This window comes from Quercus suber, unplaced genomic scaffold (assembly GCF_002906115.3).
Source record: "Quercus suber isolate HL8 unplaced genomic scaffold, Cork oak 2.0 scaffold_264, whole genome shotgun sequence".
Taxonomy (NCBI): domain Eukaryota; kingdom Viridiplantae; phylum Streptophyta; class Magnoliopsida; order Fagales; family Fagaceae; genus Quercus; species Quercus suber.
Window position 1 is genome coordinate 341,963 of NW_027069720.1, and position 60,637 is coordinate 402,599.

Here is a 60,637-nt window from a genome sequence, read left to right on the forward strand (position 1 = left end):
GCTATCTAAGGTTTATTTATGGTTGAATTTTGGGGTTTTGAGTTATAACATGTAATACTTGGTAAATCTAATTTTTCTTTTTGCTATTGGGTTTTATTGGAGTTAGTTAAAGTTCTAAAATTGCTTATCTTGGAGGATATTGCGATTTTGGTGTCATAGGTCTTTTGATGATATTATATAAATATTGTGGAAAGTACTTATAAGGTGTTGAGGTTTGGATGTTAGAGATAATACCTTGAATGATTTATGAGTATAAATGAGAGTTTATGCCTTGTAATTAAATTGTTGAGAAACTTTGGAAGTGAAATATATTATTAGGAATTGCCAAATAAGCAATTAATTAGGCAAGCCTAGTATTTAACCTCACAAATAATATATTCCACTTCCAAAGTTTCTCAACAGTTTGATTACAAGGCATAAACTCCCATTTATACTCATAAATCATTCAAGGTATTATCTCTAACATCAAAACCTCAACATCTTATAAGTACTTCCCACAATATTTATATAATATCATCAAGAGACCCATGACACCAAATTGCAATATCCTCCGAGAAAAGCAATTTTAGAACTTCAACTAACTCCAAATAAATCCAGTAGCAAAAGGAAAAATTAGATTTACCAAATATCATATATTATAACTCAAAACCCCTATATTTCCACCATAAATAAACCTTAGATAGCCACATTAGTACAAACCATAAACCCACTCATCAAATAATTCCTTCAATACAAAACGCATACATATAAACACATGAATATCACTTTCAAAACTCATAAATCACATGAATATTATTATCAAAATTTAGATAAAAGAACCTCAAGCAAAAGTATAAAACCCATCAAATGATTAGATATATTTTCCTCAAATAAAAGGGAAGAAGATGTTAAGGTTCCTAAGAAGTTTTTTTGGTGATCTAGTCGGAACAATGATGGTGGAGATGGTGGTGTGGAGTGGTACCGGTGGGAGAGTGTGAGGGAGTGAGAGGAGTGTTTGAGAGAAAATGAAAAAAAAAAAAAAGAAAAAAAAAAGAAAAAAGAAAAGAGAGCAAATGAGTAAGCCAGCCAAGAGAGAAAAGAGATAGTGAGAATGTGTGGTGGGGAATGATGGGGGTCGGTGGGGCACAAGTGGGCCTAAAAAAAAAATCTAACTTTGTAATTTTTTTTTTTTTGTTTGACTTGGGGCGTTATATTATCGTCATGTTTTTCTTGGAACGTAGACCCAAAGGCTCTCTATATATATTTAAAAAAAAAAATCCCTAAGAAGATTGAGAGGGAGTTACCCAAAAAGAAAATGGAAAATGGAAAGAAAGAAAGGGAAAAGGCAATCTTTGGTTATCCCTGTTGGGTTCTCAAGCACTTCCTAGGTGTTAGAGATCAACTTTGACACTCAAAGCAAAAAAGAACCGTGAGTTAGTCTATTACTTTAAATGTTTACACATATATAGAGGGAGGAGAGACTTAAAGCCCAAGAGCAGCGAGAGGCAAAATCCCTTAGGTTGGCCACTTGGGCTTCTTGCCATCCCCTATATATATTTAGGTTGGGTGGCATGTCAACACTTTATTTCCTATTATAGGCATGAGTTTTTTTTTTTTTTTTAAGTAATATGATAACCTTGAGTTATATGGATGTGTATATAATCTATTGTATATATAATACCTAATATGAGTATTTTTATTAATTATACCTCTATCCAGGGATGGACCAAGGATTTCAAGCTAGAGGGGGCCGGAGTATAAGAAAAAAAATTCCAAATAGGCATCCATATAATATTAACAAATTATAAATACATAAAAATTGTTATTTCTTAATACATTAAAATGCAATCATCTACCAAAAAAGACAAAAATATTTTTTTTTTAAATACTAGGCTAGCTAGGATTTTTTTTTTTTTAAAAACTGAGAGCATTCACAGTAGTGGTGCTAAAAAATTTAGTTTTTAGCACCTCAAAATGCTAATTTATCTATTTTTCCACCTCACTTTACAATACACCCAACATCAAATGTTCTTATGTTCTATTTTTTTCCCCACTTCATTTAAAATATCATAAACAACTCATTATAATAATAAAGAAAGAGAGAGAATTTGAGTTTTTTAATTGAAGGTAGAGAGATAATCTTAATCAAATATTGTATTTTATTTTTAACAACTTTGTTGTGAAATTTTAAAGTACTCGCAAGTGTATGAACCGTACTGAAATATAGTTTGACAAAAATGAGGTCGAACCTACAGGAACTTGAATGAACATAGGAAAATTAATTAAACCTTAACCAAATTAATCCTAATCTAGTTTAATAAAAATTGGTTGTTTGCAATTAAATAAACTAAACAAATAATTAAACTAAGTAAAGATATAATATAAAGCAGTAAAGAGATGTAAACAATCTAAAGAAAGGAATTAAGGTTTTGGCATCCAGCTTGTTAATTCATATCAGCATATATTTATGATCATTAATTTTTCCCAACCACTGCATGATAATCTAGAAATCAATCTTGCTATCATGGAAATATATTATCGTTAAAACTTCTATTTAAATATCTCAAGCATGCTCTTCTTCGCTTCCTAGGTATAAAATCAAAACATCAATTGTATTCGTAGCCAAACAAATTACAAGATATATTCAATTTTAAAATAAAAATAATAATAAACCAAGCATTCAATTAATTAAGATAAATCCTAAATCATGAGAAAAACATGATTGAACTCATATCTAGAATCCCATCTTAGTCAATTGATATGAAGCGAAAACAATTTAAATCATTAAAAAACAACTATTGTGGGAAAAATCAAATCACATAAATATTACTAATAATTCTTAACAAAGTTTCATCCTCAATCTTAATTATAAATTTAGCTACTCATAGTAATTGAAGGAAAACACAAAAATAAAATACTAAACATTAAACTAGAAAAAATAATTAGAACTAACTGTTATGGAAGCAAACCAAAGAGGTAGCCACAGCCGCAGCTCTCTATACGTTCAGCCCTTAGCCCTCCCCTTAAACAAACTAACCTAAAGCATTATATAAGAGAGGTCACTCCTAATACAATTCGTACTAACCTTCCTTTCTATTGCTTTATTTTACTCATTTATAATCACATAAGAGCATTCACACCCCAAATACCAAATGCCAAATGTAACCATTTTTTAGCATTTAAGCCTAAAATCTCCACTCCATCAGAAATTGTAAAAGCCAAGTATTACAAAAAAAAATTGCAATATTGCTACAGTGCAATTCTACATGTAGAATTGCACTATAGCTGAATGGTAAACTCTTATATTATTATTTAATTCTCTCTCTCTCTCTCCTCCTTTTATTAAATATATTGTAGCTAATGTGTTGTGCTGTAGATGATAGTAATTTTAGGATATATTATTTTATTGTGTAGAAATATTATTTTAATGTGTTGTATTGTAAAATAAAAGTTGGGATGCTGGGATATTGTAAAATGATATTGTATAATTAATAAAGTAGTTTTTTAGAATGATAAAGTAAAATAAAATGGCATTTTAGGGTGTGAATGCCCTAACACATGCGGCTGACCTAAGGCTTTTCTTTACAAAGACCAAAACCAAAGTGGCCCAATAGAAATTCCTTGTTTAATTCTTGTATGTCGGTGGAGTTATTGGGAACTATTGGCCTGGAGAAAGCCCACAAACATGCATACTTCTCGTCTTTACTTTTCCTTATCTGACGCTTCACGCCTTCCAGCGTTGCAAATTACAATTCTCTATAAGTTGGATTCTTGAATCTTGGCCCCACCTTGTAGTTTCAGCATAGTCAATTACACTTCACTTGCTCTGCTTCTTCTTCATTTTTCTTTTCTTCCACTAATTCTTGTAAGCATGCAAAGCCTTTATAACCTATAAAACAAAGATAGATTATAATTAGTCACAAATCAATCATAAAAATGAGATAAAATATGCAAATATGAGGGTATTTTATTGTATATATTTCATATACATTAAACTTGTTACAGTCAAATGGTATTTATATCTATTTATTGAAGTAGCAAAAAATTTAACTTTAACTTTTCCAATAACACATAGTTTTTTGGTGATAAAATATTTTTTTGCTAAAATATAATCAACATTGTGAATGTTTTATTATTTTTGTTAAGTTTTTGGGTTGAATAATTTCTAGTTAAATGGGAGCCAAAGGTTTTAGAATAGAGGCAGCTACAAAAATAATGTATATAATCTGTAAAAAAAAATTAAAAATTTTGGATTTGGGGGCCCTGAGCCCCCTTGGGCCCCACTTGGGTCCATCCCTGCCTGTATCCAATATTTGATCATAAGTTAGAAAAATTCATTTTTTTTAAATGCTTTTTTTTCTAATTTAATTTTTTTTTAATTTATTTTACGTTAAAAGGGATTTTATTGCAAACTGAAAGTGCAGTACAAAGACTTCACAACACTTACATAACTATAGACACCATAACTTGACAACCACAGCCAGTGGCGAAGCCACACACAAGGGTGGGTGGGCCAAGGCCCCACCAAAATTTTAAAAAATTATTTTATAGTATTTATATTATTTACATTTAAAAAAATGTAGCATGTAAAAATTGAAGTTGGCCCCCTCAAATTTTGAGTCATTTCAATGGTGCTCTTAAAAGAAAGAAAAATTATTTTAAAATCATATAATTTAAGAGTTTTAACAAATTAAACCATGTAAAAAATGATAAATTTTTGTACATGATTAATAGAAGAAATACATGACTTTTGTATACTCATTAAAATTTAGAAGATGATAAATTCTCTTAGGAAATTAATTTATGTGTGTGTGTGTAGAGGTTTATCTTAACTAATATATTAACATCACAACGTGGCCCCCCCCCCCCCCCCCCCCCCCCCCCCAGGCCCCCCCCCCCCCCTCCCCCCAAACCAAAATTTCTGGTTCCGCCCCTGACCACAGCTACAGACATCAAACCATACAATAACAACCACGACCATGACACGACAACAAGACAAAACACAACAACAAGATAAGACATAACACACACAGACTTCCAATAGCCAGATTTTAGCTTCCTTGGTATATACAACCGAGGTGAATCCCAGTGAGTCCCAAAAATAGAATGAAAGAGATAACAAGAATGTGAGTATATAATCTATTGTATATACATACCTAATACATGTATTTTTATTAATTATACCTCTATCCTATATTTGATCACGAGTCACTAAAAATCCTTTTTTTTTTTTTTAAATGCATTTGTTTATTATAAATTGAAAGAAATAACAAGAAAATACAAAGAATATGAGAATAAGATTATATTTGAATTTATTATTCAATGATCATCTACTATGTCGAAGTTATATTAGTTCAAATTTCATCTATGCATACCCTTGTTTGTAACACACACACACATATATAGCGCTTATAAGTTAAACGAAATATTCAACTCTTTATTTCTTGGGGGTAGGTGTGAGTTTTTATTTTTCATTATTTTTTTGAAAGGTATGATAAACATAAGTATATAAGGATATAGTATACTACCGGATATAATTCGGGTATTTTTATTAATTATATCCCTATAGGCTATATACCTGTATTTTTTGTTAATTATACCCCTTTATAAGACAAAATTTGGTGTCTCCGAGGATATATCCACCCTCTTTAATACCTAGTTACCTACAACGTAGATTGTAGACTCATGACAACCCATTTTCTTGAATTTTTTTTCTAAATAACAATAAATATTAAAAAATTTAGTTAGTTGTCACGTTGCAAAAGAATTTTGAAAACTAGCATCTTGAGTGTCTAAAACTCGAGTTTCAAGATAAAAATCAAGTTTTTGAGGCCTGATTAGTAAAAGAATCTAAGTGAAAATCGAGCTTTAAAAACTCGAGTTCGGAAACGCCGCTATAGGGCTTAAAAACGTCACTATAGGGCTTAAAAACGGAGTTATAAAAAAATTTAGCAGAAAAACGCCACTATAGGGCTTTAAAACGTCAGTATAGGGCATAAAAACGCCACTATAGGGCTCCCTGAACTTAGTATTGAACACTTATAAAATTTTTTTGCAGGAAAACGCCGCTATAGGGTTTTAAAACGTCACTATAAGACTTAAAAACGCCACTATAGGGGCGATAAAACTAAAATTTTTTTTGCATGGAACTCGAGTTTTAAAAACTCGAAATTTATGTAAATGGATCTCGATTTTCTAAAACTCGAGATGTCTACTTTCCCTTATAGTTTCAAGCTATGCCTAACTAAATATATACAAATCATTTCTACCGTTATTCTGCACATTCCCCCATTTTCTTTTTCTTTTTCTTTATTTAATTTTAGTTTTTCAGGCATTGACATGACAGCTCAATTATCTTTAAAAAATTTTAAAAACATATATATATATATATATATATATATTTTCATAATAATATAAATGGTTAATTGCTACTAGTTTAAATTTGAACATACTACTGAAATTATTTTTTTACCCACTAATAACAACTTATAACAACCGACTACTTAAGATTTATTGTGAAAATATTATAAATATAACATTTTTCAAAAAAAAAAAGTTTTATGTTCACAATTTTTTATTTATAAAAAATCATAAATAGTAAGTTTTTACTGCTAAAATTATTTTTTTACCTATTAATATTAGTCAATAACATCCTACTATTTTAGTATTATTGCAAAAATGTTGTGGAAATATATTTCATATAGCATTTCTATTTTTTGGGAAAATTATTGATATAGCATTTCTCATCAAAAAAGTGCTCGCAACAATATTGAAATAATAACCTTATTTCACCACCAAACAAACACACCCTTAAAGGCCGAGAGGCAAAATCCCTTAGGTTGGGCACTTGGACTACTCCTTGCCATCCCCTGTACATATTTAAGTTGAGTGGCATGTCAACCGCCCATGAGTTAAATGGTATATCCAACATTTTATTTCCTATGATAGGCATGAGGTTTGTTTGTTTGTTTTTTCTTTTTAAGTAATATGATAACCTTGAGTTATATGTATGTGTATATAATCTATTGTATATATAATACCTAATACGAGTATTTTTATTAATTATATCTCTATCCAATATTTGATCAGCTCAAAAAATTATCTTCAAAAATTAAATTATTTTTATATATATATATATATAAAAAAGATTTTCACAATATATTTAAGTTGGGTAGCATGTCAACCACCCATGAGTTAAATGATATATCCCACATTTTATTTCCTATGATAGGCATGAAGTTTGTTTGTTTGTTTTTTTTTTTTTTTTGTTTTTTGTTTTTTTTTTGTTGTTGTTTTAAGTAATACAATAACCTTGAGTTATATGTATGTGTATATAATCTATTGTATATATAATACCTAATACAAGTATTTTTATTAATTATATCTCTATCCAATATTTGATTAGCTCAAAAAATTATCTTTAGGAAAAAAAAAAAAATATATATATATATATATATAAGATTTTTACAACAAATTATAGGTGGTTAATTGTTATTGGTTCAAATTTGAACCTACCGTTGAAATTATTTTTTTACATTACCAATAACAACTTATAGCAACTTACTTCTTAAAATTTATTGTGAAAATATTGTGAATATAATATTTTTCATAAAAAAATAGAAATTTTATGTTCACAATATTTTAATAAAAAATCATAAATGGTAAGTTTTTTACTACTAAAATTACTTTGTTACCTACTAATATTAGTCAATAACAACCTATTACTTCAACACCATTACGAAAATGCGGTGAAAATATATTCCATATAGCATTTCCATTTTTTGGGGTAAATTAGTGATATAGCATTTCTCATCACGGAAGTGCTCGACTTATTAGCCGCAACAATTTATGTGTTGCGTATCGGTTTTAATCCAACATTAGTTATTTGACTTATTTCTAAACTCTAGAGTGTTCGCTGTTCGCTTCACGCAAGGCAATTTTTTTCTTTTTTTATCTAAGCTGTCACGCGCTCGGCACGTGCTTTCTCCTACGCCATGTGCTTTATTCTTTTATCTGCTGCGCGAATTTTTTTTCTAAATAACAATAAATATTAAAAAATTTAGTTAGTTGTGAAGTTGTAAAAGAATTTTGAAAACTAACATCTCGAGTGTTTAAAACTCGAGTTCTAAGATAAAAATCAAGTTTTTGAGGCCTGATTTGTAAAAAAAATCCAAGTGAAAATCGAGTTTTAAAAACTCGAGTTTCGAAAACGCCGCTATAGACCTCAAAAACGTCACTATAGGGCTTAAAAATGGAGTTATAAAAAAATTTAGCAGAAAAACGCTACTATAGGACTTTAAAACGTCAGTATAGGGCATAAAAACGCCACTATAGGGCTCCTTGAACCTGGTATTGAACACCTACGAAAAAATTTTGCAGGAAAACGCCGCTATAGGGTTTTAAAACGTCATTATAAGACTTAAAAACGCCACTATAGGGGCGATAAAACTAAATTTTTTTTTGCATGGAACTCGAGTTTTAGAAACTCGAGATTTATGTAAATAGATTTCGATTTTCTAAAACTCGAGATGTCTAGTTTCCCTTATAGTTTCAAGCTATGCCTAACTAACTATATACAAATCATTTCTAACGTTATTCTGCCCATTCCCCCAAAATTGCGCTGTATTTCCAAGACAGTCTGAGAGAGAGAGAGAGAGAGAGAGAGTGAGTGCATTTTTTTAATTTTTAGTTTTCACAACGCTCTCTCTGCTTCGTTTTTATTTTCTCGCAGATTCTCTTTCTCCTCTCGCAGATTCAATCTAAGCAATAATGGCCGAAGATCCTTCACAAACTCGCTGGTCCTTTCTGGTACCAATTTCTCTCTTTCTCTCTCTCTCTCTCTCTCTGTTTGTGTGTTTGTTTTGTTGAGAAAATTTGTGAGGAAAACGAAAGAAAATTTTGGAGATATATTGAGTCTTAGATTTGACATTGTTTTGGAACTAGGAGCTTCACTTAACTGAGCTTACTACAATTATTGGCCATTTCGACTTAGACTCTTTTTTTTTTTTTTTTTTTTGAAGATATTAAAATAATCGAATTGAGCTGGTTTTTAAGTTTGTTTAAATTTTCTTTCTGTCATTTCTCAGCATCCAAACAGAAAAATTAATCTCTTTTGTTTGTCTTAGAATAGATTTCATATTTGTTTTGTTAACAAATGTTGGAGTAGATTTTGATTAATCATGCTCATCAAAAATTGTAAATCTTGATACAGCAGATTCAGAAATAATAAAAAATCTAGTGAATAGAAATTTACTGAGACATGTGCATTTATATGAACTATTATGTGTATTTAATAATAATAATAATAATAATAATAATAATAATAATAAATCTAGTGAATAGAAATTTACTGAGACATGTGCATTTATAAGAACTATTATGTGTATTTATAGGATTTTAAAATGTTTTATGATGCCAAGTTTGGTAGAAAGAGGCTGCCGGAGTCGCAAGATGGCGAAATGGATAAACCTGCAAGTAATGGGGCTGAGACGTCGGATGGGATCACACATGTGAAGAAAACTGCTGACTTGGCCATCTATGAACAGTTCCAGAACCAGGTAGCTGCTTGCATTTGGTGTTATCCAATTGTGAATTTGTGATGGTATAGTTTAGTATAGTTTATTCAGGAACTTGATTGGCTTAATTTTGTTTGTTTTCAGAATCGGAGCTCGGTGCACACAAATGGAGTTTTGTCTAATGGAACCGAGTGGAGACCGTAAGATTCCTTGATTAATTACATTTTGTTGGCTGAATTTTGTTTTTATGTTTCTACTAGGGTATAATGCTATTGGTATAAGTTAGTAAAGAGTGAAAATTTTATCACTGTTAGTTGCTAAACTCTAAAGAAAGTTTGAAATGACCTAGTAATCAGAGTTTACTCTATCTGGGTTTGAATCTTGGTGCTGATGTATTCCATATGACAGCGTAATTCTTGACGCTAATCATGTTTTATTGATAGTTGGACTCAAGTAGCTGGCTTTAACGAAAGGCTATAAATGTTGTGGAATGATCTATTTATTTTATCCTAAAAAGATCGTTGATGTGTGTTTTTGAGAATGAAAGAAGGAACTATGTTGTGCTTGAGTGTGTGCCTCATGTTTTTGAGTTATGCTAGAGACATTTATAGGCATTGTGGAGTAACCCTTACCTAGCTGAGGTGAATTTGTAATCTACATACATGAGTAGGAGTTTAAGTTAAATTAGATTTCTTCCCAACTAACTATGGCTATGCAAATCCTCTTCCCAACTGACTATGGCTATGCAAATCCTTTCATACTATGGATATTTTATCTTGTTCTTTTGTCTGGGTTTGGATTATTGTCGAGATCTCATTTCGTAAGAATTTGACTAAGATTTTTTGTGTCACCTATCAACCTAGCAGATGTTTCCTCCTTTCTCAGGGCTAGCTCGCAATGTTTAGCTTCATGAATATGTGTGTGTTATAATTTATTGGTTAAAATTGTCTGTCTGAAATGGATAAGTACTCTTTGTTATTAAAAGGGGAAGCAGTTTTGGCCCTTCAAACCAACTACTTCTTGATCTCAACCTCCCCCAACTCTTGTGCCACTGTGCCAGACTGCCAGAGCTCTGCCCTCCTTACTGTGATGGTGCTAAAATAATTCATTGTGCCCTTTCATTGTTAATTTTCCTTAGTGATATTTATTACCTTGAAGATACTAACCAAGGGAAAGAAACACACAGTAAATTGCATATGGATAGTCTACTAAGACTACAACATAGGGTACTGATAAAAAAGAGAAAAAAGAAGAGGAGACTGCAACATAGGGTGATTGTCACATTACTCCAAAAAAATAATAATAATACACTAAAAATTCATTTTATATTTTTAGTTACATCAACTGGAGTTTCTGTTTCTGACCATTTAATAACATGGAATTATGAATTCTTGGAGAACCTGCTGACTTTTTTATGTTCACCTTTTCAGCCAGAAGTCTCTGCTTCCTGCTTTTGAATCTACAGAAATGCGTAATTTGGCTGAAAGTTTAAGTAGGTAATTGCTAATATGAAAGTCTCTAAGGGGATAACTGTTACTATTATTGCATTTGTACCATCTAGGTGGCCAAGGATTTTGCAGTTTAAGTTAAGAAATGTTATTTATATTAACTTGTTTTGTTGCTTTACATCTGTGCAGAGATATAATCCGTGGGAATCCAGATGTTAAGTGGGAGAGCATAAAGGGGTTAGAGAATGCCAAACGTTTACTTAAGGAGGCAGTTGTCATGCCAATAAAATATCCCAAGTAGGTCTTGTTCATGAGCACATTGTGGACCATAATATCTCAACAAGTTAATTACATTGCTGAAGTTCTGCTGATCTCTCCCAATTTTTCTAGGTACTTTACTGGTCTTCTAACACCATGGAAAGGCATTCTTCTTTTTGGCCCTCCAGGGACAGGAAAGGTTTGTAAATTTTGTATTCCATTTATTTTATTTTAATTTTTGTGTTTTTCTCTACTTTATGTGCTTTCATGATATTCCTATTAATTCCCCTACCCTATAAAGCACTGTTACTCAGAGTTCTTTGCCATTATAATGTTTCAGTGAATTAATAGTTTTCTTTGTACTTCAATAATTGATTTTCCAACTTTCCATTGCAATGTGGGAGATGGGGATAAAAAAATTATTTTATGTATATATAATTAGCAATTTCAAAGAAATAGCTGGGTAGAGTGCTATTCGGGACCAATGGACCATCATATGGGAAACTTTAAAGGTCATATGTCAGACGAGCAGTCTGGACTTTTCATTGCAGTCCTCCATGCAACAGAAGACCCTGTCAGAAAGCTGAATCAAATATTTTTATATTCTTCTTGTGATCTTGTCCTGTGAGATACTAAGTAAACTATGTGTGAGGAAATGGTTTGAATCTCTGATGTTGTTTGATCTTGCTATCTTAATGATTGATATTTTAGAAGTTAAATAAATTATCATATCTTGTTTGCAGACAATGCTTGCGAAGGCTGTTGCAACAGAGTGCAAGACCACATTTTTCAATATTTCAGCATCTTCTGTTGTCAGCAAATGGCGTGGTATGTCAGTATCAAACATGTATTTGTTTTTTTTTTATTCTTTGCCAAAATTTTTTTAAACCTGACCAATCAAAAACATTTATTAATTCTGAATAATAATCTGATTACACCCTTAACCTCTCTTTTATATCATATAAGCCCTAATTAAAATTAAATACTAAACTTTAAGAATATAAGAGCCATCTAAGATAACCCAAATAAGAGGGCATGAAAACCCCTAAATGAAACTCTTCTACATTACCGCAGTACAGTAGCATGAGCAGTATTGCTACAGTGACATGAATGGTACTGGTATAGGTGCTGTGAGCAATACCCTATGAATTACTTTTTGCTATAAATTTTGCTGCTTCTGCATCAATTTTGTTTAGTTATGCTACTCTCAAACTGAATGAAGTACTGATGGTGAAAGCATGAATCAACACCGAGGCCTTTTGGATTCTAGATGTAAAGTGCAAGTGCACTCCTAATTGAAGTAAAGCACAATTTTAATGTAGTAAATTTGAAAACAATTATTAATTGACAATATGGCAATCAAGTGATCAATGAATGATATAGTGTTCAAATATAGCATTTTATATGGTTTTCAAATGTAGCATTTTGTTCAAAAGTCAGAATGTTATAGAGGAAGCTATTTGAGAGGATTAGGATAGAATAGCAGAAAAGAATACATGTGGCCGATTCTGATTATTCTGTTGATGATTTATAGCATATTCCAAAGTTTTGGGAATATGGCTTTGTTGTTGTTTCCTGGAGAAGGTAGCAATGTCACACATGCACTGAATAGGGTCCTGATCAATTGTCATGGTGGCATGTATAGTTGATGGATACTGATGTAGGGTAGGGAAGATGGCATATTAAGGCAGGATCAGTTGTCAAGGTGGAGTGGGGGGCAGTGCAAGGTCATACATGAACTGAATAGGGTCCTGATCCAACTGAGAATTAAAAATATATTTCTCTAGAGGGCTGGAGAACTGCTACTATGGTGCATTTGCACTAGTAAAATATTATTTATAATTGTATATATTACTTGCACTGGTAAAATCCAAATAAAATTATTAAGCTTATTAATTCATACTAATCATGTTATGTTGCAAAAATTCTCTCTTTTTTCTCTCTTTATATCAACTTTCAAGTAAGGTGTCCTCAATTAAAAAATGCTTGTAGTCTAAAATTGCCCCACTTATTGTGTATTAAAGTGGTGCAACCTCATCATAAAGATGTGGTGCCCTCCATTGTTGATTTCTCCCATTCTTAATTTTTTTTTTCTTACTCCTTTACTGATTTTAGGAGAAGGGAAAAAAAAGGCTTATAAAAAAAGGGGAAAAAAGGACAAACTTATAGTATTTGATGTGCACTTTTCCTTATAAAAACTTAATTCATGTAGCGGTTGAATGGAGATTTGCTTATATGACATTGCAGGTGACTCAGAGAAGTTAGTTAAGGTGTTATTTGAGCTTGCTAGGCACCATGCACCATCAACTATATTTCTTGATGAGATTGATGCTATCATTAGTCAGCGTGGTGGTGAAGGACGTAGTGAGCATGAAGCAAGTAGGCGTTTGAAAACTGAGCTACTCATACAGGTGATGTTTGTTTCTTAGAGGTACACAGCCTAATATGTAACTGTGGAGTGTAGACATGTACATTCATACATTTATTCATTCATACATATATTTTTGACTATTAAACATTAAAGAGTAAGACACTTTATACAACTTTCAGAAGGATGTTGGATGATTTATCTTCTCGTGGTGGCCAACAGCATCCTCTTCATTTGTTCATTGCATTTCTGTTAAAGAGCATTATTTTATGAAAAAATGATTTTCTTTTAGCCAACTTTATCCAAGTTACTCAATTATTACAATTGAATACTAGCATTATTGTAGTGTCAAAGTACTAGTATGCATGTCTGATACAAGCAGCAGCAGCCCCACTTTGGTCTTATTTGTTTGGAGGTAGTTCTGTCTTGTATCAACATCCATGTCACTGTGTTCATCTCTCTTCATGATTGGCATTGTCAGCTTCCATTTATGAAATTCCACGCATCAAATAAATCATATTGTTGACTCAGTTATAATCTACAATAGTACACTAGAGTACGGAGATGCAATCTTAAATGATTTTAGCTTTACTTTCTCAAAATTGATCATTTTGATTAGATTTCAGATGGATGGTTTAACACGGACAGATGAACTGGTTTTTGTTTTGGCGGCAACAAATCCCCTGGGAACTTGATGCAGCCATGCTCCGGCGTCTTGAGAAGCGAGTATCCTTTTGATAAGTCTGTCCAGTTTTATGCAATGATAAAAAGGATTAGGCTAAAAGGTTATGGTTTACTAATGGCTATCTAGGTAATTTTGGTTATTGCAGTGAGCTAATTTTATTATAGAAGAGCCTTGATTGGTGCATATTATCATAGGAATGGTGGTCACTCTAAATATATGTGGCAACTATTAGCAGAGAGTTGCATTACAAAATACTTAAGCTGTTTTCCAACTTAAAAACATTGGATTCTGGATCTAAGATGAAATGTGAATTAATTGACTGCTGATTAATATAATTTGAGATTTAGTGTTGCTATCAAGTTAAAAAAAAAAAAAAAAATCTATATGGTTTTACATCGCCACACCAAGTTATTTTAATCATTGGCTCCTACTTCCAGCGTTGATTATGATTATGCTTAACTCAATTATGGTATAAAGTGTGCTGCACTTGGTCTACAGTACCCATTTCTTCTTGACTCTTATTCTAATTCTTGTTTAGGCAATGGTGCTTGGACCAAATGACATCTCCAACCAAATATGGAGTGGAGATGGAGATCATCGTTGTAGTTTCCTATGAGAACAAACTATATATTTAATATTTCCAGTCTAATGGTTATATTATAGGTGATAAATGAACAGAGCTAGCAACTAAAGTCTAGGATATCTTTTATTAATCAAATGAGTCTCCTTTGACCATGATAAATAAGATACTAGTGCCTCTTCCAGAGCCAGAAGCAAGAAGATCCATGCTTGAGGAGCTCTGCCATCACAGCCTGATGAGGAGAAGCTTCCTTATGATCTCTTGGTTGAAAGGACAGAAGGTTTTTCAGGTTCAGATATTCGGTTACTGTGCAAAGAGGCTGCCATGCAACCTCTTAGACGTGTAATGGCGCTCCTTGAAGAGAGACAGGAAGTGGTGCCTGAGGATGGTATATGCCTCCAATACTTTATGCAGTTTATAAATTTACAAAAATGCCTGATATAAGGAGTTGAGGATGAGTTGCATAAATTTCTTATGATATTGTTTTGTTAAACTTTCTTTTACATATTTACTTTTATTCCCTCCTATTTGTGCAGTAGTATTTTACCATCCCTCCTATTTGTGTATGATAACTGTTAATTCAACACCAAAAATTGTTCAACACTTTCTTGTCCATTTTGTCGTTATAATTGATTAAATCTATTATTTCTTTAAGTTATCAATTCCAAACGTGTAGAAGTTTCAAACCATTACTTCTGTGATTTTAAAACTCAAATTGCTAGTACCTGTCATTCCTTTTAAACCTATACTTTAGGAGGGTTTCAATTGAACCTGGATTGTTACAAAAATCCCCTTCCATCCATGTTCTAAATAGAAAAGAAAAAGGGAAATCCTCCCCATGTACACAAGAAGTGTACTTGGGAAACTACAAACATCGAGATCCATTAGAAAGAGCCACCCACCACCCTTTTTTTTTTTTTGGGGGGGGGGGGGGGGGGGTGTTGAGGGACTGGCTAGCCAGTGGTTCTAAAAACAGTTGTGTAACAAAACAAAATTTCCTTGTTTCTGACAAGGAGAAAAAAAGAAGTAATGCTATAATAGTGTTTTTATCTTTTCTTATCTTGTCTGGTGGCTTGGTGAGTTTTGCTTAGAAAAAGAGTTTTTAATATAAACAATTTCCTCTTTGCTCATTTTAACTTTAAATCATTCGTGGCTATAGGACTTTATTGGGGCCATTAGAATTTTCTTTGACTTATGAATATAAGTTGGACATATAGGTGTATAATATATAGAATAGTGTAAATATATATTTTTATTTTATTTTGGAACTAAGACTTTTGTTTTAAGTTGCCAGTTATTTTTAAATACTTGATTGGGGCTCAAAATGTTAAATTCATTAGGATTTCTTAAAGAAATAGCTAAACACGGGAGATTTAATGTTACAATATGTTTAGTGTGATTTTTTGTCACATATCTATAGCAAATGAGGAAACTTGTGTATACTCATTAAGGTTTATGAAGATGATAAATTATCTTACAAATTATTAGAGTAAGTTATGATTTGCTATAATATTAGAAAATTAAAATTTATATTCTTTATATACATGCATCAATTGTGTGCGTGTGTTTGTTTTGAATCTCTTGATTGTTGTAACAATATCATAAGTCAGCCCCCCTCAAATAAAGATTCCTAGCTCCACCCCTCCAACCTATGGCATGCCTCCTTCATGCCCATGGTTTGTGTGGCTGGCATGTATGCAAGGTGCTAGTGCAAGCAGCCAACTATTCCGAAGATCAAGGGTGTAACAAAAAGGGTGGGGTTGGGATTTGGGAAAGGTTTGCATTAAGGTGGGTGAGGTAGAAGGTGGGTCAAAGTAAAGAGTTTCTGTGGTTGTAGAGTGCACTGTGGTGGCTGCAGGTGGTGGTTAATCATAACATGGGGCATGGTGGGGCAGTCACTTGGCCTTCTGTTTTAATTTTCCACGGGCACCCAAGGCCTGCTAAGTTCTGGTGGCTGGAGCAGTTGGGTGGTGTGTATTTTTGCATCATTTAGTGTTAGGCTGTTATTGATGTTTAGTCCATTTATTTTTTGCTAAACAGTGGAGAGAAATTGAAATCTGGAGCATTATTAACATGAGTTCGAAGAAATTAGAAAAGTTGACGGGGTGTGAGTATGATCTTGTGGAATGGAAACTTAGTTGCTGAATTATAGTGTGTATTAATGGAGATTTTGGTCGAGAATGGGTCTGAATTGGATGCTTTCTATACTGATCGACACATTGAGTTATGTGTAGGTGCTAGGCTTATTTGTGCGATAGTGAGGAACGATGGTTGTTATGTGCTGTAACTGCTGTTTTTGTGGGCCATCTTCGTTAGCAGGCACTTCTGTTCCATGTAGATACCAGGTATTAACAGGTTGATTTGGTTGTTAACAAATATAATAATGATTTGAAGAATTGGCAATCATGTGTATGGCTATGACCATCTTGAGTTGGTGTTGCTTCTGGAGGTGGTGGTGTTTATGGTTGTGAGGTTGTGTGGTTGGAAGGCTTTAGGTCATGATTGGGACTAGGTTGGTGTCGTCTTGCTGGAGTTCATGATGGCGTGTGGCCGGTTTGGATGATTTTTGAAGATGGAGATGGCTTTTGGATGGAGGCAAAATGAGTTTTAGTCTTTCAGATATGGACCGACCAGTTGTGGTGGGTTGAAGGTCTTCCGGCTATTTTGGGATTTTGGGTGGCAGATGGTGAGAGTTTGGGAGTTGAGTTCGGTAGTTTGGCTATTTATTTATTTTTATCAGGCATCACAACTATGTTGTTTCAAGTTATGAGGGTCAAATTTTATTGTGTTATGAGGCTTTGTAAAACATGGTCACTTTAGGCACATGACATTAAGGAAAAAATAGATGGAAATGGAACTCTAAAATTGTAAATGGAACATTTCACGCTTTGAGATTCAATTTAAAACAAGTCTTTTATGTTTTGCAAGGGGAAAAATCTCACAATCTTTAGTAAAAGTACAAACTTTATCAGGAAATACATTCTTTAAAAAAGAAAGTTTAGCATCAAAGGGAAGACCTAGCCAAAGATGCCATATAGAAGAGGAGGATATAGTAGCATTATTGATTACATGAAATTAAGAATGATTGAAAATAGATTGGAAAATAGAATTGAAAATGGATTGAAAGGATGATTCGGAAACCTTGGAGTTGATTGGAAAGGTACAAGTATTTAAGGGGCTGTGTTGCAGCAAATACAACCCATCATGAACTCTACCCACACCAATCGTCCTCTAGCAAATGAGGTCATGTATAAATCAAAAATTGGACAAAAAAATGAGGCAACAAGAACAAGATTTTGCAAGCTGACTAACTAATAAAAGATTAAAAGAAAAAGAAGAAACACAAAGAACATTGAAAAGAGTTAAGATGGTTGAAAGAGAAATAGAACCTATGTGGCAGAAGTAGTTGATTAAAGATTTGAATGAGACTTGATCACATTGCTAGCCATATGAACTTCTTTATTTCCCATATTAAATTGAGTAACAACTAGCATTTGATTTCGTAGCATAGTCAAGAATTGCTGACATTGCTCTTGAGTAAAAGGAAAATGAAGCAGCAGTATTGGATCGATGATTGAACCTTCTTAGCAGAATCACCTTGAATGCCCACTTGATTCGCCATGGAAGTCTTGCCTTTAGGCTTGAACCCAAGTGGAAAACCATGCAACTTGAAACACTTATCCATGATATGACCAAGTACTTGACAATCAGTGCAAAAAGGCCCATTTTTGCCTCTTGAATTCTTTCCTCTAGAAAAATGAAAACTTCCAAAGTAATTGAAACCAGAAAAATTAGAATTGGGATTAGGACCAGTGGAATTGGAACCTTTCAAAACTAGAGCAGTAGACTCAATGAGAACATTAGTGTTATTTCCCACATTTCTCTGCCTTTCTTCTTGAATCAACAAGGAGTAGACTTTGTTAATGGATGGTAGTGGATCCATTAGCAAAATCTATCCTTTGATTTGAGAATACGAATCATTATGACCCATTAAGAATTGCATCATTGAATCTTGAAAATGAATATTTTCAATCTTTTGAGAAATATTGCAAGTACATTTTCCACAAGAACAAGTTGGAGTAGGCCTAAAATTCTAAAGTAGATCCCAATAGACTTTCAATTGAGTAAAATAGGTGGTAATCGAACCTTGATTGATTGATGCAATTTCCTTTTGTAGTTGAAAAAGGTCCATTGCCTTGAGAATGTGTATCTCTGAGATCATTTCCAATGTTGTGTCTCTATAAGCAATGCTGATTTTAATTTGAGGTGAAACTACCTTCATCAACCAAGAACCCACCATGTTGTCACAATGAATCCAAGCATCAATTGCTGCTAGAGTTTTCACCAATGGAGAAGAAAGAGTAATGGTGCCATTGACAAAACCAAACTTATTCTTGGCAATCAAAGTCTTCTTCATTGATCGAGCCTAAGCATGGTAATTCTTACTAATCAAGGCCTCAGATACAAGCATAGCTCCAAGACTTTTAGCGTGATGAAGAAACAGAGGATTTGAGATGTCCTCTATCAATGCTGGATCTTTCTCAAAGGAAGAAGAGGAAGAAGTAGGTGTCGAAGCCATTGAAGGAGCTTCAAAGCTTTCAAGAAAAACCTAGAAATTTGGGAGAAATTAGAGCAATTTAGGCTTTGATACCATATGAGATTTGTTAAGAGTAAATTCTCATTAACTTCAATAATGATACACTGATGCTGTAGTTTATATACAACAAAGAAGCTAACTAGCTAACTTAACAACTATAATAGATTTCTAACAAACAAGAAGATTACAACTAATCACACACGTGCACAGCACATGCCCATTTCTAGACTAGACTAAACTACATACAGTTTAACCAACACTAGTAATAGAAACAATACTACATGTTGTTTAGCCTGGTCTTTCTTCATTCTCTATATCTTTGCTCACTTCTGATTTTGATCTGGCTTCCTTATCCTTCAGCCTTGATCTGTGATACAATAGTTAGTTCATTTTGTTGTGTAACAACACCACCAATTAGCAGCGACTTCATATGCTCCTCTAAACTTGGAAGGCGATGATTGTCATCATAATTGTACATCAAAGGAACCATCCTTGCAGCATTGAGAGAAACATTCTTAAAAGATGCAGGGAATGGATATGAATAGAGGCATTCCTTGTTGAGGCACTTCCATTCGTCTAAAATCATAGATATTATATGTTCTCTTGTGTCTTTGATTGAAGAGCCACGATGTTCTTTCATGAAGCACTTTAAATAAGATCCATCACGCCCATCTTGATTCTCGTCCTGTAGTTAAAACCAGGTTTATTTCAGTGACTAGAAAGAGCAAGATTCAAACATTAATTAAAAGCCAATTTCTGGCCCCTTGGATTGACTAGTGTTGCACTAGTGACATTATTTGCTAACTTGTCGATGNTGCCCTTAAAACTATAAGATTTAAAATGTAGTTCGCCTTTTATAAAAATGGACATTTTTATAGTTGTTTTTGTTCTTCCTGCAACTTTGGTGCCTATAAATATTTTTTGAACATAATCTTGCGCTGAATGATCAATTTTTGAATTGCAGATTTACCAAAGGTCGGGCCAATCAGACATGAAGATGTAGAGATAGCTTTAAAGAACACTCGACCATCTGCTCATTTGCATGCTCACCGTTACGAAAAGTTCAATACCGATTATGGTAGTCAAATTCTCCAATGAAGGCACACAAATTGTGAAATGTACCTGTCCAAGTTTAATTAATTTATCAGGTTGTTATCATTTCTTTAACTGTCATGATTTTCAAGCAGCGTATTTGTAGAGAACAAAGTAGAATGCCTAATTATCAGCTATTTCAAGCGCTTCGACTTTGCAAATAGCTCAATTATTTGTCATCTCTTAAGCAGTATTTATATTTCATTGAGCTGGTTTGGCTGGATCTGAAAGAATAATTAATAATTTTCTGTTTGCACCCGTTGGCATGTTTTGTTTCAACTAGCTTGTTTCCTCATACTCTCTCACTTCAATACCCTTTCTAGCAGCAGTGTCAGTAAGCAGGTCTACGAAATCAAGTTATTTGAAAGTACTTTAAAGGGTACCTTTCAAATATCTCATGTTCTGTATCGAAGTAGTTGATTATCAATACGTAAATCTGGTCCTACTTTTTCACTCTCGCCCCTCTCTCTCTCTCTCTCTCTCTCTCTCTCTCTCACACATTTTATAATCAAATTGGATTGTCCAATTGGGTTTTGATTTGGAACCAAGTAGGATTAAGATTTGATTTTGGAATTGGGTCAGTTTGCTTCTTACTAGTATAATAATTTTCATAAAATTTAATTTATGTAAATTTATTTATTAAAAAATGCTACAACATAAAAAAAAAAATGTCTTGTCACTATTAAGTTATCCATGTAAGCAATACCATTAATATTATTTAACAGAATGGCTAATATTGCTCATCTTAAAAACTTGAGGGACTAATAGCGTATATTTGGACTTGAGAGAGTAATTGCGCTCATAAGATAAACTTAAAGGACTAATAGTGTAGTTTCACGAATAATAAAATGACATTTGACTAATACGAAAAATGACATGCATGTCAAAAAAAATAGAGAACATATAATCCAATCGTAGAATTATCAAAACATTTGTTTAATAAAAACTTATTAAGTATTATAGTATTACTTAAAATTACATGAGATTTAACTTACAACTTTGTTGGAGACCATTATGCAAGATTTAAAATACAAGTTGAGTTAAGTTAATTATAAAAATTAAAAAAAAAAAATTCAAGTTGAGTAATTGTGATAATGACATAGTTGATGACATGAACTCAAACATGTCACTGTGCTAGTAATTGGACTAAAGTCATTGTCAATACCCAGAGGTCCGGAACATGTTATTATGCAAGGCTTTTTATTTTTTATATTAAAAAAATAGTGCGTGCTCCGGCCTTTGACTAGATTATTTCACTTTATGCCTATAAGATATTTTGAAAATCTCATAAATCGATTATGTGGTTATTATGCAAGTTTGGACTATGGAGTGTGTCCTTTTGAACATTTACTAACAATCATAAATAGGTTTGGTTGATTGCAAGTCCTTCGCTGCTATACCAGCTTGTGTTTTTGGTAGCCTATACCAGCTGGTTGTACTTTGGACTGTCAATTGGGCTGAGATAACTGATATCGTTCATTGAGCCCAAAGTTTGCTAGGCTGAGTTTACTTTGGGTTCAGGCTGAGTTGAGTTCTATCAGAAATTAGAGCCCAAATTTGAGTCTGAGCTGAGCTCTTAGCTCAGCAAGAACTAACCCAGCACAAAGAATTTATTTATATGAACAAGCCAGACTAATAAAAAAAGGCCTTTAACTAATATATATATATATATATATATATACATATAACCATTTGACTATCAAAAATTGGCATTCTTGATGAAGGGAGCTGTATGTTGTCATTTTTGTATGTTTTCAGACCCCTTAAATATAAATATATTAATCTAGTTATTTTGCCAAGTGATTAACTTAAGTAAATTATTCAGATCTAGATTAACACAAATAAATTATATCATTGAAACAGTGCGGAAAATAAATTACACAACAATATGATAATACAGAAAAACCAAACCGGTAAAAAATTGGGGAGGATTTAACCTAGCTAATCATCAAGGTAAAACATATCCACTATGAAAGAATTAAAGTTTTACAATAGTAACTTAGACCATAACATTCTATTGTTACCTTGAGTAGAAAAGTTACTACCACAACCACGTGACAGTTTCGAGTCCACGGACTATTTCTTTCTTGGATTCACAGCAACCACAAGTACTCTCATTGTGTTTTTCTTTAAACTCTTTATGCAGCAACTGAAGCGATCATCAAGCTTTCAACATCAATCTTGATCTTGATAACCCTAAGTATGTATAAAGGCAAACACCTCTAGATCTCATAAGAGATTCATACACATAGCATAAACAACAATAATAAAACGTGGTTAGGATTTTTCCTTTTATACTTAAGGCAAAACATAAAACCCTACACGAGCTTTCGATCGATCGAATCTAATTTTCGATCGATTGAGCCTTGCAAAAGTGAATAGTAGTTTTTTGCAGTTACTCGATTCTAACTTTACAATAAACATACTTTGAGCAGCATAATTCTAGACTCTAAGTTTTGATCATGGTTTGCCAAATTACACATTGAAGTTCTAATACATTTAGATCCTAAATCCTTAGAACCTAACAAACTCCTCTTTTGGCAATCCGTGACAAAACACATAATAAAACAAAATGCTCAAAGTTACAAAAGCAGTCCATTACAATAAAATTACCCAACCAAAAACAATTCAACCTAACTACATCTATTAGTTAAAAGTGTAGACAGTGCACAACTGAATCAACTTGTATATTCCTAAAACACTCAACAAGCACATAAACGCATGTGTGGAAAATACAAGTAAAACAAAATAAATTCTTGATTTCACATAACATAAAATAAAAGACATATATCATGAATAACCTCATAAATATAAATCAATAGCCAATGTAGCACAATGTGAAACAAGAACAAAAATAAAAACATAATGTCTCCCCTTAACATATACAACTCATAAAAAATTAAGACATCAAAATAAATACATCATGAGTCAAAAAATAAGTACAAGATGAAGCACCTAGATACAGTCTAAAGCTCCAAAGCTCTAAAAAAAAAAAAAAAAAAAAAAACCTCCCCTTTCTCCATCCATATGAACACTTTTTGTGACGAATTGCCAAATGGCAATCAAGACTCATCATCAAAAGGAGGTGGCAGAGGTGACCGTCTAAAGTTCACCAAATCTACACGCAAAGCTTGAAGCCCTGTGAGCACGTCTACCAAAAACTGACCATGAGCTGCCTGAACGGTCATGACAGTATCTAACATACGACGAATGCTAGAATCATCCGAAGTAGAAGGTAGGAAGAGCAGCAGAAGCAGCAGTCAGATTAACATACTCCTCGGCAGTGGGATCACTTGAAGAAGGACGAAGAGGAGGTGCAACACCCGAAGAAGACTCAACTTTAAGGCGTTTAGAGCTAGCTCTCATCTGAGTAGCTCTCTGCCTAAGGATGACAGTGTCTAACATACGACGAATGCTAGAATCATTCGAAGTAAAAGGTGGAAGAGTAGCAGCAGCAGTCAGATCAACAAACTCCTCGGCAGTGGGATCACTTGAAGAAGGACGAGGAGGAGGTGCAACACCTGAAGAAGACTCAACTCTAGGGCGTTTAGAGCTAGCTCTCATTTGAGCAGCTCTCTACCTGAGGAAGGTGGCACCTGTGAGAGCTATAATGTGTACAAGCTAAGAAGTAGGAAACTTATTTACACCTAAATGTAAAAAATTCGATGAATAAAAACAAGGAAAAGCAACCATGTGTAGTAGAACTACTCCTATGAATCTCAACCAATGATCGAATGAAAAGATGAGAAAAACTCATAGGAGCATCTGTCAGAAGGGCATACAAAAATGTACATCTCTCAATAGGAATGGTGTGCAAATGAGAGATGGGCCAGATAGAATGGAAAGAAATCCAGAAAAACAGATAATGAATCTCGGTCAACTCATGAGAGGTAATCCGAGGATTAGTAACCTATTGAATGGAAGTACTAGTGAGATATGACATAATGTCATCAAGTGGAGGGCTCTCATCATAAGGATACACAGGATGTTGTACCTTAGGCACCCCAAGAGCAGAGGCCACTATCAAAGGAGTAATGACATACTCTTCACCACGTATCCAACTCTTCACAAACTGAGTATTGGAATCATTGGAGTGGACAGAGAGGTTCGAGTAGAACTCTTTAACCAAGGTAGACGAAGGAGGATGATCTATATCCATTAAAGGTAACCAACCCCTACGCTCAAAATTCCTCCTAATTTCCAAGTTAAGCTCATCTAAAACAACTTTTCTCTTAGCCCACACTAATCTAAGGATGTTTAGCTCCTCATAAGTCTCCTAGTTTTTCTCACTTCACAACCTTTACTATCAAAAGTTGGAGTAGAGGTGGAGGTGGATGTCCTATGGGCTCTAGTCTTCCTAACCATGATGCTAAGGGTTGGAAAGGTTAGACAAAAAAAAAAAAAAAAAAAAAAAGCCCAAGGACAGACCGAATCAGACATGGTTAGAGCACAAAATATAGAAAAAAACAATCTAAATGATGCATGAATAGTATGAACACATGATGCATGCTCTAATGCATTGAGAATAGTCCATTATACTTTAAAAACACAAAATTGGCTTGAACATAGAGTTTTAGAACAAAAACCCAAAAACTCTAGGATCAAATTTATGTTTATTATGAGTTGGAGTGGAGGCAAAACATAAGCAACCAAAACTCTAAGGGAAGAGTAATCAAGTGGTTTGTCATAAAGCAATTCAAAAGGTGTTTTGTTATGAAGAAGAGGGGACGAAAGTATATTGATGAGGTGGACTGCTGTGAGAATGTAGTCACCCCAATAAACAATTGGAACATTTTATTGAATTCTCAAGGCTCTTGCAACACACAAAATATGTTGATGTTTCCTCTCCATAACAGAATTTTGTTGTGGAGTGGCAACACAACTATGTTGGTGTATGATACAATGAGTCTTAAAGAAATCAGTAATTTGGAATTCAACACCATTGTCAGTCCTAAAGACTTTAATAGACTTGTTAAATTAAGTCTTGATCATGGTATAATATGACTGTAAAAGGATTTTAGTATCAGACTTGGATTTTATGAGGTAAACTCAAGTTGATCTAGTACAATCATCAACAAGTGTAAGAAAGTACTTATGACCATCAACAATGGGAACCATATAAGAACCCCAGATATCACAATGAACCATATCAAAAGAGGATTTAGAAATATGATTATAAAAAGAAAGGGAAGTCTTTTATGTTTTGCAAGGGGAAAAATCTCACAATCTTTAGTAAAAGTACAAACTTTATCAGGAAATACATTCTTTAAAAAAGAAAGTTTAGCATCAAAGGGAAGACCTAGCCAAAGATGCCATATAGAAGAGGAGGATATAGTAGCATTATTGATTACATGAAATTAAGAATGATTGAAAATAGATTGGAAAATAGAATTGAAAATGGATTGAAAGGATGATTCGGAAACCTTGGAGTTGATTGGAAAGGTACAAGTATTTAAGGGGCTGTGTTGCAGCAAATACAACCCATCATGAACTCTACCCACACCAATCGTCCTCTAGCAAATGAGGTCATGTATAAATCAAAAATTGGACAAAAAAATGAGGCAACAAGAACAAGATTTTGCAAGCTGACTAACTAATAAAAGATTAAAAGAAAAAGAAGAAACACAAAGAACATTGAAAAGAGTTAAGATGGTTGAAAGAGAAATAGAACCTATGTGGCAGAAGTAGTTGATTAAAGATTTGAATGAGACTTGATCACATTGCTAGCCATATGAACTTCTTTATTTCCCATATTAAATTGAGTAACAACTAGCATTTGATTTCGTAGCATAGTCAAGAATTGCTGACATTGCTCTTGAGTAAAAGGAAAATGAGCAGCAGTATTGGATCGATGATTGAACCTTCTTAGCAGAATCACCTTGAATGCCCACTTGATTCGCCATGGAAGTCTTGCCTTTAGGCTTGAACCCAAGTGGAAAACCATGCAACTTGAAACACTTATCCATGATATGACCAAGTACTTGACAATCAGTGCAAAAAGGCCCATTTTTGCCTCTTGAATTCTTTCCTCTAGAAAAATGAAAACTTCCAAAGTAATTGAAACCAGAAAAATTAGAATTGGGATTAGGACCAGTGGAATTGGAACCTTTCAAAACTAGAGCAGTAGACTCAATGAGAACATTAGTGTTATTTCCCACATTTCTCTGCCTTTCTTCTTGAATCAACAAGGAGTAGACTTTGTTAATGGATGGTAGTGGATCCATTAGCAAAATCTATCCTTTGATTTGAGAATACGAATCATTATGACCCATTAAGAATTGCATCATTGAATCTTGAAAATGAATATTTTCAATCTTTTGAGAAATATTGCAAGTACATTTTCCACAAGAACAAGTTGGAGTAGGCCTAAAATTCTAAAGTAGATCCCAATAGACTTTCAATTGAGTAAAATAGGTGGTAATCGAACCTTGATTGATTGATGCAATTTCCTTTTGTAGTTGAAAAAGGTCCATTGCCTTGAGAATGTGTATCTCTGAGATCATTTCCAATGTTGTGTCTCTATAAGCAATGCTGATTTTAATTTGAGGTGAAACTACCTTCATCAACCAAGAACCCACCATGTTGTCACAATGAATCCAAGCATCAATTGCTGCTAGAGTTTTCACCAATGGAGAAGAAAGAGTAATGGTGCCATTGACAAAACCAAACTTATTCTTGGCAATCAAAGTCTTCTTCATTGATCGAGCCTAAGCATGGTAATTCTTACTAATCAAGGCCTCAGATACAAGCATAGCTCCAAGACTTTTAGCGTGATGAAGAAACAGAGGATTTGAGATGTCCTCTATCAATGCTGGATCTTTCTCAAAGGAAGAAGAGGAAGAAGTAGGTGTCGAAGCCATTGAAGGAGCTTCAAAGCTTTCAAGAAAAACCTAGAAATTTGGGAGAAATTAGAGCAATTTAGGCTTTGATACCATATGAGATTTGTTAAGAGTAAATTCTCATTAACTTCAATAATGATACACTGATGCTGTAGTTTATATACAACAAAGAAGCTAACTAGCTAACTTAACAACTATAATAGATTCTAACAAACAAGAAGATTACAACTAATCACACACGTGCACAGCACATGCCCATTTCTAGACTAGACTAAACTACATACAGTTTAACCAACACTAGTAATAGAAACAATACTACATGTTGTTTAGCCTGGTCTTTCTTCATTCTCTATATCTTTGCTCACTTCTGATTTTGATCTGGCTTCCTTATCCTTCAGCCTTGATCTGTGATACAATAGTTAGTTCATTTTGTTGTGTAACAACACCACCAATTAGCAGCGACTTCATATGCTCCTCTAAACTTGGAAGGCGATGATTGTCATCATAATTGTACATCAAAGGAACCATCCTTGCAGCATTGAGAGAAACATTCTTAAAAGATGCAGGGAATGGATATGAATAGAGGCATTCCTTGTTGAGGCACTTCCATTCGTCTAAAATCATAGATATTATATGTTCTCTTGTGTCTTTGATTGAAGAGCCACGATGTTCTTTCATGAAGCACTTTAAATAAGATCCATCACGCCCATCTTGATTCTCGTCCTGTAGTTAAAACCAGGTTTATTTCAGTGACTAGAAAGAGCAAGATTCAAACATTGGATGTGACATTATTTGGTAACTTGTCGAGGTTTTTTTTTTTTTTTTTTTTTTTTTACAATAAGGGGATGAGGATTTGAATTCTATTTTTCCTTATAAAAATTTAGTCAATACCACTCAACTATAAAACTATGACAGTTGTTATTGATCTAACATCACTTTGTATAAGGTTCATTTCAGCTGAAACAATATTTAAAACTTTACTAATAATAAGTGTAACTAGGCCTAGGTTTATATGGATCCAGTGAGGATAAAATCAACAAATGGACTAAAATTGAAACCAAGTGTGACATTATTGACCAACTAAGTCCACCAAGACCAAAATAAATATAAATTTACCTTCAAACTGGTCTTAGGAAAAAATTTTCTAATTCTCTTCACTATGTGGTGATTGATTATATGACCTGTATAAAAAGTTACGTGATTTACTTAAATAATACATATGGTTGTTACAGATATTTCGGAGGAGGTTCACCCAAGGAGAAAAGTTTTGTGCTTTGTGTTTACATTCAAATTGGTTTGGAAGAAAATTTTCCCCCTTACTACGTGACTATTGATAAGATCACATTATTGCGCTAGCCAACAATATGTGGGTCTTCGCATTAATTGGTGTGCCATAGCACTACCTGGAAGCTTCAGGTAATGATTGGCAAACGTAGGTCCAAATGTCTAATACTCCTAGCCAGCCTAGAAAGCTAGAATGATACTAGCCACTCATACATACACTCACTATCCTGAAGCAACAGAACCTTGTTATTTCCTCTTCTATACCCCCAGATCCCAGAGAATTATTGCAAGAAGTAACCTGCCAGCCATGGAGTGGAGCGGCATGCCATAAACTTTAAGGGCATCAATGGAGTACTCTTTGGATCCGTTTGGATACAGCTGAAAATTAAAAACACTGTAATAAAATAATTTTTAAATGTATGAATAGTACCGTAGGACCCATTTTTAATAAAAGAAGTTGCTGAAAAGTGAAAATTGTGGGTCCGTAAACAGTAAAATTTGGGTTGAAAAGTCCATTATTGCGGCTACTGTTCATTAAACAGTAGCCGCTACAGTGCTGCACAGTAAAAAAGCCGTTGGGGAAAGCTTGAAACGCATGTGAAAAAAAAAAAAAAAAAAAGCTGAAAACGTAACGCCAGACGCAAACGCTAAGTTAGTAAAAGTATAATTATATATTAAAAAATTAAGGTTTCAAAACATTTTATATATGTGTGTGTGTGTGTGACTTTTTTGTATATGTAAATGAAATAACAATTATGAAAAAAACGAATAGTTGATAATAAAAAAAAATGGTAGATTGTTTTTTATCAAATAACTTTATTTGTTGAAGGGGCTAGCTAGCTAGGTAAGATGTGTTTTCAAGGGTCACAGGTTTAGCTAAAAAGAGTTTTTAGGGTCATCTAAAATTTTGGGGCACCCCTAAGCTACAAATTGGATCGATCTACCCCTGGATAAGGTAAGTCGTGTGCTATTCATAACATTTATCGTCTTAAGTGGTTTGTTGCCAATAAAAATGAGTGAGAAAATTATATGGGCAGAAAAATGAGAGAGAAAGCTATGGACAAGTTATTTTGTGAAACACAAAATTATAAGATTAGTTTGTTTTGCTGCTATTATCAAATTTTGCAGAGCAAAACTATAGCTTATTGTGAACGAAATGGAAAAGAAAACTATTCATTTGTTTTACTGGGGGCCCGTGACATAAAGGAGAGAAGAGTGGCTATAGATAGATGGCTTTCCTTTATTCAAAGATGACATGTTTAATTTAAGACTTTGAGGGTGTTTGGATTGCGCGTTGCGCGTCTACGTTTCCTCAATCCCGCGTTTTCCCCTTTTTTCTTTTTTTTTTTTGCCGCATTATTTGACTCTGAGTGAAAAAAACACTGTGCATGAACAGTGTTATACTGTTTACGCACTGTTTATGCACTGTTTATGAAATAAAAAAATATTAAAAATGGGTTCCACAATACTATTCACACATTTAAAAATTATTTTGCTACAGTATTTTCAGTTTTCAGTTTTCAATTTTCAGTTTCAGCAACAATAAGTTCAATCCAAACAGACTCTTTGTGTCCGTTTGGCCATCGCGTTTGCGTCTGGCGTTACGTTTTCNATGTATTATTATTATACTATTGTACTATTAGACATATTATGTGTATATATATAAAGTCAACCTAAAAGATCTCGTTTTCATAATTGTGAAATGGACCTTCTAAATTTCATTCTAATTAAAAACAACAATATAATATAAATATTTGGTCTTGAAAAATGTTTGGCACAAACTTAATATGCAACAATTAAAGAGATTATTTATGTGCAATCTTAGTCATATGACTTTTTGAATGAGTTGTATAACTTGTTTAAATAATACCAATGACTAGCATTATAATTCATCACTAATGGGTTGGAAAAAAAAAAATGCTTCTAAACCTATTTGAAGTCAAATTTTGTCCTTTAATCTTCACCATGCATGGGATTGGTAATAACTAAGTAAACATAAGCTAGACCATCTCCATTCAGGAATGCCTCATGGAGATGATTGTTATTGTGTTTGTTAGGTGTATTATTTCATCTGAAATTTTTTAATAATGATCTTTAAGTTAATTAGTTTAACTTATGGAAAGCATCTGCTTCGAACAAAGTTTCTCTCTAAACTAGTTTAGAGAGAATCCTTACAAACTCTTCATATATCTTTATATTGAGGGTGTGTTTGGATTGAACTTATTGTTGCTGAAACTGAAAACTGAAAACTGAAAACACTGTAGCAAAATAATTTTTAAATGTGTGAATAGTGTCGTGGGACCCATTTTTAATATTTTTGATTACATAAACAGTGCATGAACAGTGTGTGAACAGTACACGCACTGTTCATGCACAGATTTTTTGTCTCCCAAAGTCAAAAAATGCAGCCCAAAAAAAAAAAAGGAGGAAAATGCGTTTGCTGAAACTCAAACGCGGAATCCAAACCCCACCTGAGTGTAAATTTTGAAAATCTAACAATTAGATTTCATGTTCTTATTATATCCTTTGTATTTGCAAAATTTCATGAATATCAAAAATCAACTGCCATGTCATCAAATAAATGTTAAAATTTCAACTTTTTGTGATCTAAAGTTACTTATAAAAAAATAAATTTATTGATTGAATAATAAATAATATTTGATTTGAACAAAATTTTATATGCATATTAAGAACATAAGGAACATGAAATTTAATTGTTAAATTTTCAAAATTTACACAAAAAAAAGAGGTATATGAGAAGTTTGAAGAATTTTTCTCTAAACTAATTTAAAGAGAAATGTTAGGTTCTAAGGTCTTAGGAGTTTTTGTATTTAGAACTCTAATTTGTAATGTTGGCAAACCATGATCAAAACAATGTATTTAGTCTTGTTTAGAATTGCTCAAAGTTGGTTTAATATTGTAAAGTTGGAATCGAGTGGCTGCAGAAGTACTTGGGACTTTCGGCCTGGCTCGATCGATCGAATAATAGACTCGATCGATCGAAAATCGCACAGGTTGAATATTCTGCAGATTTTCCAACTCAGCCCTACTTCATTAAACGTTTAGGGTTTTGTGTTTTTACCCTAGGTATATAAACTAAACCCTACCCCCCCAAAAAAAAAAAAGTTGCAACACAAACGCAATCCAAATGCGTACTAAGTCCACCAAGATCAAAACAAATACAAATTTACCTTCAAACTGGTCTTAAGAAAAATTTCTCTAATTCTCTTCACTATGTGGTGATTGATTATATGACCTATATAAAAAGTTATGTAATTTACTTAAATAATACACATTGCTATTACACATATTTTAGAGGAGATTCAACCAAAGAGAAAAACTTTGTGCTTTGTGTTTACATTCAAACTGGTTTGGAAGAAAATTTTCCTCCTTACTACGTGACTATTGATAGATAAGATCATATTATTGCGCTAGCCAACAATTTGTGGGTCTCCGCATTAATTGGTGTGCCATAGAACCTTCAGGTAATGATTGGCAAATGTAGGTCCAAATGGCTAATACTGCTAGCCAGCCTAAAAAGCTAGAATGATACTAGCCACTCATACATACACTCACTATCCTAGAGCAACAGAACCTTTGTTATTTCCTCTTCTATACACCCAGATCCCAGAGAATTATCGCAAAAAGTAACCTGCCAACCATGGAGTGGAGCAGCATGCCATAAACTTTAAGGGCCTCAATGGAGTACTCTTTGTCTTAAATTAAACATGTCCTCTTTGAATAAAGGAAAACCATCTATCTATAGCCACTCTTCTCTCCTTTATGTCACAGGCCCACAGTAAAACAAATGAATAGTTTTCTTTTCCAATTCGTTCACAATAAGCTTTAGTTTTGCTCTGCAAAATTTGATAATAGCAGCGAAACAAATTAATCTTATAATTTTGCGTTTCACAAAATAACTTGTCCATAGCTTTCTCCCTCATTTTTCTGTCCATATAATTTTCTCACTCACTTTTATTGGCAACAAACAACTTAAGACGATAAATTTTATGAATAGCACACGACTTCCCTTATCAAGGGGTGGATCGATCCGCGTTGTAGCTTAGGGGTGCCCCCAAAATTTTGGATGACCCTAAAAGCTCTTGGTTAGCTAAACCTGTGACCCTTGAAAACACATCTTACCTAGCTAGGTAGCCCCTTCAACAAAGAAAGATATTTGATAAAAAACAATCTACCATTTTTTTCAACTATTCCTTTTTTTCATAATTGTTATTTATTTACATATACAAAAAAATAAAAAATAAAAAAAATAAAAAATAACACGGCACATATATAAAATGTTTTAAAACCTTAATTTTTTTAATATAATTATACTTTGACTAACTTTCAGCAAGTAATATTTCACTTTATATTTACTTATGAAATGTAGGAACAAGAATAAAGATTCAAGTTTCTAAAAATGAATTTCTTACCCCTGCAGACTTAGTTATTTTTATAGGTAATTTAACTTTATTCCATTTTTAATATATAACATTTATACATGTTTTCATTTTATAGAATTATTTGTCAATTGTCCCATCAATGTACTATTACTATACTATTGTACTATTAGCCTTAGACCTATTAATTGTATATATATATATATAAAGTCAACCTAAAAGGTCTCATCATCCTAATTGTGAAATGAACCCTCTTAATTTCATTGTAACTAAGAACAACAATATAACATAAATATTTGGTCTTGAAAAATGTTTGGCACAAACTTAAAGTCTGTTGGCATGTTTATTTTGCTGAAATTAAAAATTTATTATTAAAAGTATTGTAAATAAATGTAAAAGATAATTGAAATAGTACAATGAAACTTATGAATAATATCAAAAAGTATAGTGGAATCCATAAATAGTAGCAAAAATAAACTAAATAGTTAAATAATTTTCATTTATAATCTGTATCCAAACAAAAGTTTAATATGTAACAATTAAAGAGATTATTTATGTGCAGTTTTAGTCATATGACTTTTTGAATGAGTCGTATAACTTGTTTAAATAATACCAATGACTAGCATTATAATTCATCACTAATGGGTTGGAAAAAAATGCTTCTAAAACTACTTGAAGTCAAATTTTTTCCTTTAATCTTCACCATGCATGGGATTAGTAATAACTAAGTAAACATAAGCTAGACCATCTCCATTCGGGAATGCCTCATGGAGATGATTGTTATTGTGTTTGTTAGGTGTATTATTTCATCTGAAAATCTTTAATAATGATCTTTTAGTTAATTAGTTTAACTTTATAGAAAGCATTTGCTTAGAATAAAGTTTCTCTCCAAACTAGTTTGGAAAGAACCCCTACAAACTCTTCATATATCTTTATATTGAGTGTATATTTTGAAATCTAACAATTAGATTGCATGTTCTTAACATATTCTTTATATTTGCAAAATTTCAAGAAAATCAATTATTAATTGTTATATCATCAAATAAATGTTAAAATTTCAACTTTTTGTGATCTAAAATTATGTATAAAAAATAAATTTATTTTTCGAATAATAAATAACATCCGATTCGAAAGAAATTTTATACTCATGTTAAGAATATAAGAAACATGAAATTTAACTGTTAGATTTTCAAAATTTACACCCATAAAAGAAGTATATGAGAAATTTGAATAATTTTTCTCTAAACTAGTTTAAAGAGAAACTCTGTTCATTTGCTAGCTAAAGTTGTTTCGAAAATATTAAGCTTATCTGATAGTCCTAGGTTTTAGCAAATACCTGAGTCCCAATTGATTGCTTGTTCCATTATCAGTCTCTATTTCTTAGGACCAAGAACAATTTAGCGCCATAGACTCATAGTGGTGCAAGTGATATCTATTTTATAATTTTGTTCCTTGGTCAAGCGTGTAAAAGAAGGCAAGTGTACAGTTCCTTCAAGTCTGTGCTCTTAACTAAAAACTCCGACACTAGTTTTGTTAGGATGCTGGATTCTGTTCGAAGTAATCTAAGTTTTCTTTTCTTTCTTGTATTTAACCCACCTAAAAGGTCACAATAGGGAATGAAAATCTCTTTGTTAAAAAAGGAAAAGGTTCATCACTAAATTATATGTTACCTTGGCACTTCCCAAGTCATCCCAAAGACGAAGAATTTTCGCAGTAGAAGATATAATGCCCGGAACATCATCAAGAAGATTTACAGTTTCATTGGTTATGCCTTGACCCAAGAAAAAGAAAGTATGAACAAGCACCATATGCACTCCTGTGCTGAGAAGGGCATTCTTCAAGTACTCTTCTGTCTTTGGAAAGATCCCATGAGCCAACCATTGTGCTTCTATTAAGAATGCGTTGCACAATCTCGCCCACTGTAAATATTAATATAAATTCTCAAACACATAGCTCAATAAACTTTCTTAAATCCATACTCAATTAATAAATTCTTGCTAGGTTCAGTGTTAAATTATTTTATACCCTTTTTTTAAGGCTTTCCATGGGGTTCCATCCATGCTTTTTGTAGACCTTGTAGCAGATTTCGTTGGTAATGTCAAAAAGAGCCTTGAAGCATATCTTCATGTAGTCTGGTAGTTGCTCAGCAGCATCAAGTTCCCATCTGCATGCAATTTTATTTTTATTTTTCAAATAAATATGGGGGTATAACAAGTTTTACTGCATTAATTTTATATAATGATGCATCACTAATCACAAAATACTAATTAAGATATTTATTATTATATGTTATATTGAAGTGAAATCAATCATTTTTATAGTTACGTTAATTCATAGTAAAATTCGTTATAGTTTTAACATTTTTATTATATTATTCAACTACCGATCCATACCTATTGACAACTTCTGTAAAGTGTTTAAGTTCATCGAGGGTTCCACGAACATCAAATATGTCATCTATTATGTAGAGTAGTGCCAATGGTTTTGTGAGCTCAACCCTTTGCTCCGACATGATTGGATCTGTGAGGCATGCCATGGGCCACATATACCATTTAAGTGGCTGGTCTCTAGCAAATTTCAACTCATTGGCCAAGCCTAGGTCTTTCCACCATCTAAAACAAATAAAAAGATTTAAGTAAATCGTTAATAATATACTATAAAATACAAACTAAATCCTCAACATCACTGCTCAACTTACTTCAAAATTTGATGAATTTCCTTTTGGTGTATTTCATGAACGATGTTGGAATCTATTTGAGCTAGTTCTTGCACAAGATTGATCCATTCATTTTTCCCTTGAATGTTAGTTTGAATGTTTTTAGTCGTGAACCTTGCCAGGCTCTTGTGATGGGGATTCTTCAGTGTATCCGTGATAAGAATGGCTTGTTGATGATCAAGATGGGTCGCCCATTCCGTAAGATATTGGCGACTAAACTCTCCAGCTTCATCAAGTATATCTTCTCCTTCAATACTTAACTGAGAAGCTTCATATAAGCCCTTCAATCCCTTTATATCTCCGACTAGACTTGATTTGAACTTCCTCTCCTTGTCCTTGAAGTTTTTAAACAACGCTGTACAAGTGTATATACAATATTCATTTAGCGAGTATATAGCTTTGTTCTAAAATCAAATAGTAAAGGATTACAAATGGGAACAAAATTGTTTTCCCCTTAGTTTTAGTTTTTGTATCCTTATTGCTTTGAATAATTAGTGGTGGGATTAGGCTTTAAGTTGGGATAACAAAGATTAAAAGACAAAGTTGAAAGCAAAATCGATGTTGAAAAAAAAGGTCATAGCTAGCCAGTAAGAAATTAAATTATTTAATTGTCATGTAAATATAACAGTTATAAAATCAATTTATTTTTTATGCATAGTGAATAGTAAAAGATATTAAAAAATATTATATATATTCATCAGTTGATCTGTCTAAAAGTATAATCCAAATATTTTTATAAAAAATATTCAAGAATGATAATTTAATTAATTACTTAAGAATAATAAATAAGAAAATCAACGTACAAGTATAAAATTTTGAAAATGTATCAATAAATATACAAGAAGCTCTATACGTGACTTAGTTTTTTTTTTTTTTTTTTTTTCCCCTTTTTTTAATGTAATTATAGTGTTCAATATATTTCTTCTATTCATGGTTTTTTAGTAAAGTTTGAGGTATACTTTTGTGTTAGAATTTAGAACCGCATTTTCTCTCATTTGTGTGTGTATGTGTTTGTTTCAATAAATAAAAAGAAAAAAAAATCAAAACCAATTACTTTGATAACATGATAAGTTTTGGGGTAAATAATAATATATCAATGAAAATTCGTTTTTATATTACTTTAAATTTTTTTGGGGGGGGGGGGGGGGGTGGGGAACTAAGTAAAGTTATTTTGTTAAAGGTTGTATCACAGCTAGCATAAAGTTTAAGAAAGATTATCATATTTTTACTTAATTTTCTGTTAAGAATGGAAGATATCAAAATATTACAAGGTTAAAAAAACAAAAACTCAAGGAGAACAAGTGGCAGTGATGAAAATTTTGCATAGTGACCTCATGGCTCCTGATCGCAACCTAACAAAAGTGGTTTTATCATATACAAAATAGACTCCACGGGGTGAATAAAAATCCACTATTCCACTCTAAGTTTTTCAATTTATATTTTACTAACTGAAGTCTGTCATATGTATCATTTCTTACCCTTATAAAGTAATTAAAAATTAAAATGAAAAATAAAAAATAAAATTTCAAACACAGTATACAACACTTGATAGAACATTAAGTGAAACTCCTAAGAAAATGGATAAATAGTTTTACTCTCAAAGGAATAGTGGTTAGTTTAGTGACTATAACAATGGAAAGATTAACTTATGAGAGGGTTTCATGGACCACCCTCTCAAAACATGTGAATCCCACTAATGTGTGAGGCTCATCAAATATGAGGACACCTCATGAGATGGTTTTAACGGATACTTTCTCGATGATAGTCAATCATATTGGTGGCATTAAAAAGGACACAAACTTACAGCATCATGTTTGCTTCTGTAGTTGTGATGTTTTAAAGGGAGAGACAATGTGTGATCATGGGCAATGCTCAATTTGTGAGCACTAGGCAAAGAATTCTGGCTGAAGTGGTCTGAATTGGTAGCTTGTGGAATCCTCTTAGGAGCAATTGGAGGATTGTAGGAAGAAAAGAGGGCTTAAAAGACAAAGCCATAGAGAATGAGTATCACAAGTAAAGTAAATGGGAGAGAGGAGTGGGAGGGAAAATTTTCTTGTGTAGAGTTTAATGCTTCGGAGATTTCTTGATCCAATTTATAGGATTCAATGCGTTGATAAGTATTAGGATGTTTCAGATACATTAAATTCCGTGGGACCATGTTTATCATGCTTCAAGATGCACGTATTCAATTTGATATCATGGCATTCTTTATCCAATTTTCTGAATTCAATGCGTTGATAGGTATTGTGGGATATAGGATGTTTCAGCCCGTAGGCCCACTCTTGAAAATGCACGTATTCAATTTGATACCGTGCACTTGTCTTTGTCCTACTACTACTATTATTATTATTTTTTTTTTTTAATTTGATAGTTAAGAAATGAGAAATTTAAATTATGTATGTCTCCGTTAACTTAGAAAGTGTTAGAAATAAATTATTTTCTAACCACCGTTCAGCATTAATCACCATAATTGCTAACATCGATCTTCCATTTGCCATACTTGAGCACCGTACAACCATCCTTCAACCTGGTCACAAAAACATTCATCTTTAGGTTGTATTAGCCATCTTCCAAACCTTTAAGCGTTGTTAATTGTCATTGATCACTATAGACAACAACCATCTTACTTGTTTCAATTTAAGTTATGCTCGGACTATTTTATATAGGACCCGTACCTATCAAGATGTTCTCAAACTTCCACCTTAAGTTTGAGGATGGATGTAAGAGATTTCAGTCTTAAGTTCATTATACCCATACACAGGGAAACCTAGAGGAGGGCCTAAGGGAGCCCGAGCACCCTTGGTCCTAAGAAAAAAATTATTTTATTAGTTATATTTTTTTCATTTTTGTTGTTAGTCTCCTCTTCCAAAACCTTAGGCCACTCCCTCCAATTAGCCTAACTAGCAACTACTCAATCCAAAAATTTAACAAAAATAAAACTTTAAAAAATTTAAAAATCCTAGCTAGCCTAGTATTAAGAAACAATATTATTTGTGTTTTCTTTTTTGTCTTTGTTGGTAGCTGATTTCATCTTAATGTGTAAAGAAACAATGATTTTGTGTATTTGTTTTGGTTGATAATTTCTTTTCTTTTTCTTTTTTTGGGATAAAGCTTCACAACCTATGGTTTTCATTTCTAATGATTGTATTTTTATTACCAAACCAAGACATCAATCATTATTTAATGTAGATGAGAATTGAACCCTAAATCTCTTATAATTAATAGTTTATTAATACTATATGGAATCATGGATGCCTATTTGGGTTTTTTTTTTTTTTTTTTTTTCTTATANCATAAATTTAGTTTCAAATTATTGAAATTTGTGGATAGTATAAAACCATAAAAGGATGTTATGGTATTGTATTGTAAAAGGAATTTATAAAATTAAATAAGAAAGCAGAAAAAAAAAATGATAGAACTATAATTTCATAACAAATGACAGATCTATATTGCAGACGTGTAAAACGTTTGTCGAATTATTAATGGGGTCTTTTTTTTTTTTTAATAAAAAAGTTTGATCCCACAACATATATATCATAAATCATATACTATAAAATAGAAGTCAAGTCCTATAAATCATGGTTCTACCAAATGAGTATTTTCTCTTGCTAACAAGTAGCTGCACTCTCAATAATTATTAAAATAATTTATCTTATTAATTGTATTGATAGTGTAATTTAGTTAAAACTATAGTACCTAATTTTTCAAGAAATTAAAATTTTATTCCAACTAAAATTCTATTACAAAAAATTCAAGATATTTATAATAAAATTTAACAATTAGTAATTAATCATAATTTTGTATTTTGATGTACTAAAACTTGCAAAATGCATATTGTAGGTGCATCAAGTGGCATACAGTTTTGATAATATTTCTAAAATATTTTCTTACATAAAATTTTCGAGTGGCTTTTAGTTAAAGGTGTAATCAGTTTGGCTCGGTTGAGTCATAATATTGGACAAATTCCCCATTAAACCAAATTAACAAGGAGAGCAGGAGGTAGGGTAGGGGTGTTTAGATAAAATCATTTAGTGCACATGATGGACTATGCCCTTTTCTTACATACTCATATTTATGTAAGAGGAGTATATAGCTTACTAAGTACACTACAATAATTTTTCGACATTTTTGCTTTTGGCCATTTGGATCTTTGTGAAAATCTAAATGCCAGACCCCTCAACCCTCACTCTTGATGGACTATTCTATTGTCTTGCATACTCATATTTATGTAAGTGGAGTATGGAGCTTACTAAGTACTCTACAATAATTTATCAACATTTGGGTCCTTGGCTATTGGATCTTTGTGAGAATATAAATCCCAGACCCCTCAGCCCTCACCTTTCATAGACTATACCTTTCTCTTACATACTCATATTTATGGAAGAGGAGTATATAGCTTACTAAGTACACTACAATAATTTCTCGATATATAAGCCCTCGGCTATTGGATCTTTGTGAGAATCTAAATCCCAAACCCCTCCCTCACCCTTGATGATGACTTTATAGCCATGAGCAATGCCATTGGCTTTATATATGAATTATAGAAAAGAAAATTAATGCCAACCTGAAGAAACGTAGTAACCATCTTGTCGCAATAATCGAAAGCGTAGAGCAGTTTCGTAAAGTTGATTGTTGATATCATTATAACCACAAGCACTAGATATCATATTTTGCCTCTGTAGAATTGTTTCAATCTCTTCTTGGAAGTGGTAGTCAATGCCAAGGCGTTGAATCGCATCAATCATATATAAACCTTCCAATGGATCTTCTCCAGCTTTTTTCAGCACGTGCTTAACTTCTTTCAACTTTTGTGCATGTTGGCTGTGAATTTTATCCTGGAAGGGAAGGGAGCAATCTGTTAAAAACTAAAACTAAAAATAAAATAAAATATCGGGCACAATGAAAACCAGAAGCAAAAAAAAAGTGTGTAACTAAATGCCAATTGACATCTTTAATGTATTCAATTAAATCATTATAGTGTATTATATTCAGAAACAAACTATATAATGCTTCGAGTAGATAGAAGCTAAGGTGAGCAAAGTCATGGTTTAAATTCAAGACTGATTAATCATGGTTTTTTAGTAAAGTTTGAGGTATACTTTTGTGTTAGAATTTAGAACCGCATTTTCTCTCATTTGTGTGTGTATGTGTTTGTTTCAATAAATAAAAAGAAAAAAAAAATCAAAACCAATTACTTTGATAACATGATAAGTTTTGGGGTAAATAATAATATATCAATGAAAATTCGTTTTTATATTACTTTAAATTTTTTTGGGGGGGGGGGGGGGGGTGGGGGAACTAAGTAAAGTTATTTTGTTAAAGGTTGTATCACAGCTAGCATAAAGTTTAAGAAAGATTATCATATTTTTACTTAATTTTCTGTTAAGAATGGAAGATATCAAAATATTACAAGGTTAAAAAAACAAAAACTCAAGGAGAACAAGTGGCAGTGATGAAAATTTTGCATAGTGACCTCATGGCTCCTGATCGCAACCTAACAAAAGTGGTTTTATCATATACAAAATAGACTCCACGGGGTGAATAAAAATCCACTATTCCACTCTAAGTTTTTCAATTTATATTTTACTAACTGAAGTCTGTCATATGTATCATTTCTTACCCTTATAAAGTAATTAAAAATTAAAATGAAAAATAAAAAATAAAAATTTCAAACACAGTATACAACACTTGATAGAACATTAAGTGAAACTCCTAAGTTTTTTTTTTTTTTTTTTTTGCTTATACTCCAGCCCCTCTAGTTTGAAATCCTAAGTACATCACTACCCATACAATTTATAATATTGTCATGTTACATGTAGTCATGTAATTACTTGTATTCCACATCTTGACTTATATACTTTAGGGTTACTCAATGATTAGCTTAGGGTTAACCGGTTAAGTCCTTCCAATGGATGTATTCACTGGTGGCTCTAAATAGAGTCCAAGGTGGTCACAAGACCACCCTGAACTATAAAAATTAATTATTATTATGTATAAATTTTAAAAATTTATGATTTGGCAACAAACTAAACTTTGTGACAACCCTAAATTTTTTTATGCCCAACTTAACTAAACTCTGGACAAAATTTGACAACAAACTTAGTTGTAAGTTAAGACTACAACTTCATTCAATATTTTTTTTATTGGTTGTGAATTTCAACAAATCTACCATTTAATTATATTTTCTTCTTATATCTTCTATACTTGCAAAATTTCAAAAAAGATCAAAGATCAATAGCTATGTCATTAATCAAATGTTTAAATTTCAAATTTTTATAGTCTAAAATTATACATAAAAACTAAGTTTATGGGTCAAATAATAAATAACATTCGATTGACATAAAACTTGACATGTGTTTTAAGAACAAGAGAACATGCAATTTTACGGTTAAATTTACAAAATATGTAGTAATGTTAATTTGTTTAGTGAGAGTTGTAGCCAAACTTTGTCCTTAAACTTTAATTCCCTTAACAATATATTAGATCCTTACATAAAAATAAAATAAAAAATAAAAATAAAAATAAAAATAAAAAGTCCAAGAAAAATTTTATTTAACTATAATTTTAAAAAAGATGTAGCTTGCAACATTATTAATAAAACTATCATATAACGATTTCAAAATAAGAAAATTCGTAGAAAAAAATTGTAAGACTTTGTGTTTGTGTGTGTGCACGCGCTTTTTTTTTTCTTTTTTTTTTCTTTTTGTCAATATATGAAGTTCTTTTTTTATTAAATTTTGAATAATTTATGTTTCTTAATGACCACCCTCAAAAAAATTTTCTAAAGCCATCACAACTGTATTGTAATACATAATTCAAAGTAACAAAATGTAGTCACTCCCTTTGTCTCATGAGTAGACTAAACGTCAGTCAATTCTTCATTCGCGTTCTCATTCGTCCTTGTCTCTCTAACAACAATAACCCCGGCCCACTGAACGCCACAGCTGATTTCGTCCATAGACCAAACCAAATCACATTATTTGGCAGCGTGGGCCTCTTGTTGTAGAAAGATTTTGAAGTTTGAATTCACATTGCGCCTCCAGATCTAGAGCATTCACACCCCCCACAAAACAAAAATGCATGCACCCAACTCCTGTGTGTGTGTGTGCTGTGGTATAATTTTGACGCCCCATATTTTATTCATCGTTTCTCTATTAATTTTCAATCTGACAATAAATTCCATAAATTTCCACTTGCAAATATGGATACAACGAGTATTTCCCCTTGCGACAAAAAATCAATATTGAATGAACATATTTCCAAGTCATTCTCAAGCTGTCAAGCACCACAAGCCATAAGGCCCAAAACCGAACAATTGCTAGCAGCCGACACTTACATTCCCATCCTCATTTTCTCATTAAGTTGTGAAAAATATAACTATATTCCACCCGGCCAGCTGATAAGTAATATAAATCTCAATTTCATGTGGGAAAATTGATGCCTCATGATAAAAACCAAGCCACGTATACAACACCCAATAAGATGGAAGCTTGATTATATTATAGGGTTCGAGGCTTTTTTTCAAAGTTATGTATTCCTTCTTTAATTTATTAATCTCAATAAAAATTATGATTTTCTATTAACTAAAAATAATAATAAAATAAATACATAAATCTACTGATTTTTTTAATTTTTTTGTCGCACTAGTAAAACCCACACTTGGTTGTTAGACCTATTGATTGGAAGAGTGAGACGTTAAAGTAATTTGAAAGTTTTTTATAGTATAAAATTACACATATAGCCTTAAATTCTCCATTACTTTGTTTTAGTAGAAATTCTCTCCTTTCTAGATTTATCAAAAAATATTATCTACTGTAGTATTTAATTTCTCTAAACATAAAAAGGGGAATGAAGGTAAAACATCTGTTTCCTTTCCATTTTCTTTGGGAACCAAACAAGGAAAATAAATATTTCTTTCCTTTGTTTCATTACTTTTCTTTTTTACATCCAAACACTCAAAAAAAAAAAAAAAAACATTTTTCTCCTTTATGTTTGGGATAATTAACAATTCATTCCTTATTTCTGAATCTAAGCAATTTCCCCTTCTATGTTTGAAAAATGAGCAAATACTCTCTCAATTTGTTATTTTCTTAGTTAAATCAAATGGCATTATTTTGAATAAATTATTAATTAGTCATACACTATTATAAGAAAAATAAAGAATTGAGAATTGCAATGTTGTTTTCTTGGATTGCATTTGTAATTATTGTGATTCCGTTAAATTTAATTGAAAAAGTAACGAATTTGAGATATATGCTAAATTCCAAACATAAAAAAAGAAATTGTTAACTACCTCAAATATAAAGATAGCGGAGAGTACTTTTTTTCTTTTGGTTTTTAATAGTTTTTTAAGTGTTTAAAGGCTTTAAAAACACTATTATCGCTTACAAACTAAGCAGCCCAACAAAAAAACTAAAAAGGTAATCCCTAGCCTGATTTTTTCCACTTTAGAAAAGCAGAAAACCCAATAATAATTAATGCAAATGCATAAGATCAATGTTACAGATAAAATAAGGTAAAATCAATTAGATAATAAATCAGTATTTGAATTCCATCTTGGAGAAATAAGTCAATAACGCTACATTGGAAAATCTGGAGATGGGATCTCTCAAAAAATGTACGAGATAATGATCATCCACGTGAGGCATGCAAACTGCAAAGTCTTTCTGATTCAATTAATGCACGGTAGTGGAAGTCTTTCAAAAGTGAAGGTGACAGGCAGGGCCAGCCCTAGACCTAAGTCACTTAAGCCATCCCTTGAGCCCACTATTAGAGAAAAGCTCCCAAATTTTGGAGTAAATATTAATATATTTTTTTTTAAAAAAATACATTTTTCGAGATGTAGATTTTTTTTTTTTTTTTTGTACTTTTAAGAAGTCTCAAATAATTAAATAATGTTAGAAATAATATAATTTTAAATACATAAGTCTTACAAATATATATGTCATTAATTACAAGAACTAATTTAGATAGGAAAATACAAGAAATATGTACTATGAGTTTTACTTTAAAGACCTTTACAAATTGATGTGACAATTAATATGATTTGTGGACATCAACAACTTATTAAATGCATTTTTGAAATAATTTTTGTAATTGGTGATATATCTTTGTAAGCCTCATATTGTAAAATTTATAATATCCTTAACATCATTCATTCAAATATTTGTTTATTATCTTCTTGAAATGTCATTAATCATATTCATTACTATATCATTTCTAAGTGTTTTTTTAGTAAAATTTGTTATAACTTTAGCATTCTTCCAAAAAAATAAAAAGCATGTTACAAAATAAAAAGAATATAGTTTTTTTTATTAAAAAATTAATGATATTAAACACTAGTTAAATATTGTTTAAGTGATAACAAAAAAGTCTCATTGAAATATATCACCTACGGAATCCGAATTTGTTGAGCCGCCTCTAGTGACAGAGTAGTTGTTTCACACCAATACAATTTCACTTAAACTGAAAATAAGATTAATTAATTATGATCTCTTAGTTTATAGTTAGACACCAAAAACAAAAATAATTAATGTTGTAATAATCGGAATAAAGATAGAGGGCATGTTTGTTTAAGTTTATAAATTGATTTGTTTTTTATCAAGCTAATTTATGTATCTACATACGGATGCTAAGTTGTTAAAGTTAGGATTATATATAGAGGATAAAAATTTCATTCTAGCTTAAATGTCCACTTTATGTCTATATATGTGTGAACTTCTTTTTTAGAGACTTAAATTCCAGTCTTTGCCCTTCATACCCCCACAAGAACTTTGCACTTATAGAATGACCATCATATCAATGATATGCGGTGTTAAAGTTAGCATTCCTTAGAACCTTAAGCTGTTGTAAATAATGATTAATTAATTTATATATAGAAAATGATGACAAGTCCCAATGAGAAGAAGTATTAAAAAATTCACTTAATCAATTAATTAAAAAAAATTGGATAAGTGATAGTTTATCCATAATATTTATTAATTTTCATATAAATTGTGACTTGCTAGAAAAATATTACAAATATCGTCCAAACCTAAAAGACTACAAACAGAGTGGCCCTCCAGTGCTCCCAAATGAAGGCAAGATTACTTAAATGATTTTACAAGTCTTGATTCTTGGGAAAAAACAAAACATTGGTGGCTGTAGATTGTACACAACGTGATTATATTGATTTTAAAATTAATATAATCATGATTTAAAATTAGTTCCATTAGGCCACGAAAGTAATTTACCATGATTTTTAAATTTTTTTTTTTTTTAAATCCTGTAACTACTGCCCAAGAGCGATACAGCTGAACACCAAGCATAAAAGACACAACTATTCGATTTTTAAATATAAGCATGTGGCAGAAATTTATGTTGCCATGGGGCACAATGAGACACGGACAACAAAAAGTCAAGTGTTTTAGTTGTTGTTATTATTATTATTATTATTATTATACAAGTAGGGACAGAACTAGGAATCGAATTTTGTGGACAAGCTCAATGTAAGCTCATCCACTTTCATTATATTCATTACGATACAATGAAGTAATACCAACTTCATTGAAGTAAAACCATTATTTCATTTTCAAAAAAAAAAAAAAAAAAANCTCATCCACTTTCATTATATTCATTACGATACAATGAAGTAATACCAACTTCATTGAAGTAAAACCATTATTTCTTTTTCAAAAAAAAAAAAAAAAAAAGTAAAACCATTATTTATTTATTTTTAAGATGCTTCATTATTTTCATATCTTCCAAATATACTTTATTAGAAATTAATACCTAACCAAAAAAAATCAAATAAATATGCCCCACGAACCAAAACAAAAAATGTAAATAAAGTTTAAAGCAAACAAATGTTTGTTTATAAAAAAAAGGTTAACAAACAAAAAATAGTGTCAAGTTAAAAAACATGCTATTGATAGTTAGTGGGTTACAGCCATTACCCATTATCTTGGTTTTAGATGAAAATTATTTTTTTACACAACCTTTTCAAAGCTTATCAATTGCTATCTCAGTTATAAATTAAATCAGAATTAAAAAGTTTTCTTACTCCCTTACTCCCTTAATTTTTGGATCTAAGAAACTCATCGTTATTGCATCCATACACTGCAACCTAATAAGTTTGAAACTCATTGTCAAGAGCTCAAGTCTCAAAACTCAAGTTCACAGCTACTGCATATTTCACTCTCTTTGTCTCTGACGTTTAGTTTAGTTCAGTTTTTTTTTTTTTTTTTCCCCTTTTTTGGAATTTGATGGAATGATTTGGTATGTAAGATTCACATTGATTTTGTTTCAAATACTTTTTAAGGGCTGGGCTAATTTTTTGGTAAAATTTGTTGATTGGGCTAAGTTTTCTTTAACTTATTATTATTGATTTTGTTGTTGAGTTAATATTTTTGGGCTTTCTAATTTTATTTATTTTTTTGAATTTTTAGATCAGTAATTTTTTTATGGGCCTTGGTTTAAAGGGGCAAGTTTAATTTTATTGAATCAAATTGTTAAAAATTAGATAGCTATATATATATATATATACTATTGAATTTTTTTTTTCAAAATTTTGGGGGGGCCATTTTGTCCCCCGAAAGCCAATGAATGGCTCCATTCCTGTGTACAAGAAAAATAATTGTTCTAATGGCTTAAATTATTAATGGATTTATAACTTTATACTAACTTATAAAGATATACACATTTATAAATTTATTGATGCAGATAATTTTTTAACTTTTTTTTTAAATAGTTATTTTTTAACTCAGGTGTATAAATTTTACGCATTTTTTTATTATATACGCGTTAACACGAGTGTCCTAACAAAACAAACTTAAAAGTACTGCTCATTTCTTGGTTTTTCCATCACTTAACGTGACGTTTGTGGCTTTCATTTTTCATACCTATCTAGCATTTTGTGTGGTACAGACTACAGTTAGGAAGACATGACTACCCCATCAAAAAAAACAAAAAAGGGGCTTGACTAATACTTTAATTTTTTTGATAAGCATGACCAATACTTTCTGATAAGCGACATGACTAATACTTTGTCCAATAATCCTGTGGCCTCCATATATGTTGCTTTCAGTGGTAGGAATTACTTTGTAGTTTGTACGATATTTCTTTCATTTTGATAGTTTTGGTAGGCGTTGGGTTGGGTCAATTATACGCCCATTTGTGGTAGTATTTAATATTTTCTCCGTCCTAATTTATTTATCTTACTTAAAAAATTAAATTTTTTTAAAAAAATATTATTTATTATTTTGTCTGCCTTTTAAAAATATATAAATTTATAAAATTATCCTTAAATAAATTTATCAGTCTCTTTTTAAAAAAGAGTTATTCTTAATAAGACAATTAAAAAGATGCCCCAATTAGATTGATTTTTTAAAATATTTGTTAGTTTTCTTTTCAAATGGTTTTGAAAATAAAGTCGGGGTATAATAGGAATATTAGTAAATTAAGAATTTTTATTTTTAGAAACAATACAATATTTTGGGACATTTTAAAATAGAATAGAAGACAAACAAACTGAGATGAAGTGAGTATTATGTTAATAATGTAATTTCATTTATTGTAGCGACATACTTTGCCTCCGAAATGAAATCAAAGAAACAACTTCCACTTGTTGTACACTGTTGGGATTTAAATATGATGCAATATTTACTCCATATCTCTCATAATTTTTTTTTTTCATTCTCGCTTTTTAATTTTTTTTCTCATTTATTTTATAAAATAATTGATATTGAAAGTTTCTTTTTTCAAGTCTCAAAAACTACATTATTTTTTATTCTTACCTAATTACCAAAACTCCACCCCAAACCCAGCCTCTGGGGCTTAAACTAGCAAGCCCAAGGAAAACTCCCAAGCTCTCATAATAAGGGGAGGTACCTTCACCAATATTGGGTCATTTGAACATTGAAAATTATTATGTTATTATGGACTCACTATATATAGAAGGTTTTAGATAGCGTTGTACAAGTGTTCATGAATCATAACTACTAACTTGTAATTTCATGAATACACACAAAGGCATTTCACAGTAAATACAAATAAGTACTATAAAGTTGTGATTTTCAGTTGATGTTTATTGGCTTAAATTCCGTATCAAATTTAATTGTAATGCATTCAATCATTTACCTGTATTTTTGCAAGATTACATGTAATGGGTATAATGTTCAATTTGGTGAATATCTATGAGAACAAAGGTGTAGAGAGGGAAAATTTCCGACCTATCACAAGCTGACACATCATACTACCAAATCCACAAAATACAGCTAATTACAAAGCGCAATGTACTGCTGCTAGGTTCAAAAACCAATAGAAATTTGCCAAGTGCCATTGAAATAGAGGCATAAAATGCATGCAAAAATCAATCACACATCAACGCATCTAAGTGATGACATAAGCAGTCCAGCACGTGTAAGTAATGACATATACAATCCAGTAAGTGTAAGCAATGACATAAGCAGACCAATCAGACTGTGACCTGTGTCACCAATCAAACTCCGCCATGTGTCACTCATCCACCCCCAAACTATTATAAATAGAAGCCTTCCTTAGCCATTTCAAGAGACTAAGCCATCTAGAGCACAAGCAGCATCAGAGAAAATTCAAAAGCACTCAAAAGTACAGAAGCTATGCAGGAATCAAGCCTCAAAGCCTTCAAGAACTTCAATCTCAAAATCGAAGAACATTCGAAGTAGAATCATCCAAACTATTTGTCTAGATACTAAAGTTTGCTAGAATTAAGCTCAAAAGCCTCCAAAACCCTAACAAACCATAAATCAATGAAGCTCTATGACTTCAAGCTTCTAAAACACCGAAGAACTTCCCCCACAAACCTTCAAAGAAGAAGAACGCACAAAGAACCCGAAGAACACACAAAGAACATGAAGAATGTGAAGAACAAAGAATTTCTAACAAGCTCATAGCCAGAAATTCATTGCAATTCCTTTTCAAAGATTTTTTTTATCCATTCCTCAACCAAATTGAAGGATATTTTTTGTTTAAATCAAAATCACATTATCACAATTCCAATCAATAAGTCTTGCAAGAAGATCGAACCAGATGATTATTCTTTTATAATCACAGAGAATTGTACCATATATTCGTCAATACAAATTTGCATTTATGAAACTATTTTACTTGTTTGATTTATTTCAAACTAGAAATTTAGTCTTCTACAAATTTTGGCACACCTAGTGGGACCTCTCGTCGTTTTCTCCTTCAAAAGAAAAGAAATTCGACATCATTTTGCTGCCAGCTTTGATGGCCTCTAGCAAGAATTTCCGAAAATTAGTGGTTGATGCTTCAATTGCTGATGATTATGTTGGTCCAATCACTCACAATCGATCCAAACCTCTCGATCAACTTCAACCCTAACCAACCAAAGAAAACAAGTTTCATACTATCATCTCTTTGGGCTTTCTTGCAAATAGGAAAGCTACCGCTAAGGATTCATCTATCTCGAAAGATTTAGAGATCGATAATGAATCATCCCCAACAAAGACCTTTTCTATCAACTCTTCACCCATGATGAGAAACTTAAGGAATGAAGTACCTTTGACTCATCTTGTTTCATCATTGTCTCCATCATATCTAAAGGTCATGCCAATAATGATGACTAATACCTCTACCATGGAAGAAAAGATGGCTAAAATGGAACAAAAGGTCATCCTTCTCACAAAAGAACTTGAAGATAAGGACGTCGAAATTGCAACCCTAATGAACAAACTGGAAGTACAAGATTCAGGTAAATCAAGTCTTGACCTTGAGCACCTACCTAACTTTACCTTGAAAGGAGAAAATGCTAGGGTTGATAAAGGGAAAGGAGGTGAAGACGCTTCTCAACATAGACATTCCACCTCAATGGCCTCGATATATGTCCAATAACTGCAAGACATGATAACAAATACCATTCGAGCACAGTATAGGAGTTCTTCCACTATTTCCCTTATATATTTAAAACCCTACACAAAGCGCATTGACAACATGAGAATGCTAAATGGGTACCAACCTCCTAAGTTCCTACAATTCAATGGGAAGGGCAATCTAAAACAACACATTGCTCACTTCGTAGAGACCTGTGAGAATGCAAGAACTCAAGGAAGCCTCCTTGTAAAACAATTTGTCCGTTCATTCAAGGGAAATGTGTTTGATAATCAACAATTAGGAATAACTCAAAATGGAGTTTCTCAATCGATTTTATAGCACAGGTCGCACAGTAAGCATGATGGAACTTACTAATACAAAGCAATGGAAGAATGAGCATGTTGTTGATTATATCAATCGATGGCGTTCTTTGAGTTTAGATTGTAAAGACAAACTTTCTGAAATCTAGGCTATGGAGATGTGCATCCAAGGCATGCATTGGGGACTTCTTTACATCTTTTAAGGGATAAAACCTCGAACATTTAAAGAGTTAGCAACTCATGTGTATGACATGGAGTTGAGTGGAAATACAAGACCTCCCGTACTTGAGGAAAAGAAAGAAAGAAGGGAAATAAGGAAGAATGACAGGAATGCGAAAATCAGCATCAAAGACTCAATGAATGTCAACTCTACCTCAGTAAAAATTTCAACAAGAAATGTGAAGGCTAATGAGAAAAGGCCTGAGGGAGGTCAACAGCGTGAGATACGTAGCTCGTCTTTCAAGGAATGGAAACAAAAGGTATATCCTTTCCTAGATGCCAATATGCTCAAAATGCTAGAACAACTACTCAAATTAAAATTAATTTAATTGCCAAAATGCAAATGACCGGAAGAGATAGGAAAAATTGATGACCCATACTATTGTAAGTATCATCGCATCATAAGCCATCCAATCCAAAAATGTTTTGTTTTTAAAGAACTCATCATGAAGCTAGCCAAGGAAAGGAAAATTGGCTTAGATTTGAGGATGTTGCCGAGTCAAACCTTGCAACACTTGCTTCTGGGTTACCTAGTTGCATGTCTCCAACTACTAAGCAAGGGGCAAATACCACGCTCGTCTAGTTTGGTTCTTTAAGACGAACATTCCCTTTTCATTTAATTACCCAAGAGTCCAGAAAAGCACAAAACCAAATTCAGCCTCGATCAAGAGGAAGGAGCAATAAAAGGCAAGAAAGACTGGGAACAAAAATGTACAACGATTAGGCACAAACCCAAAAACTTCCAAATCTCATCACATTGGAAGAATTCTTCCCCAGAAAATTCTTTCAAAATGACTCAGCAGAGGCTATTCACACGGTCTCTCATTACGAAATTCATGACGAAAAGGAGGATGTTCACCATGGTGGTCCAGATGAGACTTTGTCATCTTTGAAGGAACTTCAATCTCAGGTTGATGAAGTTAAACCCTTGCAATCCTCCACCTCACCAAAAGAAGTGCTCACCCAAACTCTTAAAGAGCCAGAGATGTACACCTCTTATACCAACACGCTTCAACAAACACAGGAATGTTACGTGTGCTCTCCAAATTTAACTTTAACTGATGAGGATCTGTTGTTTAGCTCTAAGCCTCACAATCATCCACTTTATGTCTTTGGTTATGCTCGTGAACAAAAGATCGATCCTATTCTCAATGACGGAGGTTCAACTGTTAATATACTATCGAAAATGACAATGAGACAACTTGGTCTTACTATGGAGGAATTATTGCACAGTCATTTGGTCATTCAAGGTTTTAACCAAGGAGGACAACGCATGATCGACACGATACACTTGGAATTAATTATTGGAGAATTGATAAGCAATGTTTTGTTCCATGTCATTGATGCCAAGACAAACTACAACATGTTGTTAGGACGTCCATGGATCCATGGAAACCGAATAGTACCATCTACTTTGCATCAATGTTTCAAGTACATTCAAAGTGGAATAAAAAAGGTCAGTGCCGACTTGAAACCTTTTACTAAGACTGAAGCTCACTTTGCTAACGCAAAGTTTTATGTGGAAGATGACGTTCCTAATGAAGTTCTCCCAGTTGAGATCTCGTCCACGAAAAGCAAGCAGGGTCAAAAGAAGCATGTTAGATTCATCACTAGAAAGGATATTCCTTCCCCAAAAGAAGGTCCAGAATGTGGAAACAATCATTCTAGTGAATCTACCAGTAATTCAGTGAGAGTAGAAATTTCAACGCCTTCCAACAATCCTCCATTCCTCCATTATGTACCATTATCACGCCGCAAGAAATGACAATCACCATTTGCGGAATGCCTTCAATCTATAGTAGACATGAGAAGGCCTCCTACAAAGCTCACAATGGAGGATGTAGCCATATTGAAAGAAAATCATGCAATGCCTTTAACTTCATCCACAAATCCTTTGCCCTCGAAGCCACTAAATGGATTTGTGAGTCTTCACAAAGTCTAATAGAACATGTTATTCTACCAAGTGAACGGACGAAAGAATGGTTCGACCCAAAGACATATAGGCTGTTAGCCAAGGTTTGTGTACCTGAGATTTGGTCCTGAGATTTGTGTGCCTTAGGTCAGGATTTGGGTACTTGAGTTTGTGTCTTCTTCTAAGCTAACGATGGAACAAGATGGTTGGCATTTTTTTAAAAAAAATTTGAGAAACAAACATGGTAGATCTATTAACGCATCCATTGAAATAAAAAAGAAAGAAATTTACCCAAAAAATAGAAGAGTCTTTGTGCTTAGAGGCTAGTTTATAGGATGCACTTGTATACTTCCAGAACTCATATCTAGGTAATACAAATTTGATTAAAAATTTAAATCAATGCTTCCCATTAGTGAATTAAGAGACAACAAAAGTGACATATTTTGTAGTAAGTTTATAAAAATTAGATAACAAAATATTATACAAATTTGCAACAATTAAAAAAAAAAGCAATAGATGGACTCTAAATAAATAGCAAATACTAATTTTAATGAAATAAAGCAAGTATTTATTTTACAAAACAAAGAATTACTAAGGAGTTGTGCATGATTGCATGCAAGTTTTAACTTCTCTCACCCGAACTCAACTAACACCAAATTGTGATGTTTTGGCCTTTATGCAATCCACTAAAAAAGTCACCCTGCATTAAAAAACAAAAATTATATGAGTTAAATTTGTTTTATGTTTTTGGACATTGAAACAAATGCATGGTTGTTGTGTTTTTTTTTTTTTTTTTTTTTTACCACTTTAGAAATTAGTGCAGAGAAAAGTCTATAATTAAAAGGAAAAAAAGTTCAAACACCAAAATAACACAATAAATAAAAATAGTAAAAGTAAAAATGATGCACCAATTCTTAATTATAGCATGTGTAAATTTGTAGTGATTAGTGGATTTAGCAATCATAAACAAATTCTCCTAAAAAAAAAATAATAATGATACCTTGAAGAAAAGTTACATACCTTTTAATGAAATAAAGAAAGGTTTGTAGAACAATTTTTTTCACTACAACTGTAGCACACTTCAACAGATGAAGCACTCAAAGAGCGTGTTTTTTCTCTTCTAGTTTTTGGCGTGTTTCTCTCTTCTATTCAATTAAACCACATGCACTCTACATTTACTCTACTTTTATATAAAGAAGTAGCCACATGACAGAATTTGGTTATCAATTAGGAATAGGAATAGACGTAACAAACAATTGAGACTACCGACAAAAATTCTATTTCAATTAGGAATAGAAATAATAGTTCTTGTATACGCAGGGAAGAAGTTTTTAAAAAAATAAAAAATAAAAAAATAAAATAAAAAAAAAATAAAAAAAACCTACTGGGAAGAGTTTGTGTTTGTAAGAAGTTCAGCTACTGAGAAGCTTTTGTTTGTAGTGGGTGGAGAGTGTTATTTCAACGTGGGAAGTGTTTTTGTTTGTACTGGTAATTTTTTTTTGTTTTGATAGAACGTTTTTTTTTTTTTCAATAGGAACGTGGGTAGATAATTGATAGTGTGTGTGTGTTTTTTCTTTTTTAATTAGGTTTTTTTTCTTACTTGAATTTTTAAATGTGCTGTGATCTACAAATTTCTACAGTTTTTATACTTTGAATTTGAAACAAAATAATGGGTGGCCGGGGTAATTTTTATATATATATTTTTTAAAAGAACGTGAGATAGTATTTCAACTTAGAAGAAAAAGTAGTGTTTTAACATGGGTAGAAATTTATTTAGGAAAGAATTTACTATTTTAATCTCATTTTAATTGGTTTAAATTAATTAAATTAAGAGTATTTTTAACAATAAAAATAATAATAACTAACTTTTTAAATTATCTTAATATATATAAATAATAAGTAAAAGAATAAACAATTGTAGAGCATATGTTCATTTAAAACAGTTGTAAAGCACTGAACTGTGACACATAGAGAATTCTCTAACATACAGTGAAAGAGAGAAGGAGAGCCATAAAAAAAATAAAAATAAAAAAGAAAAAAGAAAAACCAAGCTGTATGGCATTAGTTAATGCTTTTCAAAAAACTAGAAGTCCGTGACCTCTCAGGCACTGCCCCTGAATCGTCAGAAACACTTGTTGCTCTTTACAACTAGTTACACTGGCGTTGGTACTCTCTTGCAAATGGTTTGATCTGCCACTCGCACGCATAAATTTTTTTACATAACTCGAGCTTATAAAGCTTGAGTTTTATTTACAAGAAACTCAGCAGGCGCCATTATGAAACTTGAGAAATGCTGAGATTGAGAGAGGTGTCCCTAGATTAGTCATCAATTACATGCCCCTTAACAAAGTCTTAGAATGGATAAGGTACCCAATCCCAAACAAAAGAGACTTAGTTAACAGGCTTAGTAAAGCAGTGATTTTCAGCAAGTTTGACATGAAGAGTGGTTTTTGGCAAATACAAATCACTGAGTCTGATAGGTATAAGACAGCCTTCACCACACCCTTTGGCCATTATGAATGGAATGTAATGCCCTTTGGTCTCAAAAATGCACCTTCTGAATTTCAGAACATTATGAATGAGATATTCAATCCATTTTCCAATCACACCATTGTTTACATCGATGATGTACTCATCTTCTCTGAATCCCTGGACCAACATAAAAAGCACCTAAGAGCATTCCTTCATACAGTCAAGCTCAATGGTCTTGTTGTTTCAGCTCCAAAAATCAAATTGTTCCAAACTAAAGTAAGGTTCTTAGGCTTTGATATCCACCAAGGTGTCATCAAACCCATTGATAGAGCCATTCAGTTTGCTGACAAATTTCCTGATGAAATCCTAGAAAAAACCCAACTCCAAAGGTTTCTAGGATCTCTCAATTACATAGCAGATTTCTATCAAAATCTCAGACAACAATGCAAGCCTCTTTTTGATAGACTCAGGGCTAATCCACCTCCTTGGACCTCAAATCATAATGCCATTGTCCAGGCGACCAAAAAATATGTCAAGTCTCTACCTTGCTTAGGAATTCCATCAGATAATTCCTTCAAGATTGTCCAGACCGATGCCTCTAACGTTGGTTATGGTGGCATTCTCCTTCAGCGTGCTAGTCCCACTTCCCCTGAACAGATTGTTCGTTACCATTCAGGAATTTGGACTCCCACACAAATTAATTATAGTACTATTAAGAAAGAGATTTTATCTATAGTACTATGCATTTCAAAATTTCAGAGTGACCTTTTGAATCAAAGGTTTTTATTACGAATTGATTGCAAATCTGCAAAACATGTTTTAGAAAAAGATGTTCTAAACATTGCATCAAAACAAATTTTTGCTCGATGGCAAGCCCAGGGAAAAACATCAAATTCTACAAGAACATCCTTATTCAAGAAAAGTCTGTTCAAGTAGATAATATCATGAATAAGAAAGACCCTTCACAGGTTCTTTACCACAAATTCATCATCAAAGGCTTTGTCAGTTGTGCTGAGTGGGGACCCCACCCCTCCCTCCTCAAAACTCTCAAAGAAACCAGAGGACTCACAGAACTCCAGTATAGTTACTATGACTACATGGATGCATTCGAGAAAATCCTCTTTTACCAGAATCAGGATTTTGACCACTCCTGGTTTATGATGTTTGACAAAAGTTTCAAGGGCCCAATACCTACATGGTTCCTAAAGTGGTGGGAAATGTTTGGTTTAATTCCCCAAATCCTCCCAGAACCTTTACAGGATGCCCTCAGGTATTTCAGTTCTAAGTTTCCAGTTTCAACACATGGCTCCCAATTTCCGGCAATTTTGCACATGACAGTCATGTACAGGATCCACTGGATAAGTAAGTGGGACTATGCCCTTAAACCTAACCTCCTGGACAGGGAATTCTCAATAAAATGGTGGGATAGCTTCAGGTTCAACGAAGTCATCCGCAAAATTTATAAGGATTTCCCTCTCCCAGTTCAGAAATCTATCCCTTACAATACAAGGTCTCAGTCTAGCCTAGACTCCGTCCAAATCTCCGGAAAATCTAGCAGAGAACTAAGGGATCTTGCCCAGCAAATACAGAGTCAAACAGAGAAGCTAGAGTCGGAAGAAAAAAGTTCTCCTACCTCTTCTGCAGCCTCAGTCAACAAACATCCATTTGACCCATTCCAGGATTCCCAGGATCCTTACGATGGTTACAATTTGGATGAAGATTAGGTGATCCAAAAGCACCAGTCACTATTTGGAACAGTCCTCAGAACCGGTTACTATGCAAGATTCTGCACAGCTACAGTACCCAGACAAATCACTATTCACCAAACAGTAAAAGTTGAACAGTGATTCTGAAAAGCAAGGGGACAAAACACTATTCATGTACAGTGACCGTTACTGTTCACTCTACAGTGCCCCGACATAAATCATGAGTTTACTATTCACTTTCGGTTGGAATGACACTTTCACCCGAGTTAAAGCAGTTTACTCTCCGTGATTTCAGCAGTCTTCAGCAGATCAAGATGCTCCCTCCCTCTATAAAAGGCAGCCTCCTCCCCTGTCTGAAGTAGGTTTTAGTTTTGGAAGATTTAGTTTAGCTCTTCAACAAAACTCCTCCCTCTCTTTACCAGTTGTAAACAGATGGCTTTTACATTTGTATCCCAGCTTACACAGTTTGTAACCTGCCCCTTTTATATTTCTGCACACAGATGGCTCATCTGACCCATCTCTTGTAACTTTTCATAAACACACATAAACATAAATATACATGAACACAAACACAAACAAATATAAACAAAAACAAACAAACATAAACACACATACACATAAACACGCATAAACAAATATAAATAAAAATAAACAAACATAAACACACATACGCATAAACAAATATAAACAAAAACAAACAAACATAAACACATATACACATAAACACACACACATAAACATAAACATACATAGACATAAATACACATACAGAGTGAAAAAAAAAAAATTAAACCCTCATATAAACTGGAAAAAATTTCAAACTAACACCCATCCTCAAACAATTTCGTTAGTTAATTTGGTGTGCTAAATCGAGTCTTTATGTGTGTTTATGTTTATATTTAAGTTTATGTATGTGTATGTTTACGTTTATGTGAGTTTATACGTGTTTATGTGTATGTGTGTTTATGTTTATGTATATTCATGTGTGTGTATATATGTTTATGTGTATTTGTATGTGTATGTGTATGTGTGTATATGTATGTTTATATATGTGTGTGTATGCGTGCTTATGTATGTGTATGTATATATGTTTATGCGTACTTATATTTATGTATGTTTATGTGTATGTGTTTATGCGTGTTTATGTATGTGTGTATGTGTATGTGTAGGTTTCTTTGTCTTTTTAGATTCAGGTACAATACCCTGATGCAATTATAATTAATGGCTGAGATTAAAAGTTGAAAAAAAAAACTTTTAATATCAACCATTAAATAAAATATATTAAAGGAGAGTTAAAAAGTAAAAAAAAAAAAATTTAAAAAATGTAAAAAAATACTTACGATAGTGCACCTAATCTTAGTTCGTCCTTTTTCTCTCACCATTTTTCTTTTCTTCTTGTTTACCTGATGCTTTGTTCTTCTTCTTTTTATTTCTCTTTATACGTCGCCTAGGCTAACAGAAGATGAGCGAGCGAAAGCCACGTCAAGAAAGAAAATCGAAGATTATGCTGCCAAGCCAAAGACTATGAAAATCTCTTCCTCTCAACTCAGACGATCCTCTTAGGTGAAATTGTGGCTCACAAGGCTTCACTGAATTACGGTGTGTGATTTTTGATTATTTATTTGAGATTATGAAGCAAATAGTTTTTATATTTTGCTTACCCTTTCTATTTTCTGGGAATATACCATTTTTTTTGCTTTGTTTCAGTTTATCATTCTTGCTTGTGGTATGTGTTTGATTAATTTGGATCTAAAATTAGTTCAACAAGTGATTCTTCTTCTAAAATATAATAACAAAACCAATATATGTTTTTTTAGCGGTGGGTTCACTTTCAGTGTTTTCATTTTGTGAGTTTGGTTGTTTTGTGGGTTTTGTGCTTTGATTTTGGTGGGTGTGATTTGATTTGTGATTTAGTGGCCTTCTGAGTTTTTGTTGCGATTTGATTTTGGCTGGGTTTTGGCCATGGTGGTGGTCGTGATTTGATTTTAGCTAGGTTTCGGCAGTGGTGTGTGGTTGGAGGTGATAAGCTTGAAAAGCTTCGGCCATAGAGGTTTAGAAGGAGAGCTTGGTGGTCAGCCATGGAGCACGGTGTGACGTGGGTTGAGGCTGAGAGAGGATGAGAGGGAAACATGGGCGGCCCTAGACATTTTGGGGCCTAAAGCGAAAACTAAAAATGGGACATGTAGGGGCTCAATTTGGATTGACCCTGCGTACGAATGGGTTTTCAGCCCAACAAGCCCAAACAATAAATTTATAGAGAGTGGGTTAAAGGTTTAGGCGCTGGCCGTCGTTCATCAAGCATGAACTCTCATTTATAAAAAGATACTTAGAGTTTCTTTACAACTGGGAGGATGCTCCTCGGCCATAGGCCGAGGAGACCTTTTGCTTCTCTTTTTCCCCCCCCCCCTCTTTTTTACTTTACTTGCTTTCCTTATATAGTCTTCATCTTCCTATCTCCTTATTCCATCTGTTGATCATTCATTTGCCTCTCTTCTGGCTGTCTGTCCCATCAGAGGCCTTATCAGTACTCGAGTGGTTCACTCTGATCAACGTTGCCCTGCTAAGGGGTTATATCCCCATTAATGCGGCCAGGGGGGTTAGGTGAATGCATTAAATGCGAGGGTGACAGCTTACTTTGGGCCTGGTCTTTCCCGAAAATCACCCTTGTCAGGCCGAGGATGAGGAGGTTCTCGGCGTGGATTGGGAAAAGAGGCTTTCCCCAATTTAGCCTTGAATAGTCAGTGTTCCTCGGCATGGGCCTTGGGCCTGCTACCCGATGGGCCGAAGCTATCAGGCCCACGGGCCCCACAATAGCCCCTCAAAACCCTGCTGCACGTTCTCTCGGACGGGGAGGAGGGTTTTGATACCTGCGGGCCCTCTAGACGAGTCGCCCCACTTCGGTTCGTGTTAATGTTGGCGGCTTTTTGACTGCCCGATGCGCGTTTTTAGCGTTTCAAGACGTAATGGGTGCCCACATTAAATTTTGGCGGCACCACGTTTCCCACTTTCAACGGTATGATCTCTTGCTTTTATGAATAAGCGGTTACATTTGGGGAACCTAAGGGGGAGTATAAGTACCTGTTTGAACCGCCTAGTTTCATCATTTTCGCGCTTACAACCATTAATGCGTATGACTTAAGTCTAGTTCAACTTGCACTCTTCCTGAAGAGAATCGCCATACTTCTGTAAGTCTTCTTTTTCTAGCGACCCCAAATTTCCTTGATTTTACTCCTCCTTTTCTTCTTTTAGAACTTTTAGTCATCTTTGGGGAATGGGTAAGTTTAAGAAGTTGGTTGAGTCCGACGAGATGATGAACAAATTCATTGTCGACTATGGAATACCCAATAATGTGAGTTTGAAGTACTGTGAAGAAGGGGAGTGGTACCTTAAGAGGAGA

At 32.8% G+C, this 60,637-nt stretch overlaps 2 protein-coding genes across 2 annotated transcripts; one reads left to right on the forward strand and one right to left on the reverse strand.

Moving 5' to 3' along the window:
• Positions 1–8,595: 8,595 nt before the first annotated feature.
• Positions 8,596–20,780, forward strand: LOC112034342 (uncharacterized). Its single transcript, XM_024067156.2, is given in 13 exon segments — positions 8,596–8,787; positions 9,372–9,536; positions 9,639–9,694; positions 10,925–10,990; positions 11,132–11,239; positions 11,333–11,399; positions 11,944–12,028; positions 13,448–13,611; positions 14,195–14,247; positions 14,249–14,294; positions 15,000–15,051; positions 15,054–15,221; positions 20,395–20,780. Coding segments are annotated over 13 exon segments (1,203 nt in total). The 5' UTR covers positions 8,596–8,748; the 3' UTR covers positions 20,529–20,780.
• A 6,848-nt stretch (positions 20,781–27,628) lies between these two features.
• Positions 27,629–50,274, reverse strand: LOC112039898 ((3S,6E)-nerolidol synthase 1). Its single transcript, XM_065781357.1, has 7 exons — positions 50,149–50,274; positions 40,326–40,596; positions 35,744–36,116; positions 35,439–35,657; positions 35,071–35,209; positions 34,716–34,964; positions 27,629–28,084 (listed from the first exon to the last, which is right to left on the reverse strand). The coding sequence occupies exons 1-7, from the start codon at positions 50,272–50,274 to the stop codon at positions 27,749–27,751; spliced, it is 1,713 nt and encodes a 570-aa protein (XP_065637429.1). The 3' UTR covers positions 27,629–27,748.
• Positions 50,275–60,637: the final 10,363 nt, after the last annotated feature.

Coding starts and splice junctions, on each gene's coding strand:
- LOC112039898 (XM_065781357.1), bottom strand. CDS start 50,274: ATGGGTGAAGAGTTGATAGAAAAGGTCTTTGTTGGGGATGATTCATTA. Junction 34,965..35,070: donor TGGAAAGCCTTAAAAAAAGG/GTATAAAATAAT, acceptor TAATATTTACAG/TGGGCGAGATTGTGCAACGC. Junction 28,085..34,715: donor ATGACTTGGGAAGTGCCAAG/GTAACATATAAT, acceptor TTTTAACTACAG/GACGAGAATCAAGATGGGCG.